General features: G+C 33.8%; 4 protein-coding genes across 6 annotated transcripts in view; 3 read left to right on the forward strand and 1 right to left on the reverse strand.

The window, feature by feature from the left end:
* Window positions 1–1,339, forward strand: part of LOC114716918 (probable ribosome biogenesis protein RLP24) — a 2,250-nt gene extending 911 nt beyond the window's left edge. For both annotated transcript variants that reach the window (XM_028901983.1, XM_028901984.1), the window contains exons 2-5: window positions 1–26; window positions 581–694; window positions 785–921; window positions 1,006–1,339. The exon at window positions 1–26 is cut by the window's left edge. In XM_028901983.1, the coding sequence (XP_028757816.1) occupies window positions 1–26; window positions 581–694; window positions 785–921; window positions 1,006–1,180 (452 nt within the window). In that variant the 3' untranslated portion in view covers window positions 1,181–1,339. The remainder of the gene's footprint in view (window positions 27–580; window positions 695–784; window positions 922–1,005) is intronic.
* Window positions 1,340–2,714: 1,375 nt separating this feature from the next.
* On the reverse strand, window positions 2,715–4,258 carry LOC114716897 (protein CHROMOSOME TRANSMISSION FIDELITY 7-like). The gene is made up of 5 exons (XM_028901963.1): window positions 4,152–4,258; window positions 3,400–3,493; window positions 3,213–3,281; window positions 2,971–3,067; window positions 2,715–2,929 (listed from the first exon to the last, which is right to left on the reverse strand). Exons 1-5 carry the CDS (start codon window positions 4,256–4,258, stop codon window positions 2,715–2,717), a joined length of 582 nt encoding a protein of 193 aa, XP_028757796.1.
* Window positions 4,259–36,689: 32,431 nt separating this feature from the next.
* Window positions 36,690–41,195, forward strand: LOC114716917 (protein DETOXIFICATION 14-like). Of its 2 annotated transcripts, none has more exons than XM_028901981.1 (7): window positions 36,690–36,801; window positions 39,184–39,476; window positions 39,591–40,135; window positions 40,236–40,325; window positions 40,432–40,488; window positions 40,618–40,856; window positions 40,951–41,195. In XM_028901981.1, the coding sequence occupies exons 2-7, from the start codon at window positions 39,225–39,227 to the stop codon at window positions 41,193–41,195; spliced, it is 1,428 nt and encodes a 475-aa protein (XP_028757814.1). In that variant the 5' UTR covers window positions 36,690–36,801; window positions 39,184–39,224. The 2 variants fall into 2 exon arrangements, with proteins under 2 accessions (XP_028757814.1, XP_028757815.1); XM_028901982.1 differs by lacking the exon at window positions 36,690–36,801 and adding an exon at window positions 38,383–38,439.
* A 26,750-nt stretch (window positions 41,196–67,945) lies between these two features.
* On the forward strand, window positions 67,946–70,732 carry LOC114716915 (protein DETOXIFICATION 14-like). The gene is made up of 8 exons (XM_028901978.1): window positions 67,946–68,026; window positions 68,177–68,351; window positions 68,570–68,849; window positions 68,982–69,526; window positions 69,627–69,713; window positions 69,887–69,943; window positions 70,088–70,326; window positions 70,434–70,732. Exons 3-8 carry the CDS (start codon window positions 68,601–68,603, stop codon window positions 70,709–70,711), a joined length of 1,455 nt encoding a protein of 484 aa, XP_028757811.1. The 5' UTR covers window positions 67,946–68,026; window positions 68,177–68,351; window positions 68,570–68,600; the 3' UTR covers window positions 70,712–70,732.
* Window positions 70,733–72,089: the final 1,357 nt, after the last annotated feature.

The raw sequence follows: 72,089 nt of genomic DNA on the forward strand, positions 1-72,089 counted from the left end.
TTCAGTTTGTTCGTAATGATGCAAAGGTATACTATTTATATTCCCCTAATTCTATTTTAGATGTTTCTCCCATATTTTTGCTGCTCCATTTGTTTAAAATTTATTGAAAGTTATTTGAATTGACTGCTTTTCTTGGATTAGTTGGATGTGGATGCCTATTTGAAATTGAGGCTCTTAATAGATAGCTATTTTCTAAATCTGTAATCCTCTTAGCTTTGAGAAGTATGAACTTTTTTCCTATTCACTTCTGTGCATAGTGTGTACCTGGTTCCTCACTGAATACCAGGGCAAATTGGCCGTCTAATTGCTTTTCTTTGTAATGCAAAAGACATGTTACATTTATATCTCATGGTTGGCTCAATTATTTTGATCACATACGTCATATGGGAAAAAAAATTGATGGTTGAGTCTATTGCAATGAAGCTAATAGGCTACAAGTTTTTCCTAAAGAAAGAGAACCCCCCCCCCCCCAAAAAAAAAAAAAACCTTAGGAGTAAAAAGTTTGGGTGCCATCACAGGCTAAATTTACATGGCACCTGTGGCCTTGGCATTGAGTTACTGAATAGTGGCTGCTCTGCAGATTTTTCGATTTTGTAGATCTAAATGCCACAAGAACTTTAAAATGAAGAGGAATCCTCGTAAAGTAAAATGGACCAAGGCATATCGTCGATTGCATGGAAAGGATATGACACAGGTAAAAGCTCCATGCTTTCCCAGCTATCTTGGTTGTATATTATGTCTCCTGTTTCCTAGAAACTCCAGCACTATTATTTTGTTTCCTTAGGATTCAACCTTTGAGTTTGAGAGAAAGCGAAACAGACCTGAAAGATATGATCGGAATCTTGCGGAAGATGTTCTCAAGGCTATTCCAAAGATTGATAAGATCAGAGTTAGCAGGGAGGAGAGACACCACAAGAATAGGTAAGTGGTTGATTCACTGTTATTTTGTATTGAAGTGCCTCAGAACCTTTTCCTTTTGCTGACTTTCTTTGGATCTTCTTATAGAATGAAAGGCAACAAGGCTAAGCTCCTCAAGGAGGCTGCAAGGGAGTTGGAGCAGGGCATCAATTTGGTCAAAGCTCCATCTGTGCTTCAACAGGATCCATCTCTCACTTTGCCAAAGATCAAAGTTCAAGTTTCCCAACAGCAAGCTGAGGAAAACCGTCCGATGGAAGAGTGATTATGGCATTACTGATTTTGTTTTTTTTGGGTTTTATGGCATTCACTTAATCTTGTCTTGTACATCTTTAAGGCTTAAAAATATGATTCAAATGTATCATTTTTGTTTATCATTACTGCGGATGATATGATTTTGGAGCAATGGTTTTGATAATATCTAGTCGGTGCTCCTGGATATAATATTATTTGATATGGCTAACTATCTATGGGTAAAAGTGTAGATGAAATCTGCAGTAGGTGAAGGAATTTAATGCGTCATGGCCGTTAGAAAATGTTCAGGCATGTCTACTTGATGTCAATAAGATTGTTATAAAATTTTGGCATGCGTCTGACATCTCCAAGCTTTGAAGGACAATGCATCATGGTCATCACTTGTCACTCGTTTTTTATTGGACAAGACTCCCAAAAGTCCGTCGTGAATGAAGCATCGTCTCCACCATGGATGAAAGATTTCGAACAGTGTACTTCATTTTGAATATTTATGACCTATACACCAAGAATGATCCACTGCCAGTGTGGCTTGATGCTAACGCCATTCCTGCCGTTGTTAGCTGAGAGAATGCTAAAGCACGAAACCCATGTAGAAACTTTTCCTGCCACAAATTTCAAATTTAAAATTACCGGAGAGTTAGACAGTGGCTCCCCTTGGGTTTCCTCATCTCGGATTCTAGGGAAAGAGGATCAAGTTGGCCCCTGCGAGCAGCTTGATGAACTATCTTCCTTTAACCCTTTGAGCAAAATGTGGCAAAAGAAAAGAAAATCCATGGACCGATCCCGTTGTTTAAGTTGACCATTAATTGAGGAATAACAATTGTTTAACTTTAACTCAATACAACAAGTGATAAAGCTCCAATTACATAATTTTCACATTTGCTTCAAGGAGTATGAGAAATTGTCAATCATGAATAGCTTTCAGTTGAACATTCAATCCGTCACTAGACATTGAATTTATGATTTTTTGTTTGTCACAATTCATGATTGATTACAGACACATTGAATAGTAAATTTGAAGAACTCATGAGCGCAATTCTGTTGACAGACAAAATACAGGAAAGGTGACAGAAGGGTTACTAGAAAGACCAATAGGAAGAGGAGATTCTAGCTCTAGGAATGAGCGATCCCCTGTCCCTAATCAATCTAGTGTTTACTCTCCTAGGATTGGTCAATCTTGTGGAGTTAACGGTAATAGGCATAGTAGATCACCCTCTCGTGAGTTTACCAATCATCCGTTTGAGGACATAGGTGACACTTGCGATGATAATGAAATGAATTTTGATATGGTTCAACTAGTCTCTGTCCCCCTCATTTTCTGTCTCTTCTCCCTTCATATCCTCCTCAAGTTCTTCATATTCCCCCTCCTTCTGGTCTTATCTCTCCCTTTATTTCTCTGCCAAATCAACCTCTTACGTTCCGTCTCTCCTCCTCTCCAATCATTTCTGTTCTGTTTCCCCATATCTCCCTCTCTGTTTCTGTGACCCTTCCCCAAGTTATCTTCTGTTTGCATTAGAAGTGTGTGTGAATGTGTGTTGCATCATCTACCTCACAGCATCTAGCAATTGGCGGGCAATGCGTTTTCTTCTGTTGGAGGAAGGCATCCATATGGCTCTAATGCCGCAAACTGCAGTGACTGCTTTGTCTTCACAGAATATTGGCCCACCATGGGCGGTGTCCAATCCTGCAGATTCATTCACAGAGGAGGCTCTTTTTTCAACTCCTCTTCGAAAAATTATATCGTCAAATTGGAGAGTGGGTAAAAATGGAATTGTTCATTTTTTCTACTGCCATCAGAATTTCCAGCACTTGAGCAAGAGATAACTTTGGACACCTCTTTGATTGCTTCAGCAACAAGGCATCCAACAATCCTTTGTGGGGAAGTGAACAGATAAACCTGCAAATATTAGGTCACTGAATTAATCTAAGGAATAAAACCAACAAAACGTATATGGAAGCCACTTTCGTGGACTAGTTTCATCTAATTACAGAAAAGTTTGTCAAGCTAAACAAGTAGCCAAGTAAAGGGATAGCATATCCACCTTGCAGTGTTCATGAATTATCCATCCATTTCCAAGGTCAATGTCCATCATTTTCTCAACTTCTTCAACCTAATGATGACTTCTCCATAAAATGTCAACATAGGGTCACCAGGGTTAGATGAGGAGTTCCAACTAGAAAATATGAAAAAAAACACACACACACACACACAAAAACAAAAGACTAGACCTTCTTTTTCTGAGCTGGTGGGTCAGTCCGTAAGACCAAATATGATTCTACTGGTGCCATTAAGCATATGAACGATACTTTCATTAGTTCATCCCTGCATAAATAACAATTGAAATGAAATCCAGCCAGGGAAGTAACCCTTGTTCAAGAAGAAAAGTTTAGTCAACTTACTCCAAATAGAAGCCATTGTGTATAAGTTTTGTCGAGTTTTTTGCGTGCCTTTTCATCCTCTGCATCGCCTGGAGAAACTTTGACACCACAAATAGAACAATTGTGCAACAGGAAATTAGATTGACCGAAATCTAGATGAAACTGAGCATAGCTTCTCTTCTTATGCTTGACTGTAATAATGGATTCGTGTTTTGAACATGATTCGACTGGTATGCTTTTCTTCGTTTGTTGAATTTCCCCTATATTGTCTTGGATTCTTCATTGACCCGGAAACAAAAACAAAAAAGAAAATAAAAACATATATCAGGAGAGGAAACTAATAACTTGAAAAATAAATAAATAAATAAGACGCCTTCAGAACAAGAACATCCTGTTTGGTGCCAAAGAAAAGGAGAAACATATATATATATATATATATATATATATATTTACAAATGGTGGACTTCATTTTAGTTTCTCAAAATTCCTAGCAACTAAACAGATTCTGATAAACTAAAACAGACAAAATAGTTTGCAAATGTAAAATGCGGAAACCGACGATTCTATCAAGGGCATACATTTTTGGATCTAAATGCCTTTACTCATGGGTATTGAAGATATGATGCTCTTTCTTCTCCCAGATTGTTAGCTCGTCATCATCATTGTCGTTAATAGGAGATTTGAAGAAAGCGCCGATTTTGGACTGCATGGAGGCACCGAGGGTTTTTTGCCCAAATGTGATAGACAGTCAAAAAAAATCGCCAGACAAGACGAGATAAAAAATTTACTAAGATGCTATACGTAAAAATCGTTCCGACCGTGATCGAGTTTAAATTTATATAGAACTTATTTAGACTAAGAACTGTTCAATAAAACCCACGTTACAAAACAACAAAACTCGTTCAGACCGAGAACAAGTTCAATAGGACCCATCTCGCAAAATGAAACTTGTTCTTGGTTTGAATGAATTCAGTGAGACTCACCTCAAAAAAATAAATAAATTTGTCTTCTACTTACACCTTTCCCCATACACTCCATGTGCTTCTTTTTTTCTTTTTTGACCAGACTCCACTTGCTTCTTTTCTTTCAACCACACGCAAAGCTACTACTTATGGACATGGTTAATTTTCTTCTCCAAATATTCCCATCTGTATAGGGGCGCAGGGATTAGTTATTCGAGGTGCCCTCAACTCACGCCTGGCGAGTATTTTTTTGGCATGTGAGTGCATAATGTACATACATTATTGTGTATATAATGCATGCAATTTCCCACTCAAATCTGCCTTTCTTGGTGACGTTATTGTTGTTGTAATCAAGGAAGCAGTACCAAATACATCGTTAGAAAAGTTCTTTAGTTCATTCCATTTTTCTTTCTCCTTTCACACACTTTCATTCAGTGAAGTTGGTAGTGCGTGCAGTCTTGCAAATATTGTACACGTTTTATTTTAACTAGAAGCTTAATTTTTCTTCTAAGGTACATTCTCTTGATTAATTTTTTAAAAAATTTTGCATGTATTTTGCTAAATGATGGATAAGAATTTTATATTTAGTCATTTTTACATGTTGAGTTTCTTTTAATTAAAAAATGTAGACATATAATTAATTTTCATATAAAATAAATTGTAGTTAAATTTTTTATAATCTAATTAAAGATATATCTTTTTTTAAGTAGATAGTGTTTGAGTAAATATATAATCAGATTAAATATGTATCTAGTTAGATAGTATTTGGTTGTGAGTTTAGTATGGTCTTCTATTTGGCCAATCAAAAACTAGCACTAAATAGTGCCAAACTTTTTCTGATAAAAAGAGTACTGGTGGTGAGATTAATAATAATGAAAGAAAGGAGTTTCTTTTTAATTTTTTGGGAAAATTAGAAGGGATGATGTAGAAAAAGCAATATTTATTAAAGACGATCTTAAAAATTATAATTATTTAGGGGGACCAAATAATAAAATATATATTTAAAAATACTCAATTGCTCCTAATGACATCTTTTATATTTTCTCTTACCACACCTCCGTATCATGATAACCTCCTAATAATTTTAAGGTTTTTGGAACCTCAATGAACTTGAAAGCTTCATGCTTTTTTGTTTTTTAAAAAAAAAAGATAGAAACACAAAAACAATATGGAGGATGACCTATCATCAAAGAGAGGCTTCAAGCTTTCAATAATAGGGTGTAGGGTCTGCATGATCAAAAATTTAAATTAAATTTTGCTTTTTGTCATATTAAGTAACTAGAATTTTTAAATAACTAGTGTGAATTATTAACATTTATTTTTGTTTTCAATCATTAGAATGATATTTTGGGTTACTTAAACGGTACCCAGATAAAAACATCTTTCAAGAGTTAAACGTAATATAAAATTACACAAGTGCAGTCATTATAAGCTTATCATTATTCAATCTAAATCTACCTTTATGTGCTAGCCAAATTATATATCTCATCCGAAGCCTTTATTCACAGTATAGAAATTAGAGACTGAAAGGAATATAAGTATTCTTTAATAATATATATAAATTAAAATTGAACATCTGAAATATGATGTTGGTTGAAATATGAAGTTGGAAGCAGGAGAGAAGCAAAGGCAATTTTTTGAATAAAAAACTCACTTTTTCAAATGCATTTATTTAATCAAATATTTATCTAATTTAATCATTCAAGATATCCAGTAATAGAGTATAAGTTAGAGAAAATTTAGGGATGTAGTTAAGGGGTAATTTAGTTTTTTTAAAATATATTTGATCCTTTCAAATAATTATAATTTTTAAGATGCTCTCTAATAACAAAACAAAGGCAATTATTTTAGCTCATATTTTTTATAATATTTAATTATAATATTGTTTGAATAAAATGGAATGTATGAAATAATGAATAGAAAATGATTTTATTTAATAGATTTAAAATATGTAATTTATTATTAATTTATATTTATATATTAGAATTTATAGTATAATTTTAATATATAACGTTTATTTTAAATTTAAGTTAATTTTTTTAATTTATTAAGTTTAACATATTAATATTTTTATTCTAGATATATTTTTATGATAAATGTTCCACAGTCGTTATTCATTGAAAGATGTACAGATTACTACTTTACTTTAAAATGTGAATGAGTTTTCTAGTAAAAGAATAGCCTAATTTTTATAATTCTAAGTAAATGATTATTCTACTACTCTCTTTTGAAAAATATATAAATAATTGAATTAAAAATGATGATATTATGGAGTTAATTTAGTTTTACAATTCATTTTTGCTTAATTAATAGTTATAATGTATTATTTAGGAAGCAGAATGGATCATATAAAAGAGTTTGTGTGTAATGGCCCAGCTGGTACAATATTTGAATATAATAGAGTGAAAGTAGTGAAAATTGATCCAAATATTACATTTGGTAGATTGAAGAAAGTTATTGGATGAAAGTTATAACTTCCTCCTAATGAAATTGTAACAAATCCAATATACAGATATCCCCCAACTATCTCTCCATGCAGTCCAAAATCAATGAGGAACAGTTGACACTAGCACCAAGTGGCTACTGCTACTCTCTTCCCGCCTTCCTGCCAATCTCGAGATTAATATTATATGAAAACTATTATTATGTTAGGTAAAAAATAAATAATTAAACCGAATGTCGGATATTATATTTGTAATGATTTCAACTTACACCATTTAGCTATATTTTTAATAACACCAACTCTTCTCCCTCCTCCTCCACTTCTTCTATTTCACGTCGGCGGCTACAACAAGGATTGAAGCATTCAGTGACAAACTCGAGATCTTCTTCCCTGGCTTGTTTAGTAAAAGCGAACTCCGGATCTCCACCGTCAACATGTTACAGACCCTTCGAGTTCTCAAGCTTCCATGGTCTACGATTTATGTTCACCATCAACAACAATTTCAATTTTGATTTCCATTTTCATATCCAGAGAGTTTGAAAAAGCTAGGTGGAGGGAATGAAAACCGTGAAAGGTTCGATGAGCTCTTGTTCAATTTGTTTACATCTTCTTCATCAAGGAAGATGAGTGTTAGTTCTTATTCAATAACAAGTTCAGTAACACATATGATAAGTTCTAATAAGCAATTCATAGGAATTTTAGTTTATATATTAAAATGACAGAATTTTCATTATTTCTTGGTAAATAACAAGTTTAGTAAGGTCAATAACAAGTTTAGTAGCACATATGACAAGTTCTGACAAGCAATTCATAAAAATTTAAGTTTCTGTGTTAAAATGATAGAATTTCCACAATTCCTTGGTGAATGACAAGTTTAGTAAGGTCAATGACAAGTTCAATAACGCATATGACAAGTTTTGATATACAATTCGTAGGAATTTAAGCTTCTTCGTTAAGATGACAGAATTTTCACAACTTCTTGGAGAATGACAAGTTTGGTAAGGTGAATGATAACTTTTGATAAGCAATTCATACAAATCTAATTTTCTCTATTCAAATGAAAACTTTTAGATTTATTTAGAAGATTACAAGCTCTGATAAGCAATTTATGACAAGTTTAATAAGGCGAATGATAAGTTTAGTAAGGCAAATGACAACTTCTGATAAGCAATTCATACAAATTTAATTTTCTCTCTTCAAATGACAATTTTTATATTTCTTTAGTAGATGACAGGTTCTAATAAGCAATTCATAACAAGTTTAGTTAGGCGAATGACAATTTTAGTATGGTGAATGACAACTTCTGATAAGCATTTCATACGAAATTAATTTTCTCTGTTTAAATAACAGAATTTTCAGATTTCTTTAGCAGATGACAAGTTCAGTAAGGCAAATAACAGAAATTTTGTGTTTCTGTCATTGTATTTCTGTCACCAACTTTCTAATTAAGTGGACAACATTAAATAGCTTTACATTGTTATAATATAGAACTGATTAACAAGGCTAATACCATTAACTTTGTTTAGTCCAGAAAATGACATCATTTTCATATTTTACTTGCCAATGACAAGTCGTTATCGGGGAATAACAATAATGTTATCACCAATAACAAAAAGTTAATATATCCATGACATCAACTTTTTCATATATTTCAAAAAACAAACACATTCATGTTTTTATCATTAACAACATATATATATATATGTAAAATAACAACATTGTCATGCCCATCAACAATATATCATTATTTTCGGAATTCCTTGTAATGTTAATACCACTATATGCACATAGTCTACAATTACAAAATTTACATGAGAAATCACAACATTCTTATAATTAATAATAAAAAAACAATGTAGCTATGATAACAATTACTTTTGTAATATTAAATAACACTCTTAATCCTCCTTAACAAAATTAAATACTGAGTGCATAAAAAAAAACGCAAAGGGGGTGGGGATGTTGGGGGAAAAAAGAGGGGTGGGGACGTTGGGGGAAAAAAGAGGGGTGGGAATGGGGTATTACTACAAAAAAGACATATAACAACGATGAACAACAGCGGTTAACTTGAAAAACACTGTGGAAAAAAGACAATGACATTTTTGTAAATAAGTGCTGTGACCATTAACTTTTCAGGACGGTTACTAAGAAAACCGCCGTGAAAAGTACTTTTAACAGTGGTTATTTATTTAGCCTCCATTAAAAGTTCTTTCCACAGCAGTTTTCTTAATAACCGCTATGAAAAGATTTAAAATTTACCCTACCGTGGGTTCTGTTCTTTGCATTTTCGCAGTTTCACATCAGTAGTGTGTCATGGTCCCTCTCTGTCCCACCACCACCGAACTACAATACCGGCCAAACCCCCCTGTTTCCCACCATTAAAATCCTCCATTTCACTTGTGGTTGTTTTACCTCCATCGACTGCCACCACTATTGCATCTTCTCGCATTTGAATCGTCTTCACTGAGTGAGTTTTCTCTTCTTTTATTTTTTTTCATTTTTTCTTGGTTTCTTAGATGTTTTGACAATAAAATTCTATTGTATTTCAAATGGGTTGATTAGTTTTACATTTTGGATGTCTTGCATTGTTTATTTTGAGTTTTTTTTATGTGCTTGAGGTGTTGGTTGATGACATTCGGAGTTAGAAAACCTCAATTTCTTCCTAATACACGGCATTAGAAACATATTTAGATGTTCAAAGTTGATTAATTTTTAAGTTTGTTTTAATTGTTTGATTTTTTTAATTTTTGGTATATTTTTGTAATAAACTTGAGAATTTATTAATAAATAATCTATTTAGTGTTTTGTCAATTTTTTTTTGGTTATGAACTTTGATTGATGGTAAAATGTTGTTTAAAATTTCATGGCAAATAGATATTATTTGTGTTACCGTTTTGCATTAAGAAGTTTTAGCTTTAATAATATTTATTCATTGAATTGGTTTGAGATTCAATTGTTACTTTTGTTTTGTCTGTTATATTTCTTGAAATTTATCCTGTCCTTTTTATTACATTGTTGGTTTGGTTGATTGATTGATTTGTCCTTTTTTAAAATAATTTAGGATTTTTTATATTTAAGGGAAAATTTTGCCGACTTTTTTATAAAATAAAAAAAGACATTTTCTTTAATTTGTAATTAAGTGTTAGTTAGTTTTTATTTATTGACTAATACTTAATTATTTTATTTATTTGAATATTTGAATTAAGGAGTTAGAATTGAGCTGTCTGCTCATTGACCCTGTAGAATAATGGATCGTAGTTGGATGAAAGCTAAGAGAATCAGCAAAGAATACGAGGATGGGGTTGAAAGGTTTCTTAAATTTCTTTAGAGAAATACCCCTAGTAAAAGATATGGATTGCATTGTTGTCCTTGTGTCAAATGCTTAAACAATAGTCAATAGGGTATTCCTGAGATAAGAGAGCATCTTATCTGTGATGGGATAAATGAGGTATACAAATTGGATACGGTATATAGAAATTAAAAAGACTACACTGTCTAGAAAGGAGAAGGTTGTGAATAGTGACTTTGATGATAGAATTTCAGATATGTTTCATGACATAAGGTTTGAGTCCTTTACACAGTTCTTTCCCATATGTGAAACCTTGTGTAGTGATGTAGAGACGCCTTTGTACCCAAGGTGTAAAGATAATTACACAAAGTTAACAACCGTGTTGAAATTGATGAACTTGAAGGCAAGAATGGTTGGACCAATGCTAGTTTAATGGAATTGCTTGAACTGTTGAGTGATATTCTTCCAAAAAGGAATTCACTTCCAAAATGAATGTATGAGGCAAAGAAAATTGTGTCTGATGAGTTTGGAATATGAGAAGATACATGCATGCTCTAATAACTGCATATTGTTAAGAAATGAGTATAAAGGATTGAATAAGTGCCCTAAATGCGGGACTTCAGGATACGAAGTTAAGAAGGGCGATGGTGATTATAATCAGATGACAAAGGTCCTCCTTTGAAAATTCTATGGTATCTTCCAATAATACCATGATTTAAGCGTTTATTTGCTAAAGCCACTGAAGCAAAGAACTTAAGATAACATTCCGATGAGAAAATATGTAATGGAAAACTTCGTAACCCAGCAGATTCTCCTCAATGGAAAGCAATAGATCAAAAATTTTCTCAATTTGATAGTGAGCCAAGAAACCTTCAGCTAGGGCTTTGTACGGACGGAATTAATCCATGTGGTAATCTTAGTACACACACAGTGCTTGGCCGGTGCTCCTCATAATTTACAACTTGCCTCTGTGGTTATATATGAAAAGAAAGTATCTCATGTTATCTTTGATGATCTAGGGGCCAAAACAGCTGGGAAATTATATTGATGTGTATTTGCACCTTTGATTGGGGACCTGAAGAAATTATGAAAGGAAGGTGTTAATGTGTTTGATGCATATAAACAAGAGACCTTCAATTTACGTGCCATGATCTTCACCACGATAAATGACTTTCCAGCATATGAAAATTTGTTAGGATATAGTGTTAAGGGGCATAAAGCATGTCCAATATGTGAATAAGGCACTCACTGCATGCAACTAAAACATGGAAGGAAGATGTTCTACCTTGGTTACAAAAGGTTTCTTAGTCAGCACCATCCTTACCGTAGGTTGAAGAAGGCATTCAATGGCTCACAAAAATATCAAATGGCTCTAATACCATTAACTAGAGAAGAAGTTTATCAACGGGTGGAGGGAGTTAATGTGGTCTTCGGTAAAAAGAAGAAGAAGGCTGCCAGTAAGAGGAATATATGAAAAAAATGATCTATCTTTTCGATCTGCCATATTGGCAAAGTCTTGATATGAAACATAGTCTAAATGTGATACATGTGGAGAAAAATATGTGTGGGAGCCTTATTGGTATACTTTTACATATAAATGGAAAGACTAAGGATGAAATCAGTGCAAGATGGGACTTAGTCGAAATTGGAATAAGAAAACTCCACCTATAAGAAGAGAGGGTAAGAGAGCCTATTTACATCCAGCTGTGCACACATTATCAAAGGAAGAGAAAACAAGTTTCTGTGATTTTTTGAATAACATTAAGGTGCCACAAGGTTATTCTTCTAATTTAAGAAAACTTGTTTTAATGCAAGATTTGAAGATAACAAGGATGAAGTCTCATGATTGTCACGTGTTGATGCAACAATTACTTCTGATTACTATTCGAGACATTATGAAAAACAATGTGAGACTTTGTATGTTTTTCAATGCTATTTGTAGCAAAGTCATTAATCCTGCTAAGTTAGATGAATTAGAAAATGAAGGTTATGTGATCCTCTCCCAATTGGAAATGCACTTTCCTCCATCATTTTTTGACATTATGGTCAACTTGATAGCTCACCTTGTGTGAGAGATAAGACTTTGTGACCCTGTGTGTTTAAGGTGGATGTACCTATTTGAGAGATACATGAAAATTCTAAAAAAGTACTCTAAGAATCCTTATCTGCCGGATGCATCAATTATTGAGAGATATGTAGCTAAGGAGGCAGTTAAGTTTTGTAACGCATATTTTGATAGGTTAAAGACAGTTGGACTTTCTCAATCTCAACATGATCAAGGGAGAAGCAAGGGAACAGGAGGTGTCATAGTGATGTCTATGTCTCATGAAGTTATAATGCAGGCACATCTATATATTTTAAACAACACGGATGAAGTTTTTCCTTACTTAAATGCTTACAAGAACATGCTGAAGAACTTGAACCCAAGAAAGAATGGCATGGAACTAGCTAATGAGTATAACAAGTCATTTGCAGAGTGGTTCAAGCAAAAAAGTGTTAAAAGATGACAATCCTTCTGACACAATACAGAGGCTAGCTGTAGGGTCTCGTTTTAAGGTTGTGTGTTGGGACGGATATGACATAAATGGTTATTCATTTTACACTAAAACCCAAGATAATAAGAGTACTATGCAGAATAGTGGGGTGATGATAGTAGCCGAAACTATGTATTTTGCTAATTCAAAAGATAGAAACCCAATATTGGCGTCAGTGTCCTATTATGGAGTAATAGAAGAGATATAGGAGGTTAGCTATACCAAATTCAAAGTTCCCGTCTTCAAATGTAAATGGGTTAATAGTAATGCTGTGAAAGTAGATAAAAAATTTGGATTTGTTTCAGTTGATCTTGAGAGGATTGGATATGGAGATGAGCCATTTATTTTAGCAAGTCAAGTGAAACAAGTGTTTTATGTTATTGATGTAGCAAAGAAAAAAATTATCTATCGTGCTCTAAGGTAAAAGCCAAGGAGGTGGTGGAGATGGCGGTGACTCAGAGTTCAACCTTGACAAAAGCACTCCTTTCATAGCTACTTAACCTAAAACAGTTGAATTAGATTTGGTAGATAATGACTATGCTGCTAGGGATGATCATTGTAAAGGAATTTGGGAGGATCATCGTTGTAAGGCTTAAACAAATTATTTGATGTTTCTTATTAGATTCATTTCATATTTATCATTTATTCATAATGTGATTTTTTTGTTAAATATACTTGATATGTTAAAATTACTTGATCTTTCTTATTCTTAAATTTATTGGTTGATCTTTGAATAGAAAATGGACGGATCTGGCCAACAGGGTTTTGGTGATGACAGCTCCTTTACTAGTAAGAAAAGGGGTAAAGGGCCAACCTGTATGAAGAAGTTGGCCTTATGTGATGAGACCACATAGCCCTTAAGGATTATATTAGAGTTTGATGATGATTTGAAAGCTGTAGGTCCTAAAAGGGCTCAGTTTACTAGTTATGGGGGTTATCTAGCATGTAGTAAGATTGGGATTGACATTCCCAACTAGAGGAAGGTAGATGAGGATTTGAAGAACAAGATTTGAGAGGATATTTGTACATTACAAATTCTTTTCTCTATTTGTTTTAATTATAATTGATTATTTACTTATACCTCTTTTGTATTGTATTGCAACTGACATTTGATATTCCCGTAATTGAGAAAATGAGACACAGTCTGTTACGTTAAAGCAACTCGATAAACAGTGGAGGGATTTTAAATCCATGCTTACAAGGAGTATCTCCATGGAAAAAGAAAGGGCGAGCATCCTAGGGATCGATACTCTTTTATTAGTGACGAGGCATGGGAGAGGTTTGTGCAGCAATAGGAAGACCCTACATTTCAGGTTTGGTTTCTTCAAACTTGTTTCTTAATGAATTTATATTTTATTTAACTAAACTAACTTTGTTGAATTTGTTTCATTGTCATAGGCACTGAGTAGGAAGAATAAGCAAATATCTGAGCAAAATGTGTATCTACATACCATGTCTCATGTAGGGTACAATGGGTTGGAAAGAAGTATGATGGAGGAACGGAAAAAGAATACATAGATGGCTGTTGCTTCAGATCCTACTAGAGTCATTCCACCAATCGAGCGTCCTTCTCACCAATAAAAGTAGAAGGTGGTGAGAGTTAGAAGGGGTTAATATATCACTCCAGAGACTGCAGTTGTTGTTGAGAGGATTATAAGTAATATTTATGCATTATGCTTCATTAATTGCTTTTTTCAATTATCTTAAATTGAATTTTGTTGCTTTTATATTATAGGATACACTTGAGGAACAAGTATCTCAAGGTACATTCGTTCCTCATAGACGAATGGATATCTTGGCCACTGTGATTGGAAAGGCCGACCATCCTGGTAGAGTTAGAGGGGCCTGTAAAGGGATTGGCATTAAACAGTTTGTTTGGCCCTGGTTCACAAAGAAGCACTAGATCATCCTCCACTAACATGGTATCTAATGAGGAGCTTGACCATCCATTATAAGAAGAAACGGAGAGAGTTCGAGCTCAACTCAGTGAAGAACACAAGGCGAAGATGCAAAAAGATGCGTAAGGAGTTCAATGCTAAGTTTGTACAAGCTATGATGATGATGGGCACGATCGGATTCCAGATGCCCCAAGTGTCTAAACCTTCCCACATAATAATCACACATCTTCTCAAATCTTCTAAAGGTTCATTCCATCCATTTAAACTTATTTAATGTGCCTTAACTAATTTCTTTTAATGTTTTAGGGTTCAACTATGATGAAAAGTGGGAAGGGAAGTAATAATTAGACGCAGTAGCTGAAAGTGTTTAACCTTGACCCTAGCTTTGACCCTGCCCAAGACAATAGAATGTCGTGTGCTCTATATGTGGACTTTGAAGATTCAGCTGTTCATGTCGCTAATAGTCGAGTATTCTTGGACACAAAGATCCATGGCAAGAAAGTTCCAAAGGATCAAGCGAGGGTGATAGTGGATGGGATTCGTAGTGTTCAAGGTGGTACACCAGTGCCTATCCCTACTGATGAGGTTCAACTACTAGCTCAGGCAAAAGGAAATTTCATTTTGTGGCTAAAGAGACTTGTTGGAAAGCTAATAGCAACGAAGAAGGCGACAAAGAGCACATCAGATCCTATCCTTATATCTCTTCTTGATGACATTGTGGTTATGTTTTCCAGTTTGGTGCTTCTTCATTCCATGGTGGCAAACATGGAGAAACCCCTTATTTTCAAGATGCCGCTGGGGATTGTGGGTTCAGATATAACACACAACTTCACTATTGACAAGAAGGACCTCGTTCAATTCCTCAACTTTGAGGAGCTGGATATAGTCTTCATACAGCTAGCTATTTTGTAAGTTACAATATCATTTTCTTACTTCATGTTATACTTATGCATGTCCCAATGTTTCTTATTTGAACAACAGGCACTTTACTCAAGTCTGTCGACAGGGAGGACTTGAAGAAAAATATGGCTTTATGTGTCCTCAAAGGATGCAGAAAATAGTCAATACTATCGAAGTAAAGTTGATCTACATGATGACTACAATGACTCAGATGAAAAAGAAAATATATTTTTTACCTTACTTAGAAGGGTAAGTATATTATTGTATTTGAGATACACAAGTTATATATATAGGATTATAATTAACATGGTTCGTATTTTGTAGTTATCATGGGACCCTAATTGTTTGTGGCCCCTTTGATAACAAAATTTACTAGTTTGATTTCCTCCATGGAGGTCCACAAAAAGAAACCAGAGATGTCATTGACACGTTAATAATTATATATTTATTACGTGTAAAGTTGATCGCTCTCGCGAGTGTACGGGTTCGATGTAGTAAAAATCCTAGAGTAATCTAGGGTCATACCCACAAGGAGATTGCGTTTTTACTAATCCAAATAAATAACAATGAGAATAGATGAATTGATTGATGAGATAATATGAAATAATAAATTAAAAGGAGGAGAAAATTAAATATAAGAGGAAAATCAATCACTAAAAGAGTTGGGGTTTAGGATTTACCCTATGAGTTGCTAGTTTCTATCCTTTGAATTGACTCTTTAATTTATTATAGTGACAACTATTCCTAAAGTGTCCTAATATTCTCCCGAATTATTAGTCCCTATTTAATTAGAGTTGAATTCATTCTCATGACACCCAAACAACTAACTAAATCTTGAAGTTATAGTCGTAAGTCACCATAAATATCTAGAACTATCCCTAGCCTAAGTATTTATGTCTACTTCTCTAGATCTAGGTTTTCTCTTCACCTCCCAGTCCATCAAGATCACCCATAATTTAGATTCAATAGTGGCCAGTCATAAAATCAATATGAAGAATAAGAGAAATAGATATTAAAATCAGAAGATATTCATAAAAGCCATAAAAAGAGTCAAAACAGAACTAATAAAAACTAGCTTCCCAGTTAGGCTACATACCTACCCCAACTGGGGAATTTAGAAACTCATAATAAAATAAACCATAAATAGTATTGTTCTAAAATCCCCAAACATAACAAAATAAAGGAAGAAGAAAAGAGGAATAAACTGTCAAAGGATCCAACAGAGGCCCTCTGCTCAGCTGCTGTCACAGGATGAACAAAGGTAGTAACTTTATTGATTTGCTATCGCAAACAATGCTCTGTTGCTGCCTCTGGGAATGCTCTCTAATCCTTTTTATAATGGTTTTGCATCTTCTCTCCCTTGAATCCATCGCCTCTTATCCATATCCATATATCTTCAATGTAATATAATATATTAGATTATTTCCCTTGCATTACTGCTGCCACTGTTATCCTTTTATCTTCTTCCTTGTATTCAATCAATATATTATATTATATTATATTATATTATTGCAATTGATTCATTCCTTGGATCCACATGCCTCACACCTCTAAGCAAATATTACTCCCCTTTTATTTTATCTTTTATTTGTAATATTTCCTTCTCTCAATAATTTTATATCTCCTGCAGTAAAGATAATAAAAGATTTGAGTAGATTTATTGCAAGATCATCTTTTATCCCATAATTGATAAAAGAGAGGAAAATCCAAAAAAGATAATTAAATAGGTATAAGATCTCTATAAATTTAACCAAATAAATCAAAATATACACCTTTTTAATTATAAAATATAGACTTATCAAAAGTTTATAAAAATGTGCTCTAATATCATTGTTTTTTATTACTGATAAGGCTTTTCATAGTTTCATGTTGTGGTCAAGCAGCAAAATAGACAACCACCAACATGGATTCTCCCACAAGTATGTTGTTTTGAGCTAAATATATGCTTATAAATCTTTTCAATAATCAAAGTTAATGTTTATAAATTTTTTTTTAGATGATCAAAGTCAGATATTCAATTTTAAATTTCATTTTGTTAGTACAGTTGTCAACCTGGGAGTGTTGAATGCAGATATTATGTCATCCACTATATGAATGATATCATTGAGACAGGGGTGACTAAGAAATTAAACAAGGTAAATATAGGTTACATTGCATGCAATTCTTCAATTCTTTTCACATTTTCAATCAAGTTGACTAATGATATGTTATTTTCAATTTACAAGCATTCCAAAATAGTGTGCGATATGACAAGGAGGAAATCAATTTGATGAGGGATACTTTATCAATAATATTGCTACAGAATCTTGAAAATGTGAAATAGTTAAGTCATTCATCACATTTTAGTTCATTATTTGATTATTAACACTAGTTCAGTATTTATTGATATATTAGGTGATTGAATAAGAATTAGATTTTAGTTAGGATAAGTCTCTTGAAATTGTTCTGCATATTCTTCTGCGCTCTGCTGGTTGATTTGGGTCTATAAATTGCAAGGAAGTTGTAAAGGAATTCACTCAGAAATTTTTTTAAAAAAATAGAGTTTTTAATGGTGGTTATTTGTTTAATAACTGTGATGGTTTGGTCATTAAAACCGTCGTAAAAAACCACCGTGAAAAGTTATTTTTCATGGCAATTTACAACCCCATGTTTTATTCTTCTTACAACGTCAATGGAATTCAATGCGGTTCCAAAACCGCCGTGAAAAACTCATTTTAACTGCCGTTAAAGGCTTTTTTCCTAGCAATGGGGGAGGGTTGGGGATGAAGGAAATGGAAATAACAACATTCTTATAACTAATGATAAAAAATCAATATAGTTATGATAACAATTATTTTTGTAATATTATATAACACTCTTAATCCTTCTTAACAAAATTAAATATTGAGTGCATAAAAAACGCAAAAAGGGGTAGGGACGCTAGGGGAAAAAAGAGGGGGTGGGAATGGGGAAGGGTTGGGGATGAAGGGAATGGGAGGAAAAGGGAGCGGCGAGGAAGGAGGGAGAAGAAAAAGAGGGGGAGGAAAAAAAAGAAGAAAAGAAAAGTGAGTAATAGGGGTTTTTTTTTTTTTTTAATAGATAAGGGTATTTTGGTCTTTTTCTAACATTTTATAATTCATATTTAAGACCCAGTCTCTGACAATAATTTTGTGAATTAAAGTACTCAAATTGTAATTTTGTATTTTTGAAGGTTTTTATTTGCCATTTTTCTTATATACATGTATATGTATTTTTATATGTATATGTACTGGACTATAACTCCACTTCTTTGTGGTTATCACTTAGGCAAATTGCAAGTATTGCAGGTAATACCCTTTTCTCATTTCTCTTTTTATTTTATCAAGCACGAGTATCTTTTTATTAGAGAAAACTTATTCGATGTATTGTCAACCCTAAATTTAGATATAACTTCTAGTAAAAACTTGAATATTAACTCGTCACGTTACAATGATGATAGGCTAATTCCACTAGATTGAACTCTCATTGGTGGCATTCTTGTTTCTTTCTGCATATGTCTTATTTTCTTGTCGAATGGATTCTTCAATATTGCTTGCTTAACTTTGCTTCGTGCACATAAGTTACTTTGGCGATGTTCAATTTCATGGAATGTGTTCTTCAAAGTTCAGTGATTTTTTTTAATGGTTGAATCTTAGTGTCTTATAGTGTGATGGGAAGGGAGTCGAAAAATGAAACCAATTAAGGATCCGATCGAAAGTCCGAATCATTAATTATTAATGGATAGGCATGTGCAGCGGCAATATACACACACACATATTTGTATGATGGATCGGATCAATAAATTGATGGACAAATAAAAGCCAACCAAATCATCGTTGTCAGAATGATCCCTTTCATCATGTGATATATTATTAATTATTTTGGCGAGGATGGGTAACATTTTTGTAGTATTATTATTATTATTCCTCTTCTTCATAATTCGTTCATCTATCTCTGATCCGTTTTAGGTGAAGAAGCAGTATTGTAGAGATCATGTTGGTAGCTAAGCTACTCGTTCACTACGTAGTACATGAATTTTAATGCTCTGATTTATTAATTTGTGATGGGAACCAGTTTTACAGCTTTATTTATTGTTGCATGGCATTCAATAATTATTTGGTCCCATGATACAATGGGGCAAACACTTAAAAACCACATATTACTCTGTTCATATTTATACATATATATATACACACACAGACAGTATTAATTTAGAAGCAACATGGTTTAGATATCTTTTATAATATACTACCTCCGGCACTTATAATATACTATCTCTTATATACATATATATATATATTTATATTAATGTATATTAATATATATATTTTCAGTTCTAAATATAAGACCTAGCAGAAAAAAAATTTATAAATTTTTTTAAACTCTTTCTATTGATTGCACATATTAAAAAGGTTTTTATATTAAAAATTAGTAATCAATGCAAATGATAAAAAATGGATACTTAATTTAGCAAGACCAGCGCATCTTTTTCTTTAAGAAAAACTAACCAACTAATTTTTTCAATATGGAGTCGGGGAGCATTTTTAATTCTATTGGCGCCGCATAGGATTATATTAACAATTAATGTGGCTACAGGTCAGATTTATCTTTAATTCAGAAGCTTATTATTAGTGGCAAGTCATCCTTCAGATTTAGAAACTAGTGCTTCTTTCTTTACTCCCTCTCACACTATCAAATAATCAGAAATATTAAGTTTCTTTCTTCAGCTCAAAAAAAAAATTGAATTTTCTTTCTTGCATTAAAGTAGGGTTTTGAACGTGAACACTATATACATGTTCGTGAGGATGGATCCTTAGTTATTATCTACAAATGGATGTGAAAGCCAGAAGTAAAGAATATGAGCCAGTAAGTATATTAATGAAGTTGAAATATATGTGCATACTGAAATTAAAACTCAAAGAAAGATGCTTTTATATATATGTCTCATTAATTATTATCATAGGGAGAATTGCAGTAAGACCTTAAGAAAGAAACATAATTACTAAAAAAATCCTAATAATCACTGAGCAGCTTATAATGACAAGTTAGTAGAATAGAAAACAACTTTTAACTTGTCATTAGAACTTTTTGATAGACATTTTCTTTCTTTAAAACCTCATTATAATTCTCCCTTAATTATCAGTTTGATAAGTCGGACCAAACGATTTCAACGAGTGACTGTGTCTTTTTATATGCTAATGGTAGTTTGGGATCTGTACAGTGTGGGTGAGTTGTATATTAAAGTATTTGAAGAAGGTTCATAAGAATGAACATGGATTTTTGTGGGAATCCAAGATTTAATTACATTTATTTTTTAGGCTTCTCCCTTAAATAAGGTGTACTCTTTTTTTTCATGATTTTTTCAATAAAATTACAACATATGAAAAGAAATTTTTTTTTTATAAATAACTTCTTTTTTTTAATAATTATATATTTGTTCTTTAGAAATATTAAAAATAGAAAGTTAAACACAAAGAGTAGTGCATACATATATATATATATATATATATATATATGTCTCTGTCTACACAGGTATGTGAATATTCTCTAAAAATAATTCCCACCGCAGCTTTTTTCCTTAGATATGTCCCTTTCCGGAAAATATTGTTTATATTTTTTTTTTCCATTCAAGAATTATTATATTTCACATTTTTCCTCTTTACCCCATCTCATTATTATTAATATTTTCTTTTTCCCATATAAAATTTTAATTTAATTTAAATATATACAACTACAAAAATTTAATAAGTTAGTTACGCATGGTTTTGAATTATTTTCCTCTCAACAATGACACAGGGATTAAAAGCCCGAATTGATATCTCTCCTGCTGTTTAAGGTTCCCAAAAGAGTGCCTTCGAGTAAGATGGAGGAAGGAGAGAATGGAAAGAAGCCTCTCAGAGAAAAACAGAGAGTTGGTGAACGAAGAGGATCATCTACCCATCACATGGCGCGTGTTTTCAAAAGAAGTGAAAGCAGTTTGTTGTGTAGCAGGCCCTATGGTGGCTGTGACTTCTTGAACCTTCTTTCTGCAAACCACCGCTTTGATGATAGTTGGTCAATTGGGAAAACTTGCTCAATCTAGCACCGGTGTTGCCATTTCACTTTGTGCTGTCACTGGCTTTAGTGTCATCGCAAGTCACTTATTGTTTTACAACCACAAGATCTTATCTTGCATTGTGGGGTTTTATACTTTTGCTGGATCACTAATAATTGCATTTTGGATTTTGCACTTTTATATAACAGTTTGGATTGGCTTCTGCACTTGAAACAATATATGGGCAAGCCTACGGAGCACAGCAATATAACAGTCAGTAGTCAAATAATTTTACGAAAAAGTTATCAATAGATCCCAGATAAATTAAATACTACTAGACACTAAAGAATTCGATTTTTACAAGCTTGATTTGTAAATGACGCGACCGATAAACTTGCAAATATGATAGTTTGTCTTATAAATATGATGAATTTTTTTTTTGAATCTATATCTGCATTTGATTTTCTTACCTAAAACATGTTATACCTTAGGGTCATTTATCAAAATTGTTTAGCTATTTATGAATCACTTGTGACGACCCAAACGTAGCTTTGAAACTACCGTGAACTTAATTTTTTTCCTCAAAACTTGGGTATCATCCTGCTGCATGCATACATAAATATTATACTAATAGCCAAGACAAAGATACTTGTAGGAATAAGTGTAAATAGGTTGTTTGGGTTATTGGGTCAAAACCCATGTTCGTTGGTTACTCTGTATAAATATTGGATCACTCCATGATCCCTCGTGAATGTATGGACCATCTTTCATAATCAATAATATTACTTCAATTCTCTTAAGCCTAAGTTTAAGCCTTATGGGCTATCATGGCATCAGAGCCGTTTCGAATCAAGCAGTCCATTGCCCAATGATACGGGCCCAAATCAAGAATTCCCCATCGAGCCATTTGCTGAACAGAGGCCATCTACAGGTGAAACTGGAAACACAGCTCCGTCAATTCTAGATTTTTCATCATGATGAGATCGGTCATGTTCTCTCTCCTACCATAACTAATTTTTTTTCTGCATCCGCCTGATTCTCTCGTTCTCGTTGATTCTGTAGTATTCCAAGCCTTCTTATCAATCTTCAGTCTTTCTTGTTATTCTTGCAAAGATCCAAAGTCCACCGCAATCTTGTCTTCATTGTCCTTGTTCAGATGGCCGTCGCTACCCTCCACAATGAAGGAGAAGACGACCTCTAATGACACCGTTGGCACAACCGTTAGCTTCCACCATCCCCTGTTCCTCCATCCTTCCGACACACAAAGTTCTACCATTATTCCCCATGTTTTGACCGGTTGTGATAACTATACGATTTGGAGTCGTGCTATGAAAATAGCACTATGAGGAAAGCATAAACTCGGTTTTATCGATGGCTCCTACACCAAATCATCTCAAGAAGAACGCTTCTGCGAGCAATGGGAGCACTGCAATGTGGTGTTTTATCCTAGTTACTGAACTCCATCTCACTATACATAGTGAGTGGTCTCATATTTTTTCAAGAAGCTCACTTGGTGTGGGCTGATTTGTAAGAGAGGTTTGACAAGGTTATTGGCTCTAGGATCTTCTCCCTTCATCGAGAAATTGCTTCTTTGCACCAAGGGTCATTGTCTGTCTCTTTGTATTACTCCAAATTGAAGGAGCTCTGGGAAGAACAAGCAATGTTGGCTCCCATACCCTCTTACAAGTGTCCTACATCAAACACCTATTCTGAAATGCTTCAACAGCAAAAATTGTTACAGTTTTTAATGGGCTTGAACGATTGTTACTCCTCTGCAAGAGGTTAAATTTTGCTAATGCATCTCTTCCCACAGTTAATCAAGTCTTTGCAATGATTTCTGATGATGAAGCCCAATGTGTTCTCGCCAATTCTTCTAAAAATTCACTAGTTGAACAAATGGCTATAGCAGCCAAGGGGAGAGGATGCGGACGAGGTAGAGGCAGAGGAAGCCCCCTCTCTGAATGCACATTTTGCCACAAGAAAGGTCATACAAAGGACATCTGCTGGTAATTGGTAGGATACCCTCCTGACTTCAAAGGGAACAAAGGGAAGCAGACTCAAGAAGCCAATGCTAACCAGACAGGAAAAGAAGCAGGAACAGATAGTGATGAACTTCCTTCAGACACAATATCCCCTTCATTTACCTGGGAACAATATGAAAGACTCTTGGAGCTTCTGAAAAAGGACTCAGACGCAACTATGCATGCTCTTACCGGTACTGGTACAAGTTTGCCTATCTCTTCTATTCACAAGAATACACACACCACTAAATGGGTTGTTGAGTTAGGGGCCACTACACATGATAGGAGATTCTTCATTGTTTGATACATATACACTGAATGATGGCCCTATTAAAAACATTAAAATTCCTTATGGTGAACGAGTAGTTGTTACTCATGTTGGCACTGACAAACTCTCTGAGGAAATTTTACTAGAAAATGTGCTATATTCTGAACTATTGCAATTCAATCTTATCCCTGTTCCTAGACTTACTAGAGACCAAAATTGCATGGTTGCGTTCTTCCTTGATTATTGTATAATGTAGGACCTTCAGGATAGGAGATTGAAGGGGACTGGTAAACTAATGGAAGGATTATACATTTTAGAAACTAATAGATATTCTACTGTAATGCATTTTGCTCACAATTGTACCTCTAATTTTGTTGACATTTGGTTGTTACACAATAGACTAGGACATGCTCCTATTTCTGTAATGAGACATTTGAACATTGTAAGGAACCAAAATGCTTCATTGAATAAAGAATGTGAAATTTGCATTCAATCTAAACAAACTAAACAGCCTTTCTCTACTAGCTATAGTAAAACGCACTCCTGTCTTGAATTAATACATATGGATGTGTGGGGTCCATATAGGACACCTACACATCAAGAGCATCAATATTTACTTATGCTTGTTGATGATTATTCTCGTGCCATGTGGATCTTCTTAATGAAACATAAGTCTAAAACCATAGGTTGCTTTAAGATTTTGCTGCCTTCATTAATAATTAATTTCTAGTAATATCAAAAGAGTAAGGAGTGATAATGTTACAGAGTTTGTTAATCAAGATTTTAGACTTTTTCAGGGAGAAAAAGGCATCATACATGAAACTTCTTATCCTTACACCCCGATGCAAAATAGAATTGTAGAAAGAAAGCATAGAACTTTAATACAAATGTCTAGAAGTTTGATGTTGCAGTCGGGTGTGCCTACTAAGTACTGAGGTGAATGTGTGAGAAAGGCTACCCACGTAGTTAATGGAGTTCCCTCTAGAGTTCTAGGATTTGCCACACCTTATGAGAGGGTTTATGGGAAAGAACCTGATTACAATAACCTAAAAGTCTTTAGATGTCTAGCCTATTCTACTGAACTAAATGTGACAGATAAGTTTAAACCAAGGTCCTTTCCATGTGTCTTTCTAGGGTATCCAAATAATCAAAAAGGCTATGTCCTTCTTAATTTGAAAACTAAACAAACCTTTGTGAGCAGACATGTGACCTTTTTAGAAAATAGTTTTCCCTTCAAAGGTAAACAAATTAACGTTTCAGGGGGAGTACATAAGGAAATAAGATGAATTTTCTTATTTGATGATCAAGATGAGGCCCCTCCTACTAATAGGGATAAAAGTATTAGTCAATACAATAATCCTAATGTAGTTGACAATATTGACTCTAAAATTGAATTAGGAGATGCCTTGAGAAAAGAGCCTCCCAGTAGACCTCATAGAGAAAGAAAACCTCCTATTTGGTCTAAGGATTACATCTGTAATATTACCACTGTAAGCAATCAAAGCAAAATCTTTTATCCCATTGAGAACTATATGACATACAATAATATATCTTCCTCTTATCTGGGTTTCTTGTGCAACATTGATGCTGTATCTGAACCTATTTCTTATGAAGACGCAGTGAAACACAAAGAATGGGTTCGAGCTATGAAAGTCAAAATTGAGGCTTTAGAAAGCAATAAAACCTAGGAAATTGTTCCCCTTCCAAAAGGTAAGAAAGCCATTGGCTGTAAATGGATTTATAAAATAAAATATAAGTCTGATGGTAATATAGATAAATATAAAGCAAGGTTAGTTGCAAAGGGATATAATCAAAGAGAGGGCATAGAATACCACGAAACTTTCTCTCCTGTTATAAAAATGGTAACTATAAGGGTTGTTTTGAAAATGGCTGCTGTTAACAATTGGAACTTGTACCATATGGATGTGCATAATGCCTTCTTGCAGGGAGACCTTGATGAAGAAGTGTATATGTCTCTTCCTCAAGGTTTTGAAAGAAAAGGAGGAAACATGGTTTGTAAGCTTAATAAGTCCCTTTATAGACTCAAACAGGCTCCTAGACAATGGAATAACAAATTGTATATGGCTCTAAAGCAAGGAGAATTCACCCAAAGTAAGCACGATTACTCTCTCTTCTTTAGAAATTTTAGTGATGGTATAGTTATGATTCTTATTTATGTTGATGACCTTTTAATCACTGGAAGTTCTAAGAAAAGGATAAAAGAGGTAAAAGAATTCCTGCATCATAACTTTAAAATTAAAGATTTAGGTGATATGAAGTACTTCCTTAGGTTAGATATTGCTCTTCTAAAGGAATTGTGTTATCACAAAGAAAATATGTGTTAGACTTACTTGTTGATTCTGGAATGAATGGATGTAAACCTATTGGCATGCCTATTGCTCGTGATTTAAAGTTACCAACACTTGAGAAGGGTAAGCACAAGAAATCAGATCTGCTCAAGAATCCTAAAAGGTATAGGAGGTTGGTTGGCAAGTTGATTTATTTGACAGTAACTAGGCCTAATATCTGTTTTCTGTTCAAGTACTTAGTCAATTCATGCAACAACGGATGAAAGCTCATATGTCTGCTGCATTAAATGTGATCAGATACCTGAAACAAAGTCTTGGTCTTGGAGTTTTAATCAGTTCAGCGGGGGATTTCTCACTTGATTGTTTCTGTGACTTTGACTGGGCCTCGTGTAGGACCACTAGGAGATCTATAACTGGGTATTTACTAAAACTTGGAGGTTCTCTTATCCTATGGAAAACCAATAAGCAACATACAGTTTCAAGGTCTTCTGCAGAAGCTGAATATAAGGCACTTGCTTTAGCTGTATCTGAGGTAGTTTGGTTGATAGGACTACTTAAAGAGTTAAATATTGCTCATTCACGTCCAGTAAAAGTTCACTGCGATAGTAAGGCTGCTATACATATAGCAACCAATCCTGTCTTCCATGAGCGGACAAAGCACATTGAAATAGATTGTCATTTTGTAAGAGAAAGGTTACAAGACAAACTTATTAGTTTGCAGCACATAAGTTCTTCCAACCAAGAGGCTGATTTCCGACTAAAACAGTAGGTCGTGATGTTCAAAATAAATTTCTTAGCAAGTTAGGTGCTTTGGATGTGTTCAGCCCCAATTTGAGGGGGAGTGTAGGAATAAGTATAAATAGGCTATTTGGGATATTGGGCCTAAGCCCATTTTTGTTTGTTACTCTGTATATATATTGGATCACTCTATGATCCCTCGTGAATGTATGGACCGTCTTTCATAATCAATAATATTACTTCAATTCTCTGGAGCCTAAGTTTAAGCCTTACGGGCTATCAATACTCACACTTGGGTGCTTCAACAAATCTATGAAGCAGATAAAGTCGATTTTTGTGTTCTTGTGGTATGAATTCAAATGCTGGAAATCAGATTTTATGATTGAATAAGTGAACCATGGTCTAATCATGGCTAAGTGAACCATTACTCCAACCGGTTTAATCCCTGTTCAGATGCAACGTTGAGAAAACCAGACAATGTGAAAACGGGAAAATGGAAGACAAAGTCAAGGCAAATGAAAAGATGGGAAAGGGCCAAAAGAACAAAAGGAAACAAAAACAGAAAGAGAAGCACAAAGTCTGCATTTTGCCGTCGAGCTTAATTGTGATCCTGTTCTTTACTCTATGAATGCAAGGAATAAAGGGCTCGGACACACAAAATTAGACCACCAAAGACACCTAAATATTGGATACGTTTGAAATATAAAAAGGCAATAATTTTTTTTTGGGGGGGGGGGATTAAGTCAATGAAAAAACAGTAAATTATAATATATTCAGAATGATTGGGCGTAGGGAAATGTCGTATACATCTTCTTTTTTGGGGGGGGGGGGGGGGGGGGGGGGGGGGGGTAACTTATTTAGCTTCTATTGTCACATCCGAACAATTGTCGTTTTGACATTAGCAGCCTAAAAGGCCAAAACTCCCTAACACTTCTGACTGTAGTAGTATTGGGAATATGTCTCCAAATATTCAACCCCCCGTGGCGACTCCCACTTACCAAAATCTACTTCATTTAAAACTCAGCTCCAAGTAGTAAACTAGTTTACTGACCTTTTAGTCCGTTTGATTAAAAGTTTTGAATGAAACAATTAGATTAGATTTTGTTTTTGCTTATTGCGCTTGAAACGATGTTCTTTTAAGTTAAAAATATATGTATCAGCAATCCATATATTTATATTTTTTTATAATTATGATGCCTAACTAGTTTTTTCGATAAAGAAGAAAACTGTAAACTACTCTATATTATAATAAAGAAACAAATAACCAGAAATCATCTAAATGAACCAAGCGGAATCCAGGGGGCATTGTCAAAGCTCGTTTGGCGAGCATGCCAGCTTCAGAGTTCTTCTCTCATTGAATGTATTGAAGATTATCACACCAAATCCATTGAAGCATTGTATGACTTTCTAGGACTAAATTCTAGTTATCATGAAGTTCATTATTTCAATTCTTGATAAGTTAAATTGCATCCAAAGAATCCTTTCTTAAGCAAACTCGTCTTTGATTCTCCTCCCATGTCCTGTTAAGACCAATAAGAATGCCCAAAGTATTGCTGCTAAAGGATCTCCATGTTGTATATTAAGCACGAAAACTTCCATCAAAATTCCTCTATAGTCTTTGATAACACCTCCACATGCTTCTCATGACTCTAGTTCATAAAGCATCTTGGTTGTTGATCAAGCCCTATCCAGCCTAACTATTAACTTTGTAATATAAGAATCTTACAATTAAACGCAGCTAAACTGTGCTACATGATGCGCCCTTTTTAAAAAGAAAAAATATGTATTTTTTATGAGGAATAATATTTGCATATATAAGCACATTAAGAATACCTAAAAAAAAAAAAACTAAACCAAATATAAGGCAATACAACAATACAAAAGCAAATAATAGAATTAGACTTGTCGAGACTTGTAACCCCATTAACACCAAGCATTTTCTTAAATCTTTTTGTAATAAGAGATTATGATTTTGAACCCTCTGTTGAGTATATAATAGGAGTGTGAGTTACAACAACAAAAAATTAAAAAAAAAATAGATTAGGTGCCATATCAAATTAACACATTATGCTAATTGACTTTTATCTCAACTTTAATTTGCCAAAGTAAGTCAAAATAAAAAATTATTTTTCCCAACGTTAATCCAAATAAACTTTTAAATTTGCGGTTTTGATCTGTATTTTGGAAGTCCATGGAACGTAGATCCATACAGTTATTTGATTATTAGGTAAAGGCCTGTTGGGAGTATAAAAAATGTCCATTACTATATATTTGGCGGTTGCTTTGAAATCAAAAGGTTGAATATCAGATTAAAAAAAAAAGGGTTGAATTTTAAAATTAATCAAATAAAAAGGTTGGAAGTCCCCGTCATTAATCTTCACGAGTTTAAAAAAAAAAAGTCAGCATCACTTTTATTTTTAATCATTTTGTCTAATGGTAATTAATCCCATCCAATTCACGTGCGAAAAAATTAGAGAAAAAAGAACAAAAATAAGTACTCTTTTGACATTAAAAATCCAAATCAATATCTAAATAAAATGAAAGACAAGTCCCAATAAAGTACTCAGTCATTGAATAATAACTTTTGCAAAACATATAACAAAAACAACAACTTAGCTAATGACAACTTATGCGTTGTTTTGATAAATAAAGCTCCCATCCAATTCGAAAAGACAAAAAATATCACATAAAATGACAGGAAACCTAACCATGGAAAAGAGGGAAAATGGAAGCCAAAGCCAAAGCCAAAAGCAAATAAGGATATGTAAAAACTTAAACACGCAAAAGGCAAGTGAAATAAAGACAGAAAGAATAAAACACATCCCAGAAACAAATGAAAATCACATGATGACTCTGAACCATCCAAACCGATGTTTTGTTAATTAACTATTGATCTAGTTTTCTTGGTTCTTTGGTTAATTCAGACTAGATCGATCAAGCATTAATTCATTCTTTTTTCTTTTAGTCAGATTCGTCCATCGCGGGCTTCCAATAACGTATCATTGAAAATAACATAAGCCAACTTGCCAACATAATTCATTTATTATATTTGTAAGGTTAAATTAAATAAATATTTCTAAATAATAATAATAATAACAATCACTACCTCCAGTCCTTCTCGTCAATTTAACCAGCAAGCCACAGGTCGAGTTCCCAAAACTAGATCTTATGCATATTAAGGATCAGAGGTAATATAGGAGCTTGACAATTAATTTGGGGATATTAAGAAAACTAATTAAGTTGATTATTTCTAACAAATATGAGTTGGCTTCCCTAAACTAAACTTTTTAATAATGTGCAATTGGAACTACTCCTTGATGAAAACTACTTACATACAATCATCAATAGGAATATTTTTAAAAAAATTATTATTTAAAAGACAAAATAGATTGTTGTATTATGTTTAGAACCAAATTAACCTCTAATTGTTTATTATATTAAGGATAGGAGGTAGCATTTTTTTAAAGACAATAATTAGGTTAAATTTCTTATAACCATTATGTTGAATATTTGAATCACACTTTGCCATGTATATAGATCCCATTTTTTAGGGGGCCACATCAGAAAAAGGGGCACATAACAAAATGTAATTATAGATTTTGACATAATGGCTGTAAGAAATTTAATCCAATTTTTGTTCCTTACTATAGCAATTCTTGAGCGACCCTCCACATAACAAGACAATCTTTACCCCTTGCTGCATGTTATCACTTTATTAATCATTTGTTTTAATTTAATGATTTGATCAAGTGGGCGCAGCACACAAAAGAAAATCAAGTGGCCCCATAAAAACCACATCTCAACACAAAGGTAAAGTATCCTCCCGCGCTATGTTAATATTTTTCAGGTACATCCAGTGTGATGATATTATTAAGTTTTTCTAACCAAATCTAATGGAAGTTAGTTAGGATTTTAATTAAAATTTAAAAGCATGGGGCAGGAGGTCCTCAATGAGAAATGTTTCTCCACACCGGCCTCATTAATCGTCCATATGGCGCCGCAGCCAGCTGCATCCCAATTGCCCCAACAGTCCACACTCACATTTCATCCACATTTACTCACATAAATGGAGCAAGCCAGACAAGCTTGGGGCCACCATAATTAATGATACACATTTAATTAGGAAAAACCATATTGGAGGTATCTATACTTTTTTTCATTTTTCAATTTGGTACCTATGTGTTTTTTGTTCTTAACTAAATCTTTATTTTTCCTCTATTAACATTATTAATCCTTATGTAGAGACAAAATATCAATAGAACAAAGTTATAAGAGCTAATGTTGCTAAAAAGATAAAATTAAATGTTTAATTAAAGAGAAAAAAACACATAGGTATCAAATTAAAAATTGAGAGAAAGTATAGATACTTTCAATATGGTTTTCTCCATTTAATTATACTAGTGCCTCTTTTTTGTCATATATAGGCGTCCTTCCATCAGAGGTTTAGATAGAATTTAACCATTAATTTACCACTCCATGAGGAACAAGAGCCTTCTATTATAGATTCAATTCTCATTGGCTATATTAATTATTTCTGTTTAATAAGGGGGAAAAACTTAACTTTATATTGTTTTACTAAAAAAAAAACTAGACTTTACCAACAAGTTGTTGATTGAGATGGTAAGCAGTCTCATTTTTTAAAGAAAAGAACAAAAATTCAAATATCAAGAAATATATTTTTTGGGAAAGCTTTAATTTTCATGCTCCCAGCCTGAAAAAAATTAGTTTCAAGTCTAGAGTAACTTGATGATATTTTGATTTATTAAAAAAAAACTGAACTTTGTTGTCACCCTCCATCAAGATGTTTTGGATCTGGGCTGGATTGGATTCTTCTCTGGAAAATGGCGAGTACTACGGTTAAAAATTTGAAAACCAATTATTTGGGGCCCATTTCTAGTATTTTCTTTGTCACAATTTCTTAATTGAGGGAATCCGAACCCACTTCCAAATCTTGTTTTGTCCTCTACTCCATCAAAACCTGTGGGTCGAAACGCTGAGTCACTGCTCCCTCGACCAAATGTTTTGGTCAACAGATACAGCTGGCAGGACAAAAGTTGTGCGTAAATCATGTGATGATTTTTTTTTTAATATTCTTTCATTTGTAATACTATTGACCTTTTATCATCTAAAATTTTAAATTTTAAATTATATACTTCTCAGGTCCTATTTATAAGACACTTGCAGCATATTTTACATGGACTAAGAAAAAACTTAAATTGTAACTCTCTATTAAAATATAACAATTTTTTAATTTTATCCCTATTTAATATATACACTATAATATACAAAGCATAAAATAGCACATTCATGCTGAATACTTAATGATGTCACTTATAAATAAGACTAAAAAAAAAATCTTTTCTCCCTACTTTATATATAAGACCAAAAGAATATATTAGAATCAAAACATACTTAAATTTCTCATAGTCACTAGTAAAAAAAACTAATCCAAACTTCATAATTAACCAACAGCACTTCTAACTAGTGTTACTTATAAAAATCATGATTATCTAAAATCATAATCGAGTTTACCACTAATCCAAGTAGGCACTAAGTTAACTAGATTAGAATTTTAGAAGAAACCTACTATGGCACTCAATGAGAAACATTTGTTGTCGAGAGTATCATATCTTAATGACATGAATTATTTTTTTTCCTTATGAATGAGAGATTACAAGTTTAATTCCATTATAATTCCAAATTATTAGTACCTATTCCTCTAATTTTAAAGGGGAAAAAAATGAAAGGTAAACATTTGCCATGAGGTTCTCGTGGGAATGCTATTGCGGCCACCAAAACGCCAGCCGAGCTCGCCTCGTTCACATTCCATACCCATCTACTCTGGGTCCCGCAGCCACGTGTACACTCCTTTATTGGTATAAAAATTGCAGTAACTACACTTTGTGGTCGCTACCCTATGCTCACCACCTACCGGCACCCATCAAGGCTTCTTCTGATCGAGAGGAGTCGCAAAGCCTCTTACAGGTTCTATTATTTTCTCTCTTTCCCCTTGCATCTGTCCTTTTCAATTGTTATCGTTGAATTTTTATTAATTGCTGTGATATATACTCCTTCAGTCCTTAATGTAAGACCCATTTAATTAATTTGATTAGATTAAGAAAGTTAGGTAAATTAGTTAATTATAAGAAATGTGACACATTTTTCCTAAAACACTATAATCATCTTTCTTAATACTATCTCTCCTTCTTCTACTTGATTATGGTTGAGGGAGTATCCATAGGGGTAATTTAAAGAAATTTATAATATGATAAATGGGTCTTATATTTAGGACCAAAACCAACTTAACAATTAGATCGTATATTAAGGACTGGAAGAGTGTATATATATATGACCTGCTCTGAAGAAAGTGGAAAATTAAACTCCAAATTAAAGGATCTGATCATTTATAGAAAGTCCGAATCATGAATTAATTGATAGGCATGTGCACGCTCCAATCAATTAATTGATAGACCAAAACCTAACCAAATCATCATTTTCAGATTGACGTGGGTGTATATATATCATTCATGTGATATTAATTATTTTTTTGGTGAGATGGGGAACATTATTATTATTCATAACTCATCATCCATCTATCTCTTTTCAGTTTTAGTTGTAGACCGCTGTGCTGGGGAGCTATATTTGTTAATAGTCGTCCACGTAGTATGAATTTTAATGCTGTATGTGATTGGTCATTATCAACAGCATGTGGGAACCTGTTCTAGAGCTTCTTTAATTTGCTGGTGCTGGGCCAGATTGAATAATTTGATGTCATCATCGGAAAAGCACTTAAAACCACATGCTCCTCTGCAATGAGAGGTTCTTTTCCTTTTACTCCTCTAACTTATTGTTCTTATTACTCAAAAAAAAAAATCGTCTTTGAAAATTACACTTTCTGCCCCGATTTTAATTATTGGCGCTCCAAATTTCTGCTTAAAGTATAACTATGGCCACAAGTAGTTAAACATTCCACCCCGACTTTATCTGTTGCCACATAAAATTACACATTTCGTGATGATTTTAATTGTCACAATAAAAAGTCAAATTTTTAGTTGCACCTTTAGGTTTCATTGCGGAAAGTCCACTTTTATGGGAGCCTTTTAGAATCATTGTTGAAAGTTCTTTTTATAGTGACATAAGTTACTCCATCCATCCTTTTTATGCGAAACAGCTATCATCTTTACCTTATCCTTATTAATAGAAACATTTTGCGGTAGTTTCATTTTTTTCACCATTAATTACTTATTTTTCTACTCAATATAATTATTATCTAATTTTTCAAAACATCATTTTTTTTATTTTAATAATTTTCTTATTCTTTCTCCCCCATAAGTAAGAGTTTTTTGGTGGAAAAAGAACTTGCCATTTTTAATTAATTTTAACTAATTTTTTAGTATATGTGATTTGTCCAAATGTTTCTTATAAAAATGGATGGGGGGAGTACCTCAGAAAATATATTATATGAATGTACAATTTTATTTCTAATTTATTATTGAGCATATTGTTATATTTTTAGAAAATATATTAAATAGGGATAAGGTTGAAAAGTTAATAGATTTTAAGATAGAGTTAATAAAGTTTAAATTTTTTCTTCATTTTAGAGTAAGATAAAAAGAGCTTTAAAAAAAAATCCATGTAAGTTCATAAACTTTATTTGTTGACAATCCTTTTGATATTTAGGTTAAGACACTCACTACTTAATAAATAATCATGGGTTAAAGTATAATTTTGATCTTGATCTTATTTTTCAGATTCAATATTGTCTATAATCTTTTTAGTTGTGCAATTTTACTCCTCATGGGTAAAACTGCACCCAAAAAAAATATCAGAGTCAAAATTACACTACTAAAAATATCAGAGGTAAATTTGCATATGAGAAATAACATAAATGTTAAGATTGCATTTTAATCCAATAATCATTTAATCAAAACATCACAGCTCGTTACGCCTTGCTCTCTTAGTTTGCCTCCTGCCCCTCCTTCATTTGTCATTGGCCCTCCTTAGGTAATATCTGCAAGGAAGACAAGTTTGTTGATGCAATTACAAAACTGTTTTTAAAAATTAAATTTTTCATTTTGCCTATCATCATATACTAGGTATCATTATTAAATTCTTTTATATTACATTTGAATGTAAATGGAGGGCATTTCTGAATCAACCCATTACATATTGGACAAAACAATAGAGACAAAAACTTATATCAAGGACTTGTATTTTATTCTCACTCAATATATAGGAGTAGTTCAAAAAGTTAAGACATGTATTTAAGTCCTCATCACAATGGTAAATATCATTATACTTATCATTGTACTAAGATCTATTCCGTTCAAGTTAATTCTGATAGTCTTTATTTAAATTTTTTTTATAATTTTTAAATTACTTATACATTGAAATATTATTTTAAAAGAATAAAAAATAAAATTCAGTTTGAACCATTTAGATTAGGCGGAGATCATTTGTAGTGGTGATGGATTCTTCATACACATCAGTCTATTTAGCACCTAAAGCCATATTAAATTCATAAATAAGGATCGAGGTTTATAATCGTATCATTGCAAATAATATTATTACCGGAAGGAATAATTCTTACCACTTTTTAATTAACTGGAAGACAGCTAGGCAGTTAATTATTAATTATTAGTTGTGCTAACAAAGGCGCCTGCGACAAACGAGCATCACAGCATTAATTGAGACAATCAGCGCAAATTTAGGATGTTTCTTGTCAGATAAATGAATTGAGGGCCATTGCAATATAATCCTTTTGATTGCTCCTTTTATCGGATTTAAAACTTACTTCTAATATGGTTTATACGAACTAAAAAAATTTAAAATTTTATTAATTCTAATTTAAATTTAAAATTTTATTATCTTTATTTAATATATATTATATTTTGTAAAAACAAAGTCAATATAATAAAAAATAAAAAATAAAATTATACATTTATGTAAAAAATTTCTCTCTACCTTATAAATATGGCTAAAAAACTTGTTTTTTCCTCTCTATCTTATAAATAAGATTAGAAGAATATATACGTGCATTTCAAGTGAATATGCCATAATTGAGCAATCCTCATGATCTGCCTAATTACTTATTATTATCATTTGGAAACCCGGTCAAGCACGTGATCCTGTGGCCTATGGGTGAAAGAAGGGCATTGGTAGTAATGGACACATATATAAATATATATATATATAGAGAGAGAGAGAGAGAGAGAGAGAGCACTGCAGAACCTATCCCAACCAGCGTCAGCACAAAATAAATAATTGTGCATCATGCATTATTTGTAAGGCTCAAGAATTAAAAGTCATTCTTGTCTTTTCAAAGTTTATTTTTAATATCGCATTAAAATTGTTAAAAAAAGTAATATTACTGTTTTCATTTGAGAAAGCTAATGTTAACTAAAAAAATAACATTAACTGAATGTCAATATTTTTAATGGAAATGATAATATTATTTTTTTAATACTTTTGAACAATATTTAAAAAAAATTAAATATCCATATTTCTGAATACTTTTAAGATTGGAAAGGGAAAAAAGAATAAAAAACCTTAACCCCATTTATAATTCTATTGTCGTGGACTCGTGGTATGGGATTAACAATGTGGCTTTACTATTGGTCAGATTTATGAATGCGGCAGTCGGGTCCCACCAACCGGCCGACTTACACAGCATCTGTTAGTTTCATTATTATATAAATATGACCTTCCCATCTGTTCGTCTTCCTCACTCTCCTTCGTCTTTCTCTGATTCTCTAAATCCATTTTTGTTTTTCCTCAAAGCTGCCGTGGTTGCTGCTTCAAAGAATCTGGGATCATCTTCAAGATTACGTTATATCGGATTCAGAAGCTTGTTACTGTGGTAAGTCATGATTCTTCAGATTTAGAAACTATTCTGTCTTTCTTCAGAAATTTTCCTGCATTAAAGTAGAGCTTTACACGACCAGCAACTTGAAAAAAAATTAACTCATAACTTACAAGATCATAAATTTGAATCTCACTACTGATATGAGAATTTTATTGGTAGACAATTTGTAAATATTTTTACAAATACTTTTTTAGTCTGAAGATATACCCTAATCATAGTAAACCTATGAGGCTTAGCTCACCTAAAATTTCTTTTCACAAAGAAAAAGAAAACAGAGCTTTGAATGTGAATGGATCTAGATCATGCATCTTATACGTACTTCAATATATATATTACCTTCTACTCTTGATGTATAAGATCTACTTAACTAATTTTAAAAAAATAAAAAAAAATAGTTAAGTTATTGGTTTTTCTAAATTATTTCTTAAATCATTTGCATTGAAACTATTATTTGATAAAAACTCTCCTGATATATATATAATTAATAAGAATACTTTGGAAAACATAAAAATGAATTGATATTTTATATATATGATCAAATTCAATTTTTAACATAAAAGTGAAGCTTTGAGCATGAAGCAGATCATTAGTGCGTCGGGTCCTCATTTGGTTGCATCGGATCCTCTCATCCAACTACATACATACACGTATATGGCATCATTCTATTCATATGTCCTGTCATCTACAATTTTTTTTTTTTAACTTCATAGTCATAGACCAGCTGCCGTATGAAGGCCAAAAATAAATAAGAGTAAGCTTAATTCATTCTCCGTTTAATAAGTGGGACCCACCCATTTGAATGAGTACTGACTATTGACTAATAATAGGTAAACTAGGTTAGGTCCTCCCACCCACAACACAACGCCAATCATCGGCATTTTTACTAAAATACTTTATATAAAAACAGTAAAAAAAAAATAAATACTATTTGATGAAAAATATTTATAAGGATACTACATTAAAAATCATTATTCGTAAGAACGAGTATAAGTTTACAAATCTGACACATTATTTTAATAAAAAAATCAAACTCGTTCTGAGCTTGAACGAGTTTTGCTGCACGGCGGTCTCTCCATATGACAAGATGGTCAGTTGAGTAAGAGAAGGAAGGACTTGGATTCTCTCTACTACCTTCCCATCTTCTTCCCCTCCATTACCCTTCTTTTCTCTTCACAACCATTGGATCAAAATTCTAATGGTCCAGATTTAACATCTTATAAAAATAATATTATTAAAAAAATAAATAAATAAATTTAAACTGTTAAAATCTGGTCTGAAGAGTTTACAATTGTAATAAAAAAATTAAAAAAAATTGTTATATAATAACAGTCTATAGTTATGAACTGTTCAGATTAGATTTTAACAGTTTAAATTTATTTATCTATTTTTTATCATAATATTTATTTTTATAAAATGTTATAAAATATTAAATCTGAACCATTAGAGTTTTGATCTAATGGTTGTGAAGAGAAAATGAGGGTGGTGGAGGGGAAGAGGATAGAAAGGGTAGTGGAGAGAATCCAATTCCAAAAAAGAGATGGGATGGGGGGAAAATTGCACAGTATAGCTTTTTCTTCTCTCTCTCTCTCTCACATATTCAAACAATTATATGAGCAAGTGCCAGGTGACTAGGTGAGCGTACGGGTCAAGCTGTTTTTTCCCTCACTGCCTTTTACACTGTAACTAATGATAGGTGTTTGATTTTTATGGGGAGTATAAGTGTATCTACATATATGCCTATGAACAATAATTAAATTAAAGTTAAAATTAAATATAAATACTTGATTTTGACCTTCTTTTTGCTAATAATCTTATGAATCAATGTAAATACTTGGTTAATATTCGTGTTAAATGTAAATTACTTGTAAAGAGAAGCTTTCATCATAAATGCAACTCATTTGTAGTATATTCAATGTTTATTTTTTAATTTTATTTTATTTAAGTTTTTGAAACATCATTCTCTTTATTTTAATAATTTTCTTATTATCTTTAACATAAGACACAAATAAGGGTATAAGGTGTGTCACTATGGTCTTTAATATAAGTTATTTGTAACATATTATGACATAAACAGGAAAAATATGTGTCAGTATTTGTGTCTAGGATGGGATCGAATTTGTGTCTAAGATAAAATAGACATTAAAATTATTAAAATAAACATTAAAAATAGAAAGTTAAAGACGCACAAATGCATGCATGCACACATATGTGTCTACTTCTCTGAAAATAATTCCCATGCCCAGGTTTATCCCATAGCTAGATCCGTCTCTTCCCGGAAAATTAAAGTTGTTTTATATTTATTTATGTCATTTAAGAGTAGTGATTATATATTTCACAAATTAAAAGCCTTAATTGATATCTCTCTTGCTGTTTAAGGTTCGCAAAATAGTGCCTTCGAGTGAGATAGAGGAAGGAGAATGGAAAGAAGTCTCTTAGAGAAAAACACAGACTTGGAGCACGAAGAGGATCATCTACCTATAACATGGCGTGTGTTTTCAAAAGAAGTGAAAGCAGTTTGCTCTGTGGCAGGCCCTATGGTGGCTGTGAATTCTTCAACCTTCTTTCTGCAAACCATCGCTTTGATGATGGTGGGTCACTTGGGAAAACTTGCTCAATCTAGCACTGGTGTTGCCATTTCACTTTGTGCTGTCACTGGCTTTAGTGTCATAGTAAGTCTCCCACTTGCTGTTTTACAAATACAAAATTGCATTTTGTATTGTGGGGTTTTATAATTTTGCTTGATAGATAGCTAAAAATTGCATTTTGTATTGTGTGATTCCTAGTTTGGATTGGCTTCTGCACTTGAAACGTTATGTGGTCAAGCCTACGGAGCAAAGCAATATAAGAAGTTTGGTGTTCAAATTCAAACTGGCATCTTCTGTCTTATTCTATGTTGTCTTCCTCTCTGTGTCTTATGGCTTAACTTGGGGAAGCTACTGGTTTTACTTGGTCAAGACCCTTTAATTGCAAATGAAGCAGGCGAATTTGCAGTTTGTTTGATTCCTGCCCTCTTTGGGTATGCAATACTTCAAGCACTAGTTCGATACTATCTTATGCAGAGCTTGATCTCTCCTCTTGTTCTCTCTTCTTCATTTATCATATGCTTCCACGTAGCTTGCTGTTGGGCATTAGTTTTTAAATCAGGAATGGGTCGCTTTGGAGGAGCTTTTGCCATTGGTATTTCATACTGGTTGAATGTGATCTTACTTGCTTTGTATATGAAATTCTCTGATTCTTGTGCAAAGACTCGGGTTCCAATTTCCATGGAGCTTTTCCAAGGCCTTGGAGAGTTCTTTCGCTTTGCTATTCCCTCGGCTATAATGGCTTGGTATTCATCTTCCCCACTTAATAATATGTCTTTCTCTGTATTTTATATTATGCCTTAGATAATGTTATTGATATAGATACTTGATGATTGATTATTTCAGCCTCCAATGGTGGTCATATGAGGTGACTACACTGCTCGCTGGTCTTTTACGTCCAAACCCAGAGCTTGAAACTTCAATTTTAGCCGTGTGGTATATGCTTTTTCTAAATTTTTCAGTCTCCTAAATCTGTCAGAAGTATTAAAATAATGATACAATACTATGAATTCCTTATACTCATTTTGTATTTGGTGAACAGTGTTTCAATGAATGTTACAATCTATTCGATACCAGAATCAATTGGTTCAGCAGCAAGGTTCGTATCACATAACATTCATCAATGCTTATTAGACTTTCTCTTCATAAAGTCTCTCTCTCTCTCTCTGTGCCTGACATAAAGTCTCTCTCATTATATTGCTGACTTTTTGTGATTGGTATTATTCAGTGCGAGAGTTTCAAATGCATTAGGAGCGGGAAGTCCACAGGTGGCAAGATTGTCTGCCTTGTGTTCGAGGATTCTGGCAACCTGTGAGGCTCTTATAGTGAGCTCAATCATTTTTGCAAGTCGGAATGTTTTAGGTCATGTTTTTAGCAATGAGGCAGATGTGATCCACTATGTCACAGACATTGCTCCTCTTTTAGTTTTGTCTTCTTTTATGGACTCCTTACAAGGCACCCTTACAGGTAAAATCTTTCATTCCAATACCGTTCAAAACACAAGTACGTACGTTCTTATTGCATTCAAACTTCACATAAATCTAATTCTCGTCGAAAATAGGGATTGCCAGGGGAAGTGGGTGGCAGCATATAGGGGCATATGTGAATTTCGGAGCTTATTATGTTATTGGCATTCCACTAGCTGCAATCTTGGGTTTCTGGTTAGACATGAGAGCAAAAGGCCTTTGGCTTGGAATAACGACTGGTACAATCTGCCAAGTGATTGTGCTAATGATCATATTAAGTTGTACAGATTGGATGAAAGAGGTTTGTTCTTCACTACTTTTTAAAATACCTCTCCAATAATTGATGACCATCTTCACTTTTGATCAGGTTTTGCAACAAGTTTTCGACATTTATGAATAGTGCTTGTATTTTGAGTTGTTCTCATTGTGGGAGAGTTTGAATTTTGCAGGCCAGAAGGGCTAGGGAGAGGATGTTGCAGAAAACTTTGGCAGAAGAAGAAAATGTTTTGGTTTGAGCAAACACCAGAGTGTATTTTTGGAACGACGTGGTCATACCTATCAATTTGTTTTGCATTTTTGCGCATATATATAGCTTTTATTTGTCCTTTACTTTTGGGCTAAATAAAAGGAAAATCATTCTTTTACATTGGATATTTGATATGAGGCCATTAAGAAAAGAAAGAAGAGGAGTTAAAGTTGGCTAAATGACGTAATATTTACGATGATCGCCTTCACGAGCACGCGTGATCTTTGTTGGATCACTTGTTTTGATGATAACAAAATTGTGGGTTTAGGTTTGTTTTGCATAATTAATTAAGAAGAAGAAGAAGAAGCATGTAGACTGCAAGGACCTTATAATTAAATATTAAGTGATTTTATATTTTTCTTAGGGTCTCTTGTAAAGTTGAGAGCTTTGTTTTTGGAAATGCATGATCGTCTTAAAATGTTTTGAAAATCTGAAAGTCAGGTACTTTGTGCGGAAAAAGAATCTATAAAATATTCATTTCTGCCCTCTAGAATTTTAATTCCCTATCCATATATAATGCATGAAGCCTTAGCATTGTGTTTTAATTAGCGATTGAGCTCTTAAATGTCTTGTCAGCGATATGTTAGTCCTTCAGCCAAACATATTTTATTATACTACTACATCTAGAATAAGAACTAGATTGCTAAGTTGTACATATGAAAAAATTAATTAAATTAGTTATTTGTAATAAATAGATAATATCTTCTCCAAAATATTCATATTAATCATGTGTATTATTAAAATGAAAATCCTTTAAGATATGTAACATCATGGGGACTAATTTGAAAAGAAATAAATAAATATAAGAGACAAAATGGATTGAGATACTCCTCTGATTCTTCATACAAAACCTAATTTGAGAGTTGATGTTAGCCCTATATATAAAAGATTTATTTCGCATGTTTACCAATTTTTTTCTAAGTTAACCTTATTGATATTTTCTTAATAATAATCAAATAGGAGAGGTAGGAAAGGAATTAAGGAAGAAGTTTAGGGTGCTTTAAAAGAAATATATCATATTAACTTATTTAACTGATATTTTTAATCTTCTCAAATTAGTTAACAAGATCTTACATTAAGAGCTAGAGTAGTATTATATTTATAATCAAACTGAATCTCTAATTAGCTCTTATAATTAGAATTAAATGAAGTATTATTGATTCAATTGAGTCACAACCATATCTTCCTTAAAAGGCTTCTACACATTAGACTTGTATGTCTGATGTGTAAATCTTGTAGGTTTTGTTATTCTCAAGTGAGGGGCAGTGTTTATTGCAATGAAACAATAGCTGAGGCATTAAGGTGCCGGGAGTCCAAAGCAATCTTGAGGAATATAGTCAAACTTCCAACAGGTAGTACTGAAGAAATGTAAATTTTCTCTGCACTTCTTCTTTACTTTGATACTGTTTTTGTTTGGTGATTCCAACTTAATTTACTTCTTTAGTCATTTGAGTATTTAATTTAAATTTTTATTACCAACCAATTCACTCGCTTTTCTTCTTAAGATCCAAAAGGTAATGGTATCAAATTTCACATTTATCAATTTTGTCACAAAATATTCCAGCCGTTGGCAGCCCCGAAACTTTAACAGGCCCACCAATGATAGTGATTAGCTGAGATGGTTTTCTTTTCAAAAGAAAAACTTCAAAAGCGTAAAACTAATTTGACAATATTTCTAAATTCTAATTGATAAAAATGACATAAAAAGAAGTTAAAAATTACAATATTTCGATTAAAGTACTTAAGAGGTCAAAATCTCAAGGGAGGAAGTGATGACTGATCTGTTATTTTGCAAATCCTATTAAATAACAAAATGCCTTTGTATTAAAGAAGTTATTAACAACTTATGAACTGACAATAACAAGTATCAAACTAAAGCAGTATAGAGACCTTAAGCTAAGAAGAAAAGTATTGTATTGCCCTGAATATGATTTGTACAGTGCTGAATATATAGACTCTGGTAATACAAGAAAGATGGGACACGTAGCCCTAAACAGGAAAATCTAGAACAACTATACAATCACAGTGGGCTAGACTAAATGGGCCTTAGACACATTATTTTCAGACTTGGGCTTTGTTCTAACAGCCCCCCTCAAGTCGAACGGCAGCTGTGTCACAGTGAGACTTGCCCGAAGAAATTGAAACCTTGGTGCATCAAGAGGTTTGGTAAATATATCAGCAACCTGATCTTTGGAAGAGACAATTGAAATTTTTAAATTCTTAGCAGCAACTCTCTCACGAACAAAGTGATAGTCTAATTCAATATGTTTGGATCTAGCATGCATAACAGGATTGGCAGCCAAATAAGTCGCCCCTATGTTATCACAACAGAGAATGGGAGGACTAGGAAGAACAACACCAAGTTCTTTCAACAAATTCTGCAACCAAATTAAGTCACAAGTGGCAAGTGCAAGAGCTCTATATTCAGCTTCAGTGGCAGATCTTGCCACAGTTGGTTGCTTTCTAGAGCTCCACGAAAGCAAATTAGGACCAAAAAATACACAATAACCACCTGTTGATCTTCTATCATCAATATTCCCCTCCAGTCAGCATTAGAATAAGCTAGTAATTGTTCAGGAGCTTCAATTTCAGTATAGGCAACCAGAGAAGTAAGAGAGGTCTTTTGAATAAGTAGCCCATAATCAATAGTTTTTGACAGATAGCGCAAAATTCTCTTTACAGCCGACCAATGAGTATCCAGGGGATTGTGAAGAAATTGACAAACTTTATTGACAGCATAAGAGACATCAGGCCTTGTGAGGGACAAATATTGTAAGCTGCCGACTATACTTCAAAAAAGTTCAGGATTGTCAAGGGGAGAACCAAAGTAGGCAGATAATTTCGTTTTGGGAGACATCGGGGTATTTTCAGGACTACAATTGGTCATACCAGATTTAAGTAATAGATCAGAGATATACTTGCATTGAGACAGAAATAACCCTTCAGAGGAGAAGTGACATTCAACACCCAGAAAATAACTCAATTGTCCCAAGTCTTTAACTGGAAAATATGAATTGAGAGTATGAATGAGATCTTGGACGGCAACTGAGTCAGAACCGATAACTAAGATATCATCAACATAGACCAGAATGTAGAACATAGAGGTCGAAGTGCGTTTGATGAATAAAGAGGTGTCTGCCTTAGAAGAATTAAAACCCAATTTCATCAGACATGTGCTGAGTTTAGAGAACCAGGCTCGGGGTGCCTGCTTAAGGCCATAAATAGAACACTGAAGCTTACAGACATAATCAGGGAATTGGGCATTTCGAAAACCAGGAGGTTGAGTCATAAAAACATCTTCTTCCAAGGTCCCATGTAAAAAGGCATTTTGAATATCAATTTGTTGAATGCACCATCCAAAAGTAATAGCAAGTGAAAGAAGAAGACGGATGGAAGCAGGCTTAACCACAGGAGAAAAGGTTTCATGAAAATCAATACCTGAAGCTTGATGAAATCCCTTTGCAACCAGACGAGCTTTATACTTGTCTAATGATCCATCATATTTGAATTTTTTTTTGGAGCACCCATTTGCAACCGACAACATTTTGGGATACAGATGGAGGGACCAAGACCCATGTCTGATTAGAAAGAAGAGCACAAAGCTCTTCGGCCATGGCCGCACGCCACTCAGGATGGCAGAGAGCTTCAGCGACAAAGGTGGGTGCATCGGGAGGCGCACTAATCATCAATGCAAGAGCTCTGGGAGGTGGCCAGGGAATGGTTCCATCAATGTACCGCTTCGGCTTGAGAGAGTGAGTCTGGGACCTGGTGATAATACGGGTAGAGGGAGAGGAGGACACTGGCACAGGTGAAGAGTCTGACGAAAAAGACGGTGAGGACAAAGAAGTTGACGTTGTGAGAGGAAGAGATAGATGCTCTGGATCAGATATTGCAGAGGAGTTATCAGGTGGAGGGACCGGATTGTCGGGTTGAGTTGAAGGAGGAATGGGTTGGGCTCTTGGAGAATCAGAAGGCGAAGGATTAATTGGGTTGGGCCTCAGATTAGGCAAAGAGGTGAAGGTCGGAGTTGAGGAGTTGGGCTGGGCCGAATTGGAAGGAAAGAACTGGACACCTGGAAAATCAGTTTCTTGAAAAATTACATCTCGTGAAATGAAGACCTTGCCAGATTTGGGCTCAAAACATAGGTACCCATGATGAGCAGTGGCATACCCAATGAAAATGCAGAGTTGAGACCTTGGTTCCAGCTTATTACGAGTGTATGCACGGAGATGAGGCCAGCAAGCACAACCGAAGACTTTTAAAAAGGAATAATCGGGATAGTGATTAAACAAGAGTTGATAAGGGGACCGGTGCTTAAGAGAAGCAGATGGTAAATGATTTATAAGGTAGACAGCAGAGGAGAAGGCATGAGCCCAGAATTTGGGAGGCAGAGAAGCATGATTTAAAAGAGCAAGACCAGATTCAACAATATGTCTGTGTTTGCGTTCAACTGATCCATTTTGAGCATGAGAATAAGGACAAGTAATTCGATGAATTATGCCAGAGGATTGAAGAACAGAGTGAAGAGCTTGAAATTCTCCACCCCCATCTATTTGTAAGAATTTGATTTTAGTATTGAACAGATTCTCAACGTGCTTTTGAAAATTTAAAAATACCTTAGTAACATCAGATTTTGCTTTGATGGGATACAACCAAGTAAACCGTGTGAAATCATCTACAAAAGAAACATAATACCGAAAACCTTTTAAAGATAAGACAGGGGCTGGACCCCAGACATCACTGAATACAAGAAAGAGGGGATGAGGGGAACGATGTGATGAAGAGGGGTGGGGAAGAACATGACTCTTTGCTTTATTACAAGAAGAACAGGACACAGATTGAGAGGGAAAACTAGGAAGAGAATGCTGGGAGAGCACCCTACGTACAATCCTATAAGCTGGATGACCAAGTCTGGCATGCCACTGATCAACAGATGTTTTGACTCCAAAGCTGGCTTTAGGTGTCCGTGTTGGAGCAGGATAGAGGAAATTTTCAGTTGGGCCTTGTAGTAGAACTTTTTTGAGTGAAGGTCCTTCATCAGAAAATGAGATGAGTAAAATTTGAAATAAACAGAGTTATCAAGACAGAATCGGGCAACAGAGAAGAGGTTTTTTGAAATAGTGGGTATATGTAAAAGATTAGATAAATGGAAGTTGTTATTAAGCATGGAATAGGTACCTGCCCCTTGATTAGCAATAGACATAGAACTACCATCATTGATGTGAACTTGCTCTCGACCTTTGTATGGCTCAGAATGAAGATTAAGATTAGACAAATCCTGGGTCATGTGATTAGTGGCTCCTGTGTCAAAATACCAGGCATTGTCGGGGGCAGACGAAAAAGCAGAGTAGTGAGCTTGAGGCAGAGATACTGGAGAAGGAGTGTGATAGGATTGGTTGTAATAACAGTTTGTTGCTATATGACCAGTGCGTCCACATATGAAGCATGTAGATTCATTGTTACCACCATAGAAATTCCGCCCTGCAAAGTTTCGTCTGCCCCTTCCTCCAAATCGTCCTCTGTTTCCAAAACGACCATATCTCCCTCTACCACGATACTGATACGGACCACGAGGTGTGTACTGAGAGTTCTCAGAGTGCTCAGGAGTGGATTTTGCAGCAGAATTGGCTAAAATTTCAGGTGAAGATGAAGAGTAGACATTGTTTAATCTAGCCTCATGAATTAACAAGAAGCTCAACACCTCCTCTGAGGACAGAGAATCAGCACGGGTGGTGAGTGAAGCAACAATTGACTCATAGTCAGAACCCAAACCATTAAGTAAACAGGTAATAAAATCAGCATCATCAACAATTTTTCCAGCTGTGCTTAATGCTTCAGAAATCAGTATCGCCTTTTTGTAATATTCAGAAATTGTTTCAGAGCCCTTTTTTAAATTAGTGAGCTGATTGTGCAAGTGTAGAAGTCTGGCCTAAGATTTCTGGGTGAATGTTTTCTCAAGAGCAACCCACATGGAACGGGCAGTCTTGTTTTTGATCACCTGACCAATTAAGGATTCGGATAAGGAAGAGATAATAACTGAAAGAACAAATTGATCCCGTTGAAACCATTTTGTGTATTCTGGATTCGGTTTACCATCAGACAATAGACTAGAGGGAGGAGATGAAGATTCTTCAAGATGAGAGAAAAGATTTTGCCCATGGAGATACGGGATCATCTGGGCTTTCCAAATGCAATAGTTGTCATTGTTTAATTTTATCGAAATAAAATGAGAAGGAGAAGAGGGATGTGGATTTGATCCCACTGTAAATTCATTTGAAGGCGTTTCCGCCATGAGAGAATTTAAGGCTCTGATACCATAAAGCAGTATAGAGACCTTAAGCTAAGAAGAAAAGTATTGTATTGCCCTGAATATGATTTGTACAGTGCTGAATATATAGACTCTGGTAATACAAGAAAGATGGGACACGTAGCCCTAAACAGGAAAATCTAGAACAACTATACAATCACAGTGGGCTAGACTAAATGGGCCTTAGACACATTATTTTCAGACTTGGGCTTTGTTCTAACACAAACAACAAATAATAACAAAAATATTGACAATGACAAGTTATTTATTAATAAATTATGAACTGGTAATGACATGTATTAAACAACCAATAAGAAGAAATATACTGGAAATGACAAGTTTGATAGCTTTTTTAAGAAAAAAAAACTTATATAAAGACATTTTAGTCATTTGACTATATTTGTAAAATATTAGATCAGGCACCACTTTCTTCTATAGGATTTTGACTTCTTAGATTTTTGAATTAAAATATTATAACTTTTAACTTCTTTTTATGTTACTTACCTATAACTTTATGAGTAGTCCTCAAGTCCTGTTTTTGAAATTTTCTCAAAAGACGACCAACTAGAGTATTGTATACTCACACTCACGCAATTTATATGTTTCTTTGCAAGTTTTTTAAACCAGAAACATGCCATGGTCACAGTAAGTCCCCAAAACCTAACTAACTTAAAATTTTTTGTTTGAAATAATTAAATTCTCAAAAAGTACTGTAATATCCCAAATAAAAAACAAAGAAAACATTTCCAACAAATTGACGTGAATTTTGCTAAAGAAAGCATTATAAAATACAAGAGGTTAATTTCACATAACATCATGACAAATTCCTATAAAAAGATGTTTACATTTTATGTGCGACAAAAACTCAAGCAAAATTACCTTTCAATAATATAATATAAGAATACTTATTAATAAGTTATTGATTGAGGTACTAAACGACATCACTTCTTATAAAAAGGAGAATATAAATTTAAATTTTTAAAAACATATTTATTAGGAGAAATGAAAATCCTTTGCCTTCTAAACGCCCTAAAGGAATCTATTGATGAAATAAAAAATAATAATATAAGGAATTTGTCCGTATAGAAAAAACATTGCAAGACGCCCACAAAAACACTTGTACGGATTTGGGCGGGCAAATGGGGAGTTGGTTGGTCTCGTGGGCCACGATTCAGGTGTCAGCCAATAATTGAGACGCGCAGAGAAGAAACCCTCTTTTTGACCAATAAGTTAATAATTAAAAAAACATTGGTCAGCATTCTCAAATAATCACTTTAATAATTGAGTCAGGAAAAAAAGAAATCCTTTCAATAATATTCTTTGTAATATTATAATTTAAAAGGTTTAGTTAAGAGCAGGAAAACTATCACATTAAATTCCTGTTAAGTTCAAAGCGTTAAAAATGAGGAATAGAAACTAAGATTATAATTAAAAAATTATTTAAAAATTTAATATGAGTTAATTACTTATTAGTGAGATTGAGAAATATCATTTCTCTTATAATACTTCTCCATCCCGTATACATGAGTTTGTCAAATTTCATGTAAGAAATAATTTCTGATGTTAAATATTCTTTTAATAAATTTCTCCAATCCTTATCTTTTATTTTTAATACTTTGTACTAAACAGGACCTAAGTTCCTCATAGTATATTATGTCAAATTGTTTAATTATACAATCCTTTTTTTAATATGAATTTATATTTTAATAACAATAACATTTTAAAATTAGAACACATATCTAAATGTGATTGGAGAATTTGAGATAATGAACATAAAAAATTTGACTTAAGTATTTTGGTTATAAATATCAACTTTCTACTTTTTCTTTTTCTTTTTTAGCCATAATATTTTACTTTTTTTTATGAAGGTGGTGGAAGATTATTCGTTTTATAAAAAACATTATAAATGAAAGGTAAAAATTAAGATTAGAATTAAAAAAAATTAAAAAATATTTAGCACAAAAGATCACTTATTATATGGGATTTAATAGATCATATGTATATAATTAGTAAGTATCGTGATGAGAGATAGTATTTTTAACCCTACTTTTAAAATTCGTCTAATTTGGAATAATAAATAATTAATCATATTAAATATTTTTATAATGATTTTGTTCAACAGTAACTAGTTTGTCAACAAGCGATGATCTTAGGGGTGGGCCCACAGTCATGCTAAAGTTTTCCTACGGTACTGTCTTATCATTGTACGGTACCAATGATCATGATCGTTCCCAGCTTTATTGCCCCGTTTCTACAGGGTGACGCGCGCCCCCCACTCATTTCTTTAACCATAGATAAAAATAAATACTCTTCTTGCTCTTAATATAGGATCAAATTTTTAAGTTGGTTTTAATCCTAAATATAAAATTTATTTTTTATATTTATCAATTTTTTTAAATTACTCTTATGGATACTCTTTAACCATAATCAAGTAGAATATGGAGAGGAGATATTAAGAAAATGATTATGGTGTTTTAGAAAAAATGTGTCATTTTTCTTATAATTAATTAACTTACTTAACTTCCTTAATCTAATCAAATTAGTTAAATGGATCTTATATTAAAGACCAAAGGAGTAGTTTATTTAAAATTTGATTCCAATCTTTCACAACCGTAGACTATTTAGAACTAAATTTTAAAAATAAAAAATAAAAAAGGGAAAATTGCAAAAAAAGACCTTGGAATTGTAAAAACACAGATAGGGACCCTTGACAACTTCACTTTAGGTTTTGACAAGAATAATATGCCCTGAAGTTGTCAAAACCCAAAGTGAAGTTGTCAAGGGTCCCTATCTGCGTTTTTGCAATTTCAAGGTCTTTTTTTGCAATTTCCCCAATAAAAAATATACTTTGTAAAATAATTAATAATAGTTCACAGTTATCATTTGCGAACCATAATCAAACTTTTTTTTTTTATGTGAGAATTTTAGACAGGGGTTCAAGCTTAACCCAAGTTAATAGGAGAGTGTTTGAATAGCTCCTTCGAGATAATACTAATGTCGGGCAGGATCAACTTACATTATACTTTCGAGTGTTAACTTAGACATCCTTATTCTAGAATGCCTCCCAAGGTGTCATAATGGGAAATCGAACACCCACTTTTTTAGATGAGAGGGTGTGGTTCCTACCGCTGAACCCACAGACAATGAGTACCATGATCAAATTTTAATGATGGGTCAAAGTTTGGTTTTGTCTTAAACATTTTTGCCTAGAAAACATGGTATCTGGAAGTTTTTTGAGTTTAATGTTATCTAAAAATATTAAAACCAAAATAATGTCACTTTGCTCTAAAGTTAGAGATGATCAAGCAGACCGGTCCGCTAAGGGTTAGAACTCATACATGTTGTAGAACTAGAGCCGGGAATCAGGGCCGGCCCGGCCCTCCAGGGCTGGCCCTTCAGGGCTGGCGGGCTTAAAAGGGCCGGCCCTCCAGGGCTGAAATTTTAAAAATACCCCAATTTGCTAAGCCCGGCCCTTAAGCTACAAGGCCAGGGCCGGCCTGCGGGCTTTTGGCCCGTTTAAGGAAAAATACCATTTTTTTATATTTATCAAATTTTTTTATAAAAATATAAAAATAAACCAATGAAATTATTAATAAAAGACATAAATATGAATAAAATTAAGTCACAAATATAAAATATCATCATATATAAATATTCATCAATATCTAAGAACATCTAAAACATTCATTAACAAGATAACAACATCTAAAAGTTTTATCTATAATGCAATTGTGCAATAAATAAACACTATCATTAATTTTTTGAAATTTCATCATCACTATAATTAATTACTTTTCTTCATAAGTATGCTTTTCTTTCGTAACAAAAATATCAAGTTTTTCTTCTTTATAAGAATTTTATTTTTGAATTTTGCAATCTAACTATTATTTTACTTTAATGTGAGAAACATTGTTGTTGAAACTCATGAATTTCTAATTCAAATTATAGAATCACAAGTTATATAAGTATAAAAATATTCTATTATCAAATATATATAGTTTAAAAATATCAACGCATATAATATAAATCAAATCATTATTAAAGTCCAAATTAACCGATTTTTTAAAAATTTAATTAGATAAATTATTGTCTAAAACTAAATTTAATTTTAAAATGATAATAATAACTAAATTAATAACATTAATATTATATAAAAAAATTTAAAAAATAAAAAAAATTATAAAAGGGCCGGCCCGCGGCCCTTCAGGGCCGGCCCTTTTAAGCCCTCGGCCCTTCAGGGCCAGCCCTCCAGGGTTTGTTTCTCATTTTAAGAGAAAAATATCAAGCCCGGCCCTCGTAATTTCAGGGCCTAAACGGGCCGGCCCGATGGGCTCGGCCCGTTTTCCCGGCTCTATGTAGAACTCATGCGTGTTGCTCCTATAAGGACCCTTTCCTAATGAATTAACATTTAGCCAGCCCACCTTCTTGAGGGATGGGTTTGCGGATTAACTTGCCAACCTCCATTTTTTTTATTATATATTTTTAAATTAAATTACAAATTTTTATAAACTAAAATCTTCTTATATTTATATTTTCATATAATTACGTAATTAAACTAATCTCAAAACTTAAAATATAAACATATAATTTATTTTTAATAGTTATTTTATTAGTATAAAAATGATAAAACAATAAAAAAAATAAAAAATCAAATTTAGTGAAAATGATAAAAAAAATTTCTTAGTAAAATTAATAGTTATTTTATAAATTGGAACATATGTTCTACTTCCCCTTTTAAATTGAAATTCAATACAAGGCAATTCATATTATACTTTTCCTTGTTACATAAAACAAATTGCCCGGCTTCTTCTCCTCCCTTGTGCCTTCCATATCCACTATTTTGTCCACGGATCACCATATAGGCGCCTAATCTCTCCAAGCTAAGCAAAGATTGACAAAGTAGGGACAATTTTTGCCTCTGACCTTTCTACTTAGTGGATGAACCTGTCAATAAACAAATGAACAAGTTATTTCATCTATACCCATTATTTAATAATAACAAAAAGCAGAAGAATCTGAAATCAATTTTTTACTTATACATACGCATCCCACGTGGCTGCATCACCAATCACACAACTTGTGTGAGTATCCCATCTAAATCCATGTGCGTTGACGCCCCCACAACATTCCACACACCAGCTCCCAGTCTTGACGATGCTTCCTCATGCAAGGATGTATATGTGTCCTTCCCTTTAACCGATAGTCTGGAAGCCTTTCTTCTATCTTATTAGGGTATACAAAATAAATATGTAGAGAAATCTGTCTTGTTTTGTGAAAAAATATTTTTAAAAAGAACTTTTCCATCTTGCCAAGCACATCTCCAATAACCATGACTATAAGTTGACCCATCTATAAACTTTTCACTTAATCGCATGCCCCAGAGTATATCAACAAGAACTTTAATCTCCTGACCAACCCCACATGCGCGTTCTGTTTCCTGTGACATTCACATCTATTCGTACAACAACCGATTGGGAAAAAAGAAAGGTTCATTTCTCAAAAATTACCTCTCGTCGCCGTCACATTGTTTATGGTGGCTGCTGTTTGAACATGTTTGTCGTTGCTCCCTGCTCGTTCCGTCATTTTCCTCCTTCGTTCGCCTCTTTCTTTGGGCACCAACAACAAACATCTTCCTCCTTTTGTTATTTATTAATTCCATTCATTAAAAGGGTAAAATGGTCTTTCTCTAGCATTTTCTTACCCACTGTCATTCTACCAAATATTAAATTTTTCATCAAACTATTTTTCGTTCCAATACTTACTAAACATGTCATCACTTTTAAATTTTTCATCCCATTCTTTTCCGTTTCAACTTTTTTTTTCTATACCAAACAAGTTCTAAGGGTCCGCTGGCGCCACAGCCAGCTGCCTTGGCACATGACCCAAACGCAGACACTCCCATGCGCTCACTCCGCTGCACTTCACGCTTCACCCGCATCCCTTCATGTGGACGGAGCAAGCGTGATCTGCATGGGGCCCAGATCAGAGCAAGGTTAATACGCAAATTTATCCCTAATTTTATTTTTCGTGACCATTTACTTTTTTAATGATACAATTTTATTCTTAATCTTTTTAAGTATAATTTTAATTTATTTTTTTAAACTTTTTATTGCGTGTATAAGAGGAGGTCGTAATTAGTTTCCACTACATAGGATTAACATAGACATTTTAAAAAAAATTTCATATTTTTTATGAATAAATAACTTTAGTAATTTATCAAATAAAGTACATATTTACCTAATTGGTACATCTAGATTGAATAAAGTATATTCAAGATAAGACCAATACATAATAAATTAGGCGTAATTATACGAATTTTTTTTAAATTTAGAAATATGTCAATTTATATTTAGTCAAGTGCTGAATTTCTTTCCGTCAGAAAATGTTCAAGTTTTATAAATTATTTCCAGTAATTTAATTTTAAAAAGTAACCTGCACTCTTCATTTTTTCTGTAAAAATGAATAATACTTATTATGTTGAATTTAGTTTTATAAATGGAATGAAAAAAAGTGCATGTAACAAAAAACTTTGTCTTATCAATCTTTATTTGAGATGTATTTATGGAGAATTGCAATAGAGTTTTATTAAAAATAACTATTAAAAAGTTTTAATAACAAGTAAGTTATTATTTTTTATTCTAAAATTTATCATTACAAGCAGTGTTTCCAAACCCGGACCGGACCGGACGGTCGGACCGGCAACCGGACAATACAACGGCTCGGTTTCTATACTTAGACTGTAAGACCCTTAACCTCAAAAACATTATAACTCGTCATAAGACCACTACTATGGTAGAAAAAGAAAGATGTTACAACAACTACCATAGTAGAAAGAAATTGCGTAATTTTAGAAAATTAACATTTAAAACTTGGTTCCATCTCAAATGCAGTTGCATGCAACTATCATCATTCAATCACAATCACTGGGCCTCCGAGCCTCCGGCCCGGGTAACGACATACATCAAAATCAGCCCATCCCAATAGATCTCAACCACGAATAACAAAGTTTCATAAAATAATAGGAATGGCCTCCGGCCAACAAAACGAGTAGATAATATATTCTCCAGTTTACAAAATCAATAAAAAGGGGCCTCTGGCCCAATTGAAATAAGAAGAAGATACACTTCCTCCAGTTTACGAATAAACCGGGCAATCAAAATAGTTTAAAAGGACCCTAAACGTGGCAATATACAACTATCCATACATAAGTAAAGCTAGAGGCCTAAAGCTAACCAAGCTCAAGCCTCTGCGTCTCTTCCCGAAGGCGCACGCCTAGAACCTTCACCTGAAAATATTGTAAACCACGGGGTGAGACAAAGTCCCAGTAACCAACCTTTCCAATACTAGGTACTACTAAATAGGTGCTCGTGAGGTGTCAAGTGGGGCAGTTCACAAATTATATATATATTGATAGCCACAACAATTCATACAAGTGCAATGATGCAATCCCATCAATCAAATCCCTCACTTTGGGGGATTTTCAGGAGCCGAACCCGGCCTATCCCTCACTATGGGGGACGTAAGGAGCCATAAAGGCCTATCCCTCACTCTGGGGGACGTAATGAGCCCGAAGGCCTATCCCTCACTATGAGGGACGTAAAGAGCCAACTATCATGCATTAATGGAGGCCTTACCACGTGGTAGTAACTATCAAACTCTCACCAAATCCCAAATTATGCATCATGCTCAAATCATAATCAAGAGTAATAATCATTTCACAATTAACCTCATTCAGTAGCATATCTTTCACAATTCCAAAATTCATTTCACAATTTCCAAAATTCATTCATCATTAGTCGAAAACCCCACAAGACGGTTTTCCCTTTCTATATACAACATATAATTTGAACACAATTACTACTTGGAGCATAAAACACAAATCTACTCACAATACCACAGAAGCAAGTACTAAGGATTGGAAAGTGGTTACCTCTCGCCTGAGCAAGGAACAACAAACCAACGATGTGGCCCCGTGCACCACCGAGACTCACAACCGGTCTACACAAGCACACAAACACACAACCAACATATATTAGCTCTCAAACTAATAATGTGGCCAAAACAACACTTGGGGACATAAAATTCCTATCTCCCATCAAAACTCTACCCAACTCAAAGGGTATAACTATCAAAACAACACTCCAAAGTCCTCAAAGTCTATTAAAACATCAAGTCTCCTTCCAAGCATCAATTAGAGTTCAAACCTCAAGGACCCACTATAGGAATTCAACCTCCAACATCTCATTTGAGCAATTAAGGTTCCAACAACAATTCTAAACCGATTAAACCTCCAATTTAACCCTCCTTAACATAACCCAATTCACAAAACTCAAAATCAATCTCTACATTATCATCCTCAATCCCAAATCATCCAATTCCATAAACCCTAACTCCAAAACTCAAGATTCTTTAAATCTAAGAAAACTACACCGATTAAATACTTAAACTAATCCAATGCAATCAATTAAACTCAAAACAATTGGTCAAAAACCTCAATTCCAACACAACCTAGAAAATCCTAGGGTTCCACCAAAAATCCTCAGAAATTCCAAGAAAGAAAGAAGATTAGAGGTTAAAATCACTTACTTGAGGTAATGGATCCTTAGAAATGTCTTTCCCAAGCCTCAAAACCGAAACCCTAGCAGAGCTCCTCTCTCCTCCTTCAGATTTTCTTATTTTCGCACAACTGAACCCTCCAGCGATTATATAGAATCGCGACCTTTCGCCGCGGCGAACTCCATCTTTGCCGCGGCGAACTAATCCCGAGAGGGATTACTCGCCTGAAAACCTGACTTCGCCGCGGCGAACTCCCATATTCGCCGCGGCGAAAGCTTCCCGAGAGGAAACTCTCGCTCGCCCAGAAGAACTTCGCCGCGGCGTGCCCTTACCTTCGCCGTGGCGAAACCTTCCCGAAAGGGAAGCCTCGCTCACCTGAACAACTTCGCCGCGGCGTCCCCTAGACTTCGCCGCGGCCAAACCTTCCCGAGAAGACACTCTCCTCTGAAACTCCCGGTGCGCCGCGGCGAAGTAAACTTCGCCGCGGCGAACATACCCTGAGAGGGGTACGTTCACCTATACCTCCAACCAACCTCAAATCCAACCCAAACACCAAGATCAAGATTAAATCACTAATATATCCTCAAAATCAACCCAAAGGATGCCATTAAAACCTGATCAAACTTAGGATGTTACATAGACCGCTTGAGGAGTTGGATCGTTTTAAACCGTTCTGAGCAGCCTATTGAGCTGGGAACCGGAGTTAAGCTGCGACCCGGAGCGGTTTTCAAAGAACCGTCCGGCTGGGAAAAAGAAAGAGAAAGGAGAAAGGAAAAAAAAAAGAGAAACATAGAAAAATCTAAAGGGGAAAAAATAGCTTCTTGATTTTTCTCATTTACCTGATACAGATCAGTCGCATGAGATGGATAAAGGATGAAACTGAGGGGGAAAGAAGCAAGCTTGGAGTGTTTTTCTTTTCTTGTCGTTGACCCCAGAGGAAGGCAGTGAACTCGACACAAGGACTACTTGACGCATCTGAAGAATTTGCTTGAAAAGAAAGGAAGAGTAAAAAATAATAATAAAAAACTGTTCCCCTATCAGTTCGATACACAAATGCCAGATTGGGGAAGATGAAAAGTTGTGCATCACGTTTTTCAATACTCAATACTATACTTGGTTCAGTCTCTAAGATTTTTTTTTTTTGAAAAAACTTGCTAAGCCCATTTTGAAATTTGAAGGTTATCCTTAGGCATGCATCTCCCGTCTTTATTTTACTGGAATTAATTGTTTTAAAATCTATATTTTATATTATTTTTATTCAAAATAATTAGCATAAAATTAGACATATATTAGTGTAATTATTGTAATTAACATTGTCATCTTTTATTTTTATTTATGATAATTAATATAAAATTAAACATGTAGTGTGTTTAACATATTATTACTTTCAATCAATATTTCTAAGTTAAAAAAAAAATCTTTCCTGTTGCAGCCCAAAAAATTTGTCAATAATTTTAAATAAAAAACTGTATAAATGAAATTTAAATATTAAATGAGTTAATGGAGCCAAAAACCTTCATTGAAAAAATGTATAAAAAATTTTAAAATAGCCACAGCTCATTAGATTAAAATAAAGCCAAGGTTGAACTTGTTAACTTTTTAATAAACTTAACTAATTATGTTAATATCATTATACATGTATAAAATATTATTTTTAATTTAATTATTATATTACCGGTTTGACCAAACGGTTCAACCGGTTCAACCGTTTGAACCATGACCCGCTAGCTTTACCGGCTTGACATCCGGTCCGGCTTTTAAAACACTGATTACAAGTTACTTACTTATATTGAGACCTTATAGCAATTATATCATCTCTTTATGATCTTATTGTAATTCTTCTATTTTTAAAAATGATGTCTTATAATTAAAAATGGAAACGAAGGCAGTGTATATATATCATTCTTTTTTTAAATGTGAATCGAAAGAAATACAAAAGAAAATTGTGGGTTCCAGTTACAGATGTTCTTTTGTCTTGCTTCACATAAAGGCTGCTGGCTAGGTCCCAGTTTGCCAATGAAATCCTTCAGGTATGAGAGAGACAGCTGGCGGGGCCCACCTCCGATTTTGTTTCCTTCCTCTGACACACCATGCGGCGGCAGCATTAGCCACACTGCACCATTTGCACGTGCCCTTAATTTAAAAAAAAAAAAACCAAAAAATCTCGATTACAAAATTAACCTAATTATGAAATAATCAAAAGGGAAAATTGTAAATAAAGACCCCCAATATATAAAATTACAATTTGGACTCTTAATTTGAAAAATAGCAAATAAGGACCCGGTCTCACTTTTGTAAATATGAAATCATGGTGAAATGTTTGAAATGCCCCTCAGTCAAATGACAAGTTGACTATAGGAAATGACAAGTTCACTTTAGCAAATGATAACTTCAGTAAACCAAATTACAATTTCACTGAGGGTATGCCAAATAACAAGTTGACTATGTGAAATGACAAGTTCACTTTAGCGAATGACAATTTCAGTAGACCAAATCATAATTTGCCTGAGAGGCATTTCAGACATTTCACCCCCCATTTCATATTTGCAAAAGTAGGACCTGGTCCTTATTTATTATTTTCCAAATTCAGAGTCCCAAATCACAATTTTACATATTAGGGGGTCTTTATTTGTAATTTTTTATAATCAAAATGCCCCTGAGATTTTAGTGGGAGTGAAAAAAAAAAATAAAACATGAAATCCCAATGTGATGCAAAATTATATATTGTAGTCTGACTAATTCATGTCAATTGAAGCAAGTCATCACGCTTTAATTAAGCCAAAGATATTTTCTACTTTTAGAAACCTCAAATCTCATAATTAAATAGCTATAATCATACTTTCTATTATGAACAATATCCACTTCTTAAATAAACCACATGGTATGATCACGTGACATCTGAAAATTGAAAATTGAAATGATAAGGAATTTTGACTAATTGAACTAGAGTCCTAAACAATGGGTAACTCTATTAAGAAAAATATAATATTGTCTTTCTTTACAAATGTCTTGCGTTTAAATAGTCATATTCCTTTCCATTATGATCAATGCGTATGGCAAAACAAAATGCTTAAATCTCAAAAAGTCTTGTAAAAAGTGTTTGGGATCCCAATATCACAATCATGTGTAAGACTATTTATAAATTATTTAAAACAAATTACTAACCCAGCAATATTTTTTCGCGGCGTGAGATCCTTAGCAGCAATTCCCCCCTCTTATCCCCAAAATAGATGTTCCAATTCCTTACCTAGATAACTAATTTTTTAATATTTAAAAAAATAATTAAATTAGTTATTTGTGGTAAATTGATACTATTTTTCCTAAAATACTTTTATTAATCATGTGTATTTGAATAGTAACTTTTTAACATATGCAATCACTATAAAGATTATTAGTTAAGGGCAAAATGTAGACATATTAAAGATAAAGTAGATTGAGATTATATATATATAGTTAAAATCAAATTGAATTTTCAACTAACTCTTATATTAAATTAAAAACCAGAAGTAGTATTTTACTTTCCTAATTCTTAGTATAAGATTTATTTAATTATTAATTTTGAAACAAAATTAATAAATATGATGAATAAAATGAATTAAAGCTTCATATTCCTACATTTTAAAATTGGAGGAGCATAAGCGTTTTAAGAATATTTTAGTAAATTCAACAAGCCGAAGGATATGGTAAGTGAGAAAGGTTTTCTGAATGAGAGGCTCTTATGGGAAATCTGCTGCTCACGCCAAAAGCGCACTTTCCTTCCCTGCCCGCTCGGGCTGGCTGGCTGTCTGTCTGTCCTGCCCGCACATAAATCGCTCACATGGCTTACCAGAATTCCAATCACACACTTCTCACTCACATTTCACACACACCTTCTTCTCCAACGCACCCCCACTGGCGCCACTGGTATACTCTTTTTCTCAGTAATTTCTCCCACCGGTATATATGCACAGTACGAATGTTTGCCAGTGTGTGTATATGTATATTTGAGTAACTCGACTTTGTTTTTGCCATCTATCTAGGTTTCTCGTTCTTGCTTCGGCTTCTTCTTAGAGTAATCGCAAGCGTTGGTACATCTAGGATTGAATGAAAACATCATTTTAAAAAAAAATATTTTTTTTTAATTAGTTTCCACTACAGAAGATTAAAATAGACATTTTAAAAAACATCATTTTTTATAAATAAAAATTTAACTAATTTATTAAATAAAGTACACATTAACGTGATTGGTACATCTAGGATTGAATGAAGTATGTTCAAGATGACCCCAATACACAATAAAGTAGGCGTACTTATAGGAAATTTTTTTAAAAAAAATTTAGAAATATGTCAATTTATATTTATTCCAGTGTTGAATTTCTTTCCGTCAGCAAATGCTCAAGTTTTGTAAATTATTTAAAGTAATTTAATTTTAAAAAATAACATGCACTCTTCAGTTCTTCTATAAAAATGGATAATTGCTTATTATGTTGAATTTAGTTTTATAAATGGACTGAAGAAAGTGTATGCAACAAAAAGCTTTGGAGAGAATTACTATAGAGTCCCACAGAAAACATTTTACTACTAAAAAGTCCCATGAAATAGCAAAACAACTCTAAAGTCCCTAAGGACCTAAGTGTGAATAATTTGAAACGATCAATTATGAATTTGCCCTTAAGGACTTAAAAAAAAAAAGCTCACCCATTTGTTTGAATCCCACCCTTCTTCTTCAGCCCTCATCTCCTACTCTGTCGGCCCTGATCTCCTACTCCATCGGCATCTTGCAACATGACCTCTCCACTGTTCTCACCACGAGTTGCGGTCGTCTTGGTCCACTCATGACAATCAAGGTCTTCCTCAAGAAGCTGTTCTCAAGGCCATTTCAAGTTTTTTATTTTATTGTTTTTGCTTGCAATTATTTAATTTATCATATAGCAATTGATGCTCTGTTTTGATGAACATGGATGAAAATGACAGGTTTTTACTATCGTAACCCTTGTAATGCGCTAGTTAAATGTCTTGTTAATAAGTACATTGAAGGTTGTTAATGTAACTATATGACTTGTCATTAACAAGTAATTGTGACAGGTTGATACGAAGGATGACAATTTCAAGTGAGAAGCATTTATTTTGTTACCTCCATATAGGGGGACAATTTATTAATGGTGTAGAAGGTGAAATGCAATATGTTGGAGGTGGTGTAAGAACACGAATGATAAAGGAAGGCACATCATATGAAGAATTTAGAACAACGGTAGCATCAATTGTGGGAAAAGAAAGTAATGGAATAGTTATGAAATTTACAATAACCTTTGATGAGTGTACATTTGTGGACCTTGTAAATAAAGTGTAAATTTGGTGTAATTACATTGTACATATATATAAAGTGGTAAATGACATCTGGTTATAATATGATATAATATCATATCTCCATTTTCCTATACTTGTCAATATGTTGTCATGGACTTGTTATCAGATGTCGTGGAGGTTGTTATTGACAGTCTAAATTAAGTTACTAATATAAAGTGACAATTTCTCATACTTGCCTTGTTTAATGATTTCTTAACATATGATTTTAGTGTTCAAGTTGTAATATGATATGATTTAGTTATAATTTAATTTTTGTAGAAGCTGTGATATCCCACAGAGTGAGTTGTCAGGGTTGTCAATAGCCGCCATTGAGGTTATAAATGAATCTCTGTAATAAAAATATGCTGTAATCCTATTGGGTTCACTTAAAGCTATTAATGACTTCAAAATACTTTCCTTTATATTGTTAAAGTCATTATATGTGCCGATAATACAATTTTTTTAGAAGTTGTGGTATCCCGCATAATGAGTTGTCAAAAGCACTGCCGAGATTGTTAATCACATCTCCTCGAGTTGTCAATAGCCACCGTCAAGGTTGTAAATAAATCTCTGCAATAAAAATCCGTTGTAATCCTATTGGGTTCACTTAAAGCTGTTAATGACTTCAAAATGCTTCCCATTATATTGTTAAGATCGTTATATGTGCCGATAATATAATTTTTTTAGAAGCTGTGGTATCTCACAAAGTGAGTTGTCAAGGGCACTGCCGAGGTTGTTAACCACTTCTCCTTAGGTTATCAAAAGCCGTTGTTGAGGTTATAAATGGATCTGGCAGAGAGGACTAGGATATATACCTATCATGTCATCATGGTTAACATTTATTTATCCAGTTTTATTAAGTCTTCATTTCTGAACATGATCTAGGTTTGAAATGAAGAATTTCGTGGTTATCAAAACATATGAATGCCATTAAAAAAACTTCATAACCAGTAAACAATGTCAATACACATTAACATAAATTAACATTCAGTTGTCATTATATTGTCAAATAAAAAACACTATGAACTTTACATTCAACTGCCATTATGCTGTCAGATAAAAAAATTAAATGTGTACTTTACATTCAGTTATCATTATGCTATGAAATAAAAAGCCTAAATACAATATATACTGGTTGTTTATTCCTTCCTCTTGCTTTGGGAGTTTCCTTGCAGCAAAGACAGTACTTGATTACCATGCAGGTTGTTTCGATGAGTTATAAGCCACCATAAGCATCCAACCTTCACGTCATGGATTTCTTGAACGAAGTATTTAGGCATTGCGTAGCTATCATTACCATACTCACGTGTTAGATTGTACATGTACTTTTGCCCATATGACTTTTTTGTCAATTTTGTCCTCTTTGTCAAATAGTGCTAGCTTCACTATATGAAAAACTTGGTAGAAACAATTTCTCTGCAAAAAACAAAAAAATAGAAAAAAGGAACGAGTTTGATAGTAGTGAATGACAAGTAATTAGTAGGCATTAACAACCTTGACAATAGTGAATGAGAGGTAATCAGTAGACACATTAAAAATTTTGACAGTAGTGAATGACAAATAATCAGCAAGCATTAACAATCTTAACAGTAGTGAATGACAAGTAATCAGCAAGCATTAATTGATAATTTATCAAAACTAATTCTTTTCAGCCTTTCCATCTTATCTTTACTTTTCTTTAAGTGCTTGCAAACTTCCATAAATTATCCCGGAGCACACCATGTGTGAAAGGGAACAATATGATTCTTCCTTTTTGGGGGGCTCTAATTTCTTTAGCCTTTTCACCATATTATTCTTTCTCTTTTTCTGTTAACTTCTCCCAACCCTTTATCATTCTTGTTCTACATCACCTCTAACATATTATATTTCACCTTTTACACTATTAATAAATTGTTTCCCTATATGGAGGTAACTGAATAAATGCTTCCCATTTGAAATTGTCATCCTTCATATCAACCTGTCACAATCACTTGTTAATGACAAGTCATACAGTTACATTAACAACCTTCGATGTACCAATTAACAAGACTTTTGACTATCACATTATAGGGGTTATGACAGTAAAAACCTGTCATTTTTATCTATTTTCATAAAAAACAGAGCATCAATTGCTATATGATAAATTAAATAATTGCAAACAAAAATAATAAAATAAAAAACTTGAAATGGCCTTGAGAACAGCTTCTTGAGGAAGACCTTGATTGTCATGAGTGGACTAAGAGGACCGCGACTCTTGGTGAGAACAGTGAAGAGGTCATGTTGCAGGATGCCGACGGAGTAGGAGATCAGAGCTGACAGAGTAGGAGATGAGGGTTGAAGGAGAAGGGTGGGATTCAAACAGATGGGTGAATTTTTTTTTTTTTTAGTCATTAAGGGCAAATCGTAATTGATCGTTTCAAATTATTCACACTTAGGTTCCTAGGGATTTCAGAGTTGTTTTGCTATTTCATGAGACCTTTTAGTAGTAAAATATTTTCTGTGGAACTCTACAGCAATTTTCTTGAAAGCTTTGTCCTGTCAATTTTTATTTGGGATCTCCCTAGAAAGAATTGCAATAAAATCCCATAAAAAAGAAATAAAATTTTTCATTGTAAGCTAATCAATTATTGAGATTTAAATACAAAAGAAAATTGTGGGTCCCAGCTACAGAAGTTCTTTTGTCTTGCTTCACGTAAAGGCTGCTGGCCAGGTCCCAGTTTGCCAATGAAATCCTTCGGTTATGAGAGAGACGGCTGGCGGGCGCCACCTCCGGTTTTGTTTTCTTCCTCTCACGCACCATGCAGCGGCAGAATTAGCTAGTCCTCACCATTTGCACGAGCCCTTGAGAGGGGGAAAAAAAAAAGCCCAAAAAATCTCGATTACAAAATTAACCTAATTATGAAATAATCAAAATGGCCGAGTTTTTAATGGGAGTGAAAAAAAATAAAACATGAAATCCCAATATGATGCAAAATTATACTACTTCCTGTCTTAATTATAAGAACTAGTTGACTAATTTGAAAAGATTAAGGAAATAAGTTAAGTTAGATATTTGTAATAAATAGGTATTTTTAAAAAAAAAATTCTTACTAATCAAGTGTATTGGTTACAACTAACATTATTAGAAGAACTACTTTCAGAAAAAATATATAAATATAAGAGACAAAATGAATTGAAATCTTATATTTAAGACTAAAATAAAAATAAAAAATATCTTATATTAAGAACAGTTAGTATATTGAAGTCTGACTAATTCATATTAATTGAAGCAAGTCATCAGGCTTTAATTAAGCCAAAGATTTCCCTGGTAAAAAAAAAAAGCAAAAAGATATTTTCTACCTTTAGAAACCTCAAATCTCATAATTAAATAGCTATAATCATCCTTTCTATTATGAACAATATCCATTTCTAAAATAAACCGGATGGTATGATCACGTGAAATCTGAAAATTGAAATGATAATGGAATTTTGACTAATCGAACTTGAATCCTAAACAATGGGTAACTCTATTGAAAAAAAAAAAATTGTCTTTCTTTACAAATGTCTTGCGTTTAAATAGTCATATTCCTTTCCATTATGATCAATGCTTATGGCCAAAAATATGCTTAAATCTCAAAAAGTCTTGTAAAATGTGTTTGGGATCCCAATATTACAGTCATGTGCAAGACTGTCTATAAATTATTTAAAACAAATTACAAACCCAGCAATATTTTTTTCGTGGTGTGAGATCCCAAAATAGATGTTCCAATTTCTTACCTAGATAAATAATTTTTAAATATTAAAAAATTAATTAGATTAGTTATTTATAATAAATAGATGTTGTTTTTTCTAAAATACTATCATTAATCATGTGTATTTGAATAGTAACTTCTTAACATATACACTCACCGCAAGGATTATTAGTTAAGGGCAAAATGTAGAAATATAAAAGATAAACTAGATTAAGATTTTATATATACATAGTTAGAATCGAATTGAATTTTCAACTAACTCTTATATTAAATATTAGAGGTAATATTTTACTTTTTAATCCTTACTGTAAGATTTATTAATTATTAATTTGAAACAAAATTAATAAATATGATGGATAAAATGAATTAAAATTTCATATTCCTGCATTTTAAAATCGGAGGAGCATAACCCTTTTAAGAATATTTTAGTAAATTTAACAAGTCGAAGGATTAAAATCATCAGTGTCAATTATCTGTAATGGTAAGTGAGAAATGCTTTCTGAATGGGAGGATCTTATTGGAAATCTGCTGCGCAGTGCGCACGCCAAAAGCGCACTTTCCTTCCCTGCCCGGTGGGGCGGGCTGGCTGGCTGGCTGGCTGGTTCTATCCTGCCCTCACATAAATCGCTCACATGGCTCACCAGACTTCCAAACACACACTTCACACGCACATTTCACACACACCTTCTTCCCCAAGACACCCACACTGGCGCCACTGGTATGCTCTTTTTCTCAGTAATTTCTCCCCCAACATATATGCACAGTACGAATGTTTGTCAGTGTGTGTATATGTATATTTGAGTAACTCGACTTTGTTTCTACCATCTATCTAGGTTTCTCGTTCTTGCCGCGGCTTCTTGTTAGAGTAGTCGCAAGCATTGCAGGTACTATTTCTTCCTCAATCCGCCTTCAGTTCTTCGTTTAGTTCCCGCCTTTTCTTCCCCATTCTGATCTACTTGAGCCATTTTCCACTTGCATACATTTGTTAATTTTTGATGTGATGCATATTCTTAATGTGCTTGATGTGTTAGTTGGCGATTTTTCTTCAGTTTTTTTATTACTTGTGTGTGATGGCTGAATTTGGGAATTTGGGGTTCCGCTGTGAAGACTGAAGACAGTTGAAAACGAAGAGTAAAGAAAAGGGGACCTCGCCGTGGGGAAGGGGCTTTTACTATCTCCCCCTTTATTATTCCATCCCATTTTGCTCAAACTTTTATTAAGTTCTTGAAGTCCAAATCTATGAATCGACCTGCATGTGCAACTGTGCAGCATTAATCACAGCTCAGTCAACTAAAAAAAATGTTGAGGATTTGTTCGACAAACGCATACCCAAATCATTGTCAGAAATATCCTTACGTACACACGCACACACACACACACACACGATACTATTAATAATTTGGATGAGAGGATGATTTATATAATTCGTCCACCTATCTCTTTCTGTGTAGTTGAAGCAGAGTATTGCAGAACTGTTGCTTCACGTCCACGTAGTATTAATTTAATGCTGTGATTTGTCACTAGCATCATGTGGCCACCAGTTCTTACAGCTTCGCTGTTGCTGGGGCATGCCAGGGATGGGCATTAACGGTACAAGTTTGTTCGATGATAAACACTAAGAAATGGAACGGATCAGAATTGAACAGAAATAGTCTTTTCCTGATCTGATCTGATTTGTTTGTTGGACTGGTCAATTGAATCTAATGTTTTTTTTTTAATACATTCTCATAATTAAATATTTTAAATTTCACAGAAATCCAGATGGAAATACTATTACTGTTTGGCATATCCTAGAGTACTGTATGATATGATCCCAAAATAATACAAAGTGGCAGATTGTGATAAAACCCCGTTTCTTCTTCAAACAAAACCATTTCCTTTTGACGAGACCCTGGCTTGGCACTAATCTGGCACTTCTACATTTTACATTTAGCTTTAGCTTTAACTTCAGTTGCTGGCAATAATTTCATTTTTGGCTCTCTTACTTTTTTCTTTATCTTTCAATCAGTCACTAAAAAGAAACAAACTTTCAATGATTCAATCAAAACAACCCAAATCATCAACTTGTAGCACCTTCCCTTATTGAGTTGAGACCGTTCATTACGCATGATTCTCACCCATCTTCTTTCATTGTCCTATTGACGCGTTTGCCCTCCCTTTTTTGCCTCCTGCCTCTCCTTCACTCGTCAACGGTCCTCTCATCCTAAAGAAGACAATCATGGCGGTGACAACCCTGGTTCCCCACTAAATTGGTCTAAAACCGAGCCAAATATACTGAAAATAGTTAAAAAGATTAAAAAATTTGGTTAGCTACAACACATGCTATATCCTCATTAGATCAAGAAGCATGCGGTCAATCTACGAAAAATATGTGGTTAATCTATCAATTGTATATGATGTTATTAATGGAAAAAGTTCTTGCCATTTTCTGCAAGTGGAAGACAGGGAGTCTAGTTATTAGAGGGGGCCTGAAACAAACGAATAATACAACATAAATAGAGGGAAACAGCGCAAGTTAAGGAATCGTTCCGGTGAAGTATGTTTTTGTTTCCCCGTCAGATGAATGAATTGAAATTTGAAACATTAGTTTCATCTGATGATACTGTTATTGACGACGGTAGTAATGTTACCACAGTATCATGTGAATACTTTACATGTGAGTGCATCTCGAGGAATCGCCCATGATCTATGACAAAATCGTATACAGTCCTTTCGGAAACTCAAACACATGATACCTTAAGTGGAAGGTACATATCTATATATTAATTTAAGAACCTATTGCAATTAACTTTGGATGAGGATCAAAAGAAACAAGACACATGTCTAATTATATTTAATTCTGTTGTTGGGATAGTACTAAAAAATGTGCCTCCTGGTTAACATTATGAATGCAGCAGATCCCCACCTACCCTGGATCTTTTTAGCTTCTCTATATAACTCCTTCCCATCTATTCTGCTCCCTCGCTCTCGTCTTTCTCTCTCATTCGGTAAATTCAGTTTCAAAGCTTCCCTGCTGCTTCTAAGGATTTGGGATCATCTTCAAGATCACACATTCTCAGAAGCTTAGTGGTGGTAAGTCATCTTTTAGATTTAGAAACTATGCGTCTTTCTCCTCCCTGTCTCACACTGTCGAATCTGAAAGTTTCTTGCATTAAAGTACGGCTTCGAATGCGAACACTAGAGCATGCATCCTTGTTTTCATAACCATTTACTGCAATCTTTATGTATATACTGACACACACATGTTGGATCCTCCAAATTTGATCTCTTGCCGTTCTGTGTTGGGACAGGAGTGCCAGTGAGCAAGACAGAAGAACAAAAATGGAAAAGGCTCTATTAGATAAAAACATAGAGGTGGCAAACGAAGAGGATTTACACATAACATGGCGTGTGTTTGCTAAAGAAGTCAAAGAGGTTTGTTGTGTTGCAGGGCCTATGGTGACTGTGAATGCTTCGACCTTCTTTCTGCAAACCATCACTCTGATGATGGTGGGTCACTTGGGTAAACTTGCTCAATCCAGCACTGGGATTGCCATCTCTCTCTGTGCAGTCACTGGCTTCAGCGTCATTGTAAGTCACCTATTGTTTTACACGTACAGAACTTTCCGGATTAACAGCTTCATCTTGTATCGTGGGGTTTATACCTTTGTTTAATGACTAATAACTGGATTTTATATCTTGCATTTTGTACTTCCTTAACAGTTCGGAATGGCTACTGCACTTGAAACTTTATGCGGGCAAGCCTATGGGGCCAAGCAATATAAGAAGTTTGGTGTTCAAATATACACCGGCATCTTCTGTCTTCTTTTATGTTGTCTTCCTCTCTGCGTGTTGTGGCTTAACTTGGGTAAGCTATTGGTTTTGCTTGGTCAAGACCCTATAATTGCACATGAAGCTGGCAAATTTGCAGTTTGCTTGATTCCTTCTCTCTTTGGTTACGCAATACTTCAAGCTCTGGTTCGATACTATCTTATGCAGAGTTTGATCATTCCTCTTCTACTCCCTTCTTCATTTACTATCTGCTTCCACATAGCTTTCTGTTGGACAATGGTTTTTAAATCTGGTATGGGTCGCTTTGGAGGAGCCTTTGCCATTGGTGCTTCATATTGGTTGAATGTGATCTTACTTGCGTTATATATGAAATTCTCCGATTCATGTGCAAAGACTCGGGTTCCAATTTCCATGGAACTTTTCCAAGGCACTGGAGAGTTCTTTCGCTTTGCTATTCCCTCTGCTATAATGGCATGGTATTCTTCTTTCCCACACAATAGGGTTGCTTATAAATTTCATATTACATCATGAATGGTATGATATGTTGATATTGATGTTGATGATTGGATATTTCGGCCTCCAATGGTGGTCATATGAGTTAACTACTTTGCTTGCTGGTCTTCTACCAAACCCACAGCTTGAAACTTCAATCTTAGCCGTATGGTATATTCTTTTTTCTAAATATTTCAATTTCTATAATCTATATAAAAATAGTTCCTTTAGTCACATAATGATCACATGTTATGAGTTCCCTATACCTTTATGTTCACTGTACCTACCACTACAACAATACATCGCTAACTGATTCTTTGTACAAATTTGAATTTTACGTCCAGTGTATCAATGAACATTACAATCTATTCGATACCAGAATCAATTGGCTCCGCAGCAAGGTATGCATCGCAAAACACCCATAATTAAGAGCTCCTTTAATACGAAATTAAGTCGCACTATTCATACTTAAAGCGTAGTGACTTTTTAGATTCATAATCAATTCTTTCTCATTGGTAACTCTTGTGATGGTTTGTGTTATTTAGTGCACGAGTTTCAAATGCATTAGGAGCCGGGTGTCCACAAGCAGCACGGGTGTCTGCCTTATGTTCAAGGATTCTGGCAACTTGTGAGGCTCTAATAGTGAGCTCAATTGTCTTTGCGAGTCGGAATGTTTTGGGTAATGTTTTTAGCAATGAGCCAGATGTATTGGAATATGTCACAAAAATAGCTCCTCTGTTAGTCGTATCTGTCTTTGTGGACTCCTTACAAGGGACCCTTACAGGTAAAATCTTTCATTCTGATACTATTCACAAACAAAACATTATTCTTATTGTATACTAAAGATTAGATTTTTCGTGTGCCATGAAATCTAATCCTCTTCCAAAATAGGGATTGCCAGGGGAAGTGGATGGCAGCACATTGGGGCATATGTGAATTTCGGAACTTATTATATTGTTGGCATTCCACTTGCTGCAATATTGGGTTTCTGGGTAGACATGAGAGGAATAGGCCTTTGGATTGGAATAACAACTGGTACACTTTGCCAAGTGATCGTGCTATTGATCATAATAAGCTGTACGGATTGGATGAAGGAGGTTTGTTCTTTACTTTCAAGAATACCATGTCAATTCATCTTGAAATTTGATGCCCGGTCTTTTTACTTCTAAACCTTTTTGTAGTGCTTATTCGAAATGTGCTAATTATGGGAGAGTTTGAATTTCAAGACGGGCTAGGGAGAGGACATTGCAAAGAGCTTTGGCAGAAGAACAAAGTGTTTTCGTTTGAGCAATCGGAGTGTATTACTTATATTATTTATTTGTTGGGCCAATTATCAACCTCTTTGTGCAAAGTGAGAGATATATGGACAATAATAAAGATTGGGGGGATGTACCAAAAATAAAAAAGTAAAGATTTTTTGGGGGGGGGGGGGGGTCATGCTTTCATACCAACGATGCTTAAAATGTCTCCATCAAGCTGCAAGTTTGAAACTTGAATCCAAGGCCCCAAGCACTAATGTCATTCGGGCAATGTAGCTAGATCTATCAACATCAATTCGCATTGGTTTTTTTCTTGATCAAATAGTTTTTTCCTTCCTTTTACTTGATTACTTTCCATATAAAAGTAATTTTTGAGTTAAAAATGCGTTTTAGATTGAAAAAATTCTTTTCTTTTCTTTTTTCCGCCTTTTTACATTGAATTGTTGGTATCAACTAAAAGAAAGGAAGGAGTTAAAGCGGCTATATGACCCATATACACCAATAAAAATTGGAACGATATAAGAAAATTAGCATGACCACAATGATGACACTAGAGGCTGGAAAGCTCGTTGGGTTCCTTTCACTTCCTTGCTCATTTAACATTTATTGCTTTGCTTCCCTTCTTCTACGCATATGGTCCTTCATCTCAGTAGTAAGTTGACCAGTTTGAAAATAGGATATTTGTCATTTTTAACTAGAGCCAGGGCCTGAAACAATGTCTGGATATAAGAAGGGTTTATGAATTTGAGCCCATATGGAACAAGCCCAGAAGGGAGACGGCCCCATAATGGCCAGGTTTTCTTATCCCGTTGTGCCTGCTCTTGATGACATGCACAAGCGTGGCAAAATTGCAAGATCACCTATAAATCATGCAAATTGACTTATAATTTCTTAATTACTTCCATTTAATCTTTCGGGGTGGGATCAAGAACGACAATTCCTTCCACTAAAAATCTCATAACAAGTGAATGATAAGTTCCAGCAAGGAAGATGGCACTAAAATGCATGCTACTAATTTTCCATTAAGAGTTTTGGTAATTATAATGTTTTTCTTAGAATCTCATAACGATTTCCTTCTATTTTTAATGAGCTGAATTTACTTTTTTTTTAGTCATAATTCTTCTTTAAATGTGTTTAAATTATTAGACATCACATACCTTATTTAAGTGTGTGTATTTTTTTTGGAAAAAAAATGCAGACCTTGCTCTTGCAAGCTTAAGGTTTCCTAGATCACTTATTGTTATTTTTTTTTTGGGTTGCCTACCAAGTTCACCGGAGCTTTGCTCCA

Source organism: Neltuma alba, unplaced genomic scaffold, assembly GCF_004799145.2.
Source record: "Neltuma alba isolate B1F8T4 unplaced genomic scaffold, ASM479914v2 tig00011698_pilon, whole genome shotgun sequence".
NCBI classification, from domain to species: Eukaryota; Viridiplantae; Streptophyta; class Magnoliopsida; order Fabales; family Fabaceae; genus Neltuma; species Neltuma alba.

Coding starts and splice junctions, on each gene's coding strand:
- LOC114716917 (XM_028901981.1), top strand. CDS start 39,225: ATGGAAAGAAGTCTCTTAGAGAAAAACACAGACTTGGAGCACGAAGAG. Junction 40,136..40,235: donor CCCTCGGCTATAATGGCTTG/GTATTCATCTTC, acceptor TGATTATTTCAG/CCTCCAATGGTGGTCATATG. Junction 40,857..40,950: donor CTTACAAGGCACCCTTACAG/GTAAAATCTTTC, acceptor CGTCGAAAATAG/GGATTGCCAGGGGAAGTGGG.
- LOC114716897 (XM_028901963.1), bottom strand. CDS start 4,258: ATGCAGTCCAAAATCGGCGCTTTCTTCAAATCTCCTATTAACGACAAT. Junction 3,494..4,151: donor CATATCTTCAATACCCATGA/GTAAAGGCATTT, acceptor TTATTTATGCAG/GGATGAACTAATGAAAGTAT. Junction 2,930..2,970: donor CTCTTGCTCAAGTGCTGGAA/ATTCTGATGGCA, acceptor TTCCATTTTTAC/CCACTCTCCAATTTGACGAT.
- LOC114716915 (XM_028901978.1), top strand. CDS start 68,601: ATGGAAAAGGCTCTATTAGATAAAAACATAGAGGTGGCAAACGAAGAG. Junction 69,527..69,626: donor CCCTCTGCTATAATGGCATG/GTATTCTTCTTT, acceptor TGGATATTTCGG/CCTCCAATGGTGGTCATATG. Junction 70,327..70,433: donor CTTACAAGGGACCCTTACAG/GTAAAATCTTTC, acceptor CTTCCAAAATAG/GGATTGCCAGGGGAAGTGGA.